The sequence below is a fragment of the Parambassis ranga genome, chromosome 20, assembly GCF_900634625.1.
Source record: "Parambassis ranga chromosome 20, fParRan2.1, whole genome shotgun sequence".
In the NCBI taxonomy this organism is placed as follows: domain Eukaryota; kingdom Metazoa; phylum Chordata; class Actinopteri; family Ambassidae; genus Parambassis; species Parambassis ranga.
In genome coordinates, this window is record NC_041040.1 from 8,556,768 (window position 1) to 8,617,823 (window position 61,056).

Here is a 61,056-nt window from a genome sequence, read left to right on the forward strand (position 1 = left end):
TGGCAAATTGTGTTTATATACCGGTAATTTAAATTGATGCAACATGCCACAATGTACCACCTCATGTTACAGAATGGATTATAGCACCACCAAACAGCCCAGATTCTGTTCTCTCCCCATCACTCCAACACATACATCTGTGTTTTTATTACAGGCATATAAGATATTGTTTTCACTATGTTGTACTAAAAATGCTTTAAAAGATAAAGCACACTGTAAAAACACTTTGTTCTGTTTACATATCTAATTATTACTAGTTGTATATTCATAAGTCATTGGTTTAAATATTTCTTGAAGGCATCATATTCCCACGTTAGCTAATACAGTGCTTGCTCTTTTTGTGTTATGGCCAAGGATTTTACTGTAAAAGTTTAGATCCACTGAGAAAAAATAAAACACAAGTGAGTTGTAAACCAGGTTTTGAGTGGCTTTATTAGTACACAGTGTTCTACCTGCCTCTGCTTTAAGGAAGAATTGTTTGTGTAGGTTTTATTAGGGGATGGGTTCAAAGCCCTATTGGAACCCTTAGTAGTTGGCCTCTGGCCTGACCCCCTGAGTCTCCTGGACTTCGATGCTGTTGGCCGGCTTACCACCACTGCCACTGGGCTCCTGGTCCCCTGACTGTCCTCGACTTGCTTTTGGGGTCTCTTGCCCTTTTGACCCTCGTCTTGGGTCTCTGCTTTCCTAAACCTTTTCCCTATTGACCCTATTGTTTGGCGAGTGGGCCTTTAGTGACTACTTGTGCTCCCTGCGTTGCCCCACCCTAATGTATCTCACTTCCGATCATCTTCCCTGACCTTGTGTATTTATGCTGTTTGTCTTCTCTCAGATGGTTCCCTGACAGATCGTTTTTTGTACATTTATAGCCAGCTTAGCAGGGATCCTCAGCAACTGATTTCCTGGTCCCCTGACGATCCTCGACTTGCTTTTGGGGTCTATTGCCCTTTTGACCCTCGTCTTTGGTGTCTTTGGCATCTCTGCTTTCCTGGACTTTTTCCCTGTTGACTGTTTGGCCAGTGGGCCTTTACTGACTACTTGTGCTCCTGGTGGTTTCATTTGTTTACCTGCCCCGCCCTAATGTGTTTCTGATCATCTTCTCTAAACTTGTGTATTTAAGCTGTTTGTCTTCCCTCAGATCATTCCCTGCCCGATTGTTTTTTGTACCTTTAGTTCTTTGTGGTTCTCCAGCCTTTTTTGAGTTTTATGTTCTCTGTGGATGACCTCGCCTGTTGCATTGGACTACTTCTGCTTTGGTTTGGTTTGTTTTAAGTTTTTCTTTGGACACTTTTGTTTGCTCTTAGTACGGTATTTTTTGTGTTTGTTTGATTTTTCCTGCTATTTATTAAAGCTCACTTTAAGTTGGACATCCTTAGTTTTTGTGAGCATCTGGCATTAGTGTTACATCTCTTTACCATGAGTAAGTCATTTTTAGCTTCAGATATAACACAATGTCTTCATGTTTTTAAACAGCAAACACAGCGTCTTTATGTTGTGTCTTTCTGATGAAGGTCCATACATTTCTCTCTTTGATATTTTAGGAGCCATGTCACTGCACTGTGTGTGTGGATTGTTTGCTTTTCTCAGTTTATGTCTGATTCCATTCACATCACATTGTGATGGTGGAAACATCCTGGTGGTTCCGGTGGGTGGCAGCCACTGGCTCAACATGAAGATCCTTCTGGAAGAACTTCATGCCAGGGGACATAACCTCACTGTGATCAAGGCCTCCACCAACTGGTACATACCAGAAAAGTCAACGCTCTACACGTCCATTACAGTAGACACTGATAAAAGTATAGAGGACTTTCTTCGTGTGTACATACAGGAGACAATAAGGGTAAGTATTGGGTCATATACTAATTTGTAAATGAATGAGTTATTACCAAAAGTTTCCATCATTTTGTCTTTCTCTATTCTTTTAGACACAGAGAGAAGGGGCTTCTTTTCTGACATTCCTTAAACTCACCAAGGATTTCCTTTCCATGATCACTATGGCCCATTCATTGTGGGTTGAAAAAATAACTCACATCATTGAAAATAAAAATATGGTCAAAAGCTTAATAGATTCACAATATGACCTGGTCCTCACTGATCCATCCACGGGGTCAGGGGTTTTACTAGCCAAATATCTCAAACTACCCTTAGTGCTGAACGTACGTTGGATCACCAGTGGAGACGGACACTTTATCTTAGCTCCCTCACCTCTTTCTTACATCCCAGTGCTGGGCTCAGGCTTAACCGACAAAATGACCTTCCTCCAAAGGGTCAAGAATCTATTGTTTTACGGTATTACATTGTTCCAGCAGAAATTCTTACTGGGACCAATTTATGATGTGTTCTGTGAAAAATATTTCGAGGGTGGATGTGACATCATCTCACTTCTTCAGGATGCAGATATTTGGCTGTTCAGATCAAATTTTGTGTTTGACTTCCCTCGGCCCACCATGCCTAATGTCATCTACATCGGAGGATTCCAGTGCAAAGAAGCCCAGCCTCTGCCTTCAGACCTGGAGGAGTTTGTTCAGAGTGCTGGGGAGCACGGAGTCATCATCATGTCTCTGGGAACTTTGGTTAATGCTTTGCCTAGAGACATTGCAGATGCAATTGCCAGTGTCTTTGCCAAGATGCCTCAGAAGGTAACAGATTCTGTGTGGTTCACTTTTCAGAATTTAAAGCTTTTTGGAATTTTTAATGTTCAATTTTTGTTCAAGATTATTCTATTTTGTCTGTCATGCAAAATATGACAGTATCATTATATGATCTGTACACTGGTGCACAAAATTGTAAATTCATATTTTCTTGTTGTCAGGTGATATGGAGACACAAAGGTGAGCGTCCCTTAACGCTTGGCAACAATACCCGGATAGTGGACTGGATGTCGCAGAAAGATCTCCTGGGTCATCCTCAGGTCAAGGTCTTTGTAGCTCATGGAGGCACTAACGGACTGCAGGAGGCCATTTACCATGGGGTCCCTGTGCTCGGCATACCTTTGTTGTTCGACCAGTATGACAACCTGCTACGCTTGCAAGAGCGAGGAGCTGGAAAGATCATTCAGTTGGCTGATGTTAATGGTCACAGCTTTGAGCAAGGCATTAAGGAAGTGCTCCATCAAGACAGCTACAGGCAAAACATGCAAAGACTGTCTCGTCTGCACAGAGATCAGCCATTAGCACCAATGGATCAGGCCATCTTCTGGGTAGAATATGTGATGCGCCACAAAGGGGCTGCTCATCTGCGTACCGAAGCTTACAAGATGCCCTGGTACTCGTACTATAATTTCGACGTACTGCTGTTTATGTTGACTGCAGTGACTCTGCTGCTGCTCTCACCATTTGCTGTTATTAGGTTTCTATGCTGCAGGAGGAAAACAGACAAAGGAGACAGAAGACAAATGACAAAAACAAAACAAAACTGACAAATCTGTGTTTAACAGTGGGAGGGGCATCACAAAGTTTAATTCCATGGTTTCACAGACGCCTAACATTCATGCTATGCTATCTGTTCCTATGTGGCGATTGGATACCAGAATTTTTCCTTTGGGATCAATAAAATATCTATCTATCTATCTATCTATCTATCTATCTATCTATCTATCTATCTATCTATCTATCTATCTATCTATCTATCTATCTATCTATCTGCATGACATGTAACTAAATTAAAACATGTAAGATAATAGTTTTGTTTGAGGTGATCTTTTTTGAGGATATTATAAAAACCTCAGTGTAAGAGCTATGACACATGTAGTAATGTGTGTGAAAAAAAAAGGAGCATGTGTGGTCTGTTTTGCCACAGGCAGTTTTTGTGGAAATCTATGAGACTGATTAGGCGCTGCCTGTTGTTCTGTGTATTTATCTGTATCACATCATCAACTGAATAAAAATCAGTGAAAAAATTACTGTGAAAAAACATAACTTCTGAAAATAGGCCATATTCAAAGTGTTTCCACAAAACAGATGGCTTGAAACAATCCGAGTCTGGAAAAAAAAGCTCTCTTTGACAGAGCACAAGCTCACATGGGTTTGATTTGAAGAATATGGATGTTGTCTTCATAAAAATCAAACTAAAAGCGTATCGATCTGTGATACAAAGCCAGAGATTTCTGAGTTTACTGATTGTAGGAGCTATTTTGTTTATTTTATTTAAATTATTATCTTCAAATTATTATTATATTTGGGTTATGTTTTGGGTATTATTCAACCCTGTAATGCTGCTTGCAGCTTTAATGATGTGCTTTTGTCCGTCGTTGCTTCCAGAGCCTTTAAGTTGGCCCTTGGGGTTAATAATTATGTGTGAATTGAACATTTAAAATGTTGGTAATATCGGTATAATGCTAAGCTGCAGGGCAGCCCAGAGCGTTAGAATAAAAGTGGGGCAGCCAAGTAAATGCAAACAGAAAACATTCAAGAACACAAATAAAACCGTTAAACGTATTCAATAAATGATATTTTAGATCTTGATCATGATATTTTAGGTCTCACGCAATATTCTTCCTTTTAAATTAATTAAACAACTACGTTAGCTTCACTATTTGGCATTTAAGCGTTGCTACAAAATTCCCTTCTTAAATGGGACTCAGATATATCGGTCCCTCTTCCATATGCAGCCGAGAAGAAACAATCAAAGCTCGCATTAGTTCCGCCACGATATCACGCCAGTAACAGTTTTCTACAGCAGAGTTACTGCAGTGTATTATTCAAACATAAACGCTAGGAAAGGTGTGTTAGACATACGACAAAAGACTCGTGATTATACGCAAGCTGAGCACAAAAGAAAATTATTTGCAATTTGAACGACTAAAGCGACCAGAAAACGTTAGCAGGGCAGTGCTGTTTGTCGACTCGAGCCACGGGTTGTTCAGCTGTTCCTGTCAGGTAAACGTTGCGACCACGACAGAAAAAAATTGAATTTTTCAGTAACTACAAATACATAAGTGTGAGTGAACTTTAATGTAATTGCACTGGGTTGTTTTTCTATCGCTCCAGGCGTTGCCACACCCACCTTAACTGCTGTAGCCTATAGCTATTTAGACTATTAACCAAAAGCTAAAACTAATGTTAGCTTGTGTAAGTGTACCGACAGTAAGTCTTTCTCTCTTATGTATTACTTTAACCCTCAGGCGTCACTTTAATTTACTACCCTTTTGTGTCATTAGGGGACAAAAAAGTCCACTTCCAGAAAACTGCTATAAAAAATTAACAGATTAATATTTTTTCTTACTTTTTTCTGCATAAATATGTTAAACAACTTCAGCCCTGCTCAAAACTACCAAACATTAAATCATTTTGAGGAATTTAACCCTTTAAATGCCAGTTTGATTACTTGATGTCACAGTCATTTTTTTATGAAAAAAACACAAAAAATGAGTTATTTTCCACAAAACAAAAGTTAGGTGGCTGAGGCATTATTTTTATATCTGTCATGGATAGGTCAAAGATTAGCCAAAATATTGAGTTTGATGCATTATTAGTTTTTGTGTAGCAGCAGTTTTAAAATTTACTACCCTTTTGTGTCATTAGGGGACAAAAAAGTCCTCTTCCAAAAAACTGCTATAAAAAATTAACAGATTAATATTTTTTCTTACTTTTTTCTGCATAAATATGTTAAACAACTTCAGCCCTGCTCAAAACTACCAAACATTAAATCATTTTGAGGAATTTAACCCTTTAAATGCCAGTTTGATTACTTGATGTCACAGTAATTTTTTTATGAAGAAAACACAAAAAATGAGTTATTTTCCACAAAACAAAAGTTAGGTGGCTGAGGCATTATTTTTATATCTGTCATGGATAGGTCAAAGATTAGCCAAAATATTGAGTTTGATGCATTATTAGTTTTTGTGTAGCAGCAGTTTAAAATGGTATTTTCCACTTAGGGCCCATTAACTCCTATTATAATACTACATTTTTTAATATCATAACTATAACAACATATAACCATGCATTTCTTGATGTAAGGGTTTCATTTTTGAAAAAAATAGTTAAATTTGACATTTTCTACTGTTCACCACTAAAATCAGCCATTAACCCATTATATTCCTATGCATAAAATCCTTGTGTTTTGCGGATGTGTTTTGGATTGTGTTCAGTAGGCTGTTTTAAGTGTGTGTGCATGTGTTTGTACATGTGTGTATGTGTCCATGTGTGTGCATACGTGTGTGTGTGTGTGGTGTGTGTGTGTGTATGCATGCATCTGTGTGCTGTTTCATGTGTCTTTGCAGTAGTCATTGTTGGTGTTAAAACTTATGTATGTAATGTCTGATGAAGTTACTTCAGTATATACACAGACACTCTTTCAAGTAAACAAAAACATGCCCCCTTCCATTTTTGAAAAAAATAGTTAAATTTGACATTTTCTACTGTTCAGCACTAAAATCAGCCATGAACCCATTATATTGCTATGCATGAAATCCTTGTGATTTCATCATTTTTTGTGGTTGTGTTATTGCACTTAGTAGGCTGTTTTAAGTGTGTGTGCATGCATGTGCATGTGTGTGTGTGTGCATGTGTGTGTGTTTGCCGTTTCATGTGTTTTTGTAGTATGTATGTTGACCTTGTAAAGCTTGTAATGTCTGATGAAGTTTCTGCAGTACACTGTCACAAACAGCCACAAACGCACTCTTTGAAGTACACAAAAACATGCCCCCCCACCTCTTCCTACTGCACTTCAAGGAGGTCAATGTGGAGAAAACACAAACAGCAGTTAGCCAGCAGCACCTGGCTGCAGTCCTGGCGTCCAGACTCCTCTTTTTCTGGATGTTTCACTTCCCTGAATCTCTCTAGCAGTTACAGGCAGCATCATTTCATCCTGAGCCTCTTCCACATAGAAACACCATCTTCATCTTGCTCCTTGGTTGTCACAGAAACAAAATTATGTTTTCTTCACCTTGACACATTGAAGGGGGCATGTTTTTGTTTACTTGAAAGAGTGTTTGTATGTCTGTAGATGGTATATACTGAAGTAACTTCATCAGACATTACATACATAAGTTTTAACACCAACAATGACTACTGCAAAGACACATGAAACAGCACACAGATGCATGCATACACACACACACACACCACACACACACACACGTATGCACACACATGGACACATACACACGTGTACAAACACATGCACACACACTTAAAACAGCCTACTGAACACAATCCAAAACACATCCACAAAACACAAGGATTTTATGCATAGGAATATAATGGGTTAATGGCTGATTTTAGTGGTGAACAGTAAAAAATGTCAAATTTAACTATTTTTTTCAAAAATGAAACCCTTACATCAAGAAATGCATGGTTATATGTTGTTATAGTTATGATATTAAAAAATGTAGTATTATAATAGGAGTTAATGGGCCCTAAGTGGAAAATACCATTTTAAACTGCTGCTACACAAAAACTAATAATGCATCAAACTCAATATTTTGGCTAATCTTTGACCTATCCATGACAGATATAAAAATAATGCCTCAGCCACCTAACTTTTGTTTTGTGGAAAATAACTCATTTTTTGTGTTTTCTTCATAAAAAAATTACTGTGACATCAAGTAATCAAACTGGCATTTAAAGGGTTAAATTCCTCAAAATGATTTAATGTTTGGTAGTTTTGAGCAGGGCTGAAGTTGTTTAACATATTTATGCAGAAAAAAGTAAGAAAAAATATTAATCTGTTAATTTTTTATAGCAGTTTTTTGGAAGTGGACTTTTTTGTCCCCTAATGACACAAAAGGGTAGTAAATTTGTTTCACCATGTTCTGGTGATGTATTTGAAAAATTTAAATTGGAATTCTAAAATGTGTCTAGAGAGAGTCTTTGTTACAAAAAATTGTGCCATATGCACCAACACAGATAAAATGGTGGCCAGGTAAAGAGGCAAAAATTACCCAAATGGACAAAAAAGTCCCCAATGACGCCCGAGGGTTAATAAAATTATTATTTAATTGCAAAACAAGTCCAGTATTTGAATATTTTTGGTCTGTAAACGGCAGAGTTTGTTAGTACTACTAAAAGTCCCATAAAATCTGCAGTATTATATATGTATTCATTCATCTTCTCCCTCATATGTATAATTGTTTTAGTACATCCAGTTGCCATGGCCACAGGTGGAGCCCCAGTACTAGGGGCCAGCCACTGTGCCACTAAGGTGGAGCTTACCATCTCCTGTGAAAACCTTATGGACATGGACATCTTCTCCAAGTCTGATCCTCTGTGTGCTGTGTACATCCACACAGGATCCCAGTGGTGTGAGGTCTGTATTGAGTTGTTGACCCTGTCTTTTTATTATTATTTTGCTTCAGCCACAGGGCATGATCTTAGATATTTTCTTTCTCTTTCTGAATTAGTATGGACGCACTGAGATGATCCTGAACAGCCTGAATCCAAAGTTTGCCAAGAAGTTTGTTATTGACTACTATTTTGAGATGGTGCAGAGACTGAAGTTTTGTGTGTATGATATTGACAATAATACCTATAACCTGGATGATGATGATTTTCTTGGAGAGTTTGAATGCACCTTGGGCCAGGTGAGCTTATCTTTATATAATACATCAATTGAACCTTCCAATTTTTTTTTCTTAATGATTCCAATGTTTGTGTCCAGATTGTCTCCAACAGGCAGATGACCCGACCTTTGTTGTTGAAGGACCCTCGGCCTGCGGGTTGTGGGACCATCACTGTGAGTGGACTCCTTTCTGGGTTGGAAAAGACAAAAGGACTCTTTCTCTGTCATATGAAAACTATGAAAACTGTAAATTGTTCAAATTTTCAAATAGATATGTGCTGAAGAGATAACAGACACCAGAGTGGCAAACTTTGAAGTGTCCGCCCGTCAGCTGGATAAAAAGGTGCTGAAGATCACAGAGATTTTCTTTACGATTAGAAACTAAATGGTTTTAGATGAAAAATAAATTACTGATTGGTCATTGTTGTTCAGTACTTGTGGTGGTCCGACCCTTTTCTGGAATTCTACAAGCAGACAGACACTGGATGGCAGCTGGCCCATAGGACAGAGGTACACAGAATTATTCCTTACTCTGCTTCCATAAAATGATTACTTATCTGTGGCATATTGTAAACTAATTATGTAGGTTATAAACAACAACCTAAACCCAACATGGAGACCCTTTCAAATCTCATTACGAGCTCTCTGTGGAGGTGAAGTGGAGAAACCTATAAAGGTAAAAGATTGTATCTGTTTGTCTGCCCTGGACTTAACCCTATTAACATAACCAGTTTCCTTAAACATGCAATAAATAATGCGCAGAGATGTGAAGATTTTCCTCTTGTGTTTTTGTGCAGTTTTTGCTGGCTTGATTGATCATACTACTCTCGCTAACTAATAATTCATCCGGTCATTGCATCTTCTTCTCATCTTTCAATGCTCCCAAACTTAAAACAAAGGATTGCTTGCAACCTGTCTGTCTGGACGTTTAATCCTCATTGCATTTACAGCATTTACATTGTTAACTGTAAAATGTTATTTGTGCATGTCAGGTGCAACCATTGTAATTTACTGTAGTAGTTACTGTCTACTCCTAACTGAACACAGAGTCTGAGTAGTTTACATTTACTTACTTACGTTTTACTGTACATTTCTTAGTGTTTATTTATTAAAGGTTCTAAATATGATCTGATATGATGTAGATCAGACCTGGGCAAAGTACGGCCCCCGGGCCAGACCCGGCCCGCTTGCGTCTTCAATGCGGCCCACGGACCGTGCACTCAAATATTAAACAAATATTTGAGTGCAAAAGTCATCTGTCGAGCACAGCATAACCAGTAACGTCTTTCACGCTGCTGTACTGCATCAGCCCATCTACTTTTTGTAGAGACACGGTCGCACTTTCTACACTTTAATAATGCTGCGCGACTATGCTGAAATGTATGGTAAAGCGTCTGGAAACTCCACAGTGCATCCAGATGTTGCTGTGGTGCTGCAGCTGAAATGTTTCATTGTCATCTGTTCTTAAAAAGCACACTTCTTGCCCAACTTTCAGAACTTTAGTTTTAGTTTCTAATGGTTTTCTTCTGTAAAAATATCTTCACATCTTCTATCTGTGCTGCTGTGCACTCAGAGTAGACATGGACACACACAGTGAGGACAGAGGAGCGAGCAGTAAATCACAGACTCTTACAAAGATGAAAATGTAACAGGAGCATATTTATAAATGTAGATACTGTGCCAGAGATCTCCAATTTATATTACTGTATTATTTATGAAAAGAAAATGTGTTGTGCTTTTCTTATGGAAGTCTATGTGGCCCTTGCAAAAAAATAATTGCCCACCCCTGATATAGATGATATCTATTTTGCTCCATTACCTAGCAGTGTGTGTGCAAGCAGGCAAGATAACATTGCTGCTGCAAATGCTGCTGTGGCAAAACCTAAATGTCCTGTAACTGTTCCAGGAAGTCTTTCTTTTTGTATCCCCAGGTTAATTGTTATGACTATCGTAGCAATGGCTCGCATGACCTTATTGGGACCTTTGAGACCACATTAGCACAGCTGCAAGTGGCAACACACATTTCCCCGGTGAGGATTGTTGTTTTCTGTGCAATTGTTTGGTTTGACTATTCATAAATTGCTGACATAAATGTGACACATATTCTCATCTGCAGGCTGAATTTGAGTGCATTAACCCAAAAAAGTTCAAGAAAAAGAACTATAAAAACTCTGGCATCATTTGTGTCAAGCAGTGCAAGGTAATGATTGGGAAGCATTTAGAACAGGAAATTTAAGATATTTCTTTACCTTCATTACACTTTAAATTCGCTGATTATTGGATCACTATTATTCTACTGTTTAGCATACAGTTAATATTAAGTTTACTCTTTCAGGTGGTGAAGGAATATAGCTTCCTGGATTTTATTATGTGGGGTTGCCAAATCAACTTCACTGTAAGTTTTGAAGTGTTCAGCATGACATGTAACTGAATTAAAAACAAGTAAGATAACAGTTTTGTTTGAGGTGATCTATATAGATTTAACTGCTCTGGACTTGATATGTGCTACGTTATGTATCTTTACATTTGGGAGCTGAATATCACCTTTAATCCCTTTTTGAACTTGGCACAGATTGCCATTGACTTTACTGGCTCTAATGGGGATCCAAGGACTCCTCAGTCCCTCCACTATATCAGCCCGGAGGGCTTTAATGAATACCTGATGGCCATCTGGGCTGTAGGAAATGTCATCCAGGACTATGACAGGTACATTTTTCAGTCACTCAAGTGCAAGCCTGTGATAGCTCAGTTGGTAGAGTGGAGGACTGGCTTGATAAAAGGAAAGACTTTTATCTAGTTTTACCCACAAAAATACTATAGAGACTGGTATAGATGACTTGCCTCTGATGGGACTCAGTATATAGATAGACAGACGGAGGAATGTATAAGGCATATACAAAATAGCCATGAGCAATCTAAACTGTGTTTAAAATTTGTCAGTTACAATCAGTCCAGAGTGACAGGCCAATATGGTGTTATATAATATGGTGCGTTGTGGGACTGTTTGTGGTTCATTATTGGTCTATTTAGAGTAAGCCATATTACACACCATATTAACACTTGCTTAACAAGTGTCGTATGAACTTAACAATCCTGCCTTAAATGTAGCCTTAGGACCTATTTGAATGACAGATAACTCTGCTTCCATGCAGCACCAAGATGTTTCCTGTGTTTGGGTTTGGAGCCCAGGTCCCCCCCTCTTGGCAGGTATGAAAAACTTGTTTCAGTTGTTTTTGTTGTTTCAGTGCCACATCACATCATAGTAGTCAGGTATCTATGGGAATGCTGCCAAAGACCTTTTTCATTTCAAACTGCTTCATTCTGGTTTATCTTAAGCTTTTGTATCAATATCTTTAAACTTCCTTCTTTTTCTTACACAAAACGATAGGAAAAAAAGCACTTTATGCTCTCTATATATTCTTCTTCTTTGTATGTTTTGTCATTGATCTGGCTGGCAGTGTGTTTTGTACCTAGACAGGAATAACGTTTTACTGTCTCAAGAGTGTATAAGTTTATTACACATGCCTACAGGTTTCCCATGAGTTTCCAATCAATTTCAATCCATCACATCCGTTCTGTGAAGGTACATTTAAGCTTGTCACAAGATTGTGTTTTGCTGTTATAAGTTGTTCAGTAAGACTAAACTGGAGCTTCTTTGTTATTGTGCATATGTGAAATGCAGGCATCGAGGGTGTTGTGCATGCCTACCGGCAGTGTCTGCCTCAGGTAAAGCTCTGGGGTCCTACCAACTTTTCTCCAATCATCAACCACGTAGCCTGCTTTGCCAGACAAGCTCTCCATCAGAATACAGCCTCCGTAAGTAGTCAGAGAATATTAATGTGCTCTTAAGTTTTTGTATACTCCACATTTGTCGGTGTCTGATCCATTTTCTCTGTCCACGTGCAGCAATACTTTGTGCTGCTCATCATCACAGATGGAGTGATCACAGACATGGACCTGACGCGTGCTGCAATCGTAAAGGCCTCCTGTCTGCCCATGTCTATAATCATAGTGGGTGTCGGCGGTGCAGACTTCAGTGCAATGCAGTTCCTTGACAGTGATAACAGATTGCTGGTTTCACCCACTGGTGATGTCGCCTCGCGAGATATCGTTCAGTTTGTGCCTTTCAGAGATGTTCAAGTAAGCAGTAGACTTTGTTGTATGGCTCAGACAAAATGTGCATATATATAAATTCAGTAGAGAACAATATATTATTAAATATCATTGGCTTCAAAGGGTAATTTGCTTTAACTTTTCCTTCCTGTAAACTGCAGGGAAGCAGTGTGGCCCTGGCCCAGAGCGTCCTGGCAGAGCTCCCTGATCAAGTTACATCCTTCTTCAATGCTTACAAACTGAGACCACCTAATAAATTCAGTGTCACTGACATGTCGTAGAGAGGCAGATGAGACTAACCAAAGCACCTCATATGCAAACATCTTAAATCAACAGGGTGGGAGAAAACAATGAAACTATAAGAAACTGCAAATAAGTATCTAAAATGTTTTGCATGCAAGTTCAGGTTTGCAAAAAGAAGTGCGTCCGTGGGGCATGTGTAGTGCATGCTCATATTTGTAGATTAGATGTCTGTATTTAATGTATGTTATTCCTAGAAAATACCCATTTTTATTTATTTTTATTTTATTTGTTTGACTTTTTTTTTGCCTTGTGTATACGTCTGTGCATGGATGTATAGCTCTCATTACATGGAGCATCTCTGTTGATTGATCCTGCCATGAATTTAATATGCTAGTGAACACTGAAGAAACAACTGCTTTTTCCTTCCCGGTGCTCATGTTTTTCAGTTGAAAGTCAGTAAAAGGAAATATCTACTCATTTTGGTGACTTGTACTTTGTTCTGTGTAAGAACAACCACCATGAAGTGATTTATAAAGAAACAAAAGCTGCATAGTGCTTACACCGTCTTTTCTGGAACAATGTGAGTGACTCAACACTAGGTGGCAGTATTTGCATCGCCTCTAAATGGTGAACCTCCTACCAAGAATCATCATGAGGTAACCAGGGACTTGCAAGTTTAGTGTTGTCCAAGTAAGTTAAAGCATGTGTACACCTTTCAGATTGTGTGATAGTTTGTAACACTGGAAGTAACGGGTAGGAACTGCTTTGGTAAAATTAACTTTTTGCCAAAGTTCAATGCTTGTTTGTCATTCTGTTTAGATTTTTCATTGGAATTCATTGGGAGTGACTGGACATCCCGGTCTGACACTTTGGTTCACTAGGAACATTTTTTAATCCAGTTTGAGTTGTGCCATGAATTACATGAATGCTATGTCTTAATTTAAGAGGTAATTTACATGTTTTAAAGGAAGTTTTTAACATAAATTACATTACATTTTATTATCTGTTGTTTAACCTCTACAGAAGTAGATCCTGACACACAGTGCCTGGTATCATCTGACTCCTCGGTGAGTAATCTAATCTAAATTAACCTGGGACCAAAGTCCTGTTGACTACAGGGTTTTGTTAAAAGTACAACAAAACAACTGTGAAAGGAGCTGTTATATATAAGTTGCCACATATAAGTTGGCTGGTTGTGTCCTGTATCATATTATCTATAGCAAGATGCATCGAAATAATCCTTTCAATAATAATGTACTGCTATTCCTGACCCCTGTAACACACTGTCCACATGCCCCTGACCTATTTAATTTCATTTCTTATAAAAAAGAAAGAAGCAAAAGGGTCACTCTAAATATGCCATTGATGTAACAAAGTCCTTTTTATGCATATCAATTATTGGTGTAACAACACAAGGCAGTGTACAATTAAAGTACTCAAAGGGATGGTTCTTTTACTATGAAAAGGATGACCGACAAAAACTGTAAAACTTAACTGGCCTGTACAATCCCAACAAATTCTAATACAGGACAGGAATACACACACAGACAAACACACCTCTAATAAACAGTAATACACTGGTGTCACTGTCAGTAGTGCAATGTTTCTAATCCCCATCAGCAAAAAAATAAAAAGATTTGCCTGAATCCCCAACCAGAAGCAAATTACAGTAAAACCTCACACACTCACACACACACCTGCGATAAATGGCAGCGTAATCTACTGTCAGAAAACAGTATACCTTGGACACTTTTTGTACTTAAGAGATCTTCTGCATCCAGTCACAGCATAGGAGGGTAAAAGCATTGTTTTCAAAACTGTAATTTCATATGTGTAATTATCTAAATACAGTACCTGGCAAAGTTAGAAAATAATTTCCAAGATCTTTTTATAAATTTACATACGACCAGACTGCAGATTGACTCTTGGCAGCAAATTTCTTTTTTACAATGCTGTGTTCTAAGGAGGAAGACATGCATTATCACAATAGCTGCATCTGTGAAGACTGACAGTGGACACAAAAGGGTTAATGGATATTTACTCAGTCAAGGTTATGGGTCAGTGCAAGAGGAAAGCAGGAGAAGCAGAATAGCTTAGAGTCTGTCATCATAACAGTCAAGAGTGAATCAGTCTTCCTGTGTGTACTCCCTGTGATCGCGGCCTTCAGCTGACCAATCTATGTAATATTAAAAATACACAACGGCATGCAGCGTTATTTTTCCCACATTTCTGTATGACCCAAAGTAAACAAATACTCAGGAAGAAATCATGACAAGAAAAAGACTGGAGACAGTCAGCACAGACAGAAGGAGCACATGTGTGCAGGCGTGGATTCAAGAAGAGCAGAGGAAGAGTAAATGTCCAGTCACTGCCCTCATTTTAGCCGCATCAGTGATGATTGATTCAAGGCGATGGGGGAAGGGAAGACAACTTTTTTTTTTCTTTTAATTCTATGGTATCCGTTAAGCTTGCCCCTAAAACCCTGGATGGCCTCTTTTTTTCCCCTGTCCACAGGGCTGGCTGTGGTTGCTGATGCGACGCTGCATTCACCATATTTCACATCTAATCTCATATCAGCAACCACAAAGGAAAGGCGGCAAGGAAAGGAGGCATTTTTAAGAAACTTGGCACCCACCAGAGTACCCGAGACTGCACTGTGGTTGCCATAGTGATGACTTCCTGATGATGGTGGGACGGTGGCAGTAGAGGATTTTGCTGTTTCTTTTCATAGTCATTAGATACAGTGGCCAGTCGGAGGCATATACCATTCAGGGATGAGATCAAGAAAACCAAGAGTCTGTTTGAGTCCTTGAATGTCTGATGGTCCTTGCTACTCAGCTGCCCTCAGCTTTAGTCTCCTCTTCTTTAGCTGGAGAGTCCGGGCTGTTCTCAGCATCTTCTCCTTCATCACCTGACAAACAGACAAAGACAGACAGAAAGTTTAATGCATTAGTTACTACTGTACCTATTATACCAGTGACTTAATTCTTTACCTATTTACATATCTGGACGTTAAATGCACATTATACATATGTAATTCTCATACATAACTATGTCTGACTTCATATTACCCATGATGCTTCTCACCTGACTTGTTGATGTTGAGCTGTGCCAGGCTTTCTGACAGGTCAGAGGGTCCCTGCCCTGCGGGGGCTGCTGGGATGTCATGGATGGCATTCCTGCGGCCGGATCGTCGAGAAGCGATGAAGTCCTCATAGGTCGCCTCAACATCCGTCATCGCTGACACACCTCACCATAGCATGGCTTTACTACACGATACAGGTGACAAACGCAAACATAAATACACATTTAGAGAAGAGTGACTGAAATTTTTAAGAATTTGTGCAGCTTCTCCTAAGTAGCTTTACATTTATGTTGATAAGAAAAAGGTGTCAGTGGAATACCCATGCATGCACTCGTTCAATACAACCCTCCCTCTGCTTATGTTATGATCTAATCCCTGATTAATCTATTTTAATCTCGGTGTAGGGTACGGGCAACACTGGTGATGCAGAAGAGTCAAGTTCTGCTGAAAGAACACTGAGGACAGGAAACACAAATGATGCAGCACAGAAACCCAAAATGCACACTCCAAGTGGTAATTATGGCACAAAGGGGGGGGAAGTACTGTCATTCCACTTGGAGTAAGCATGGAGTACAATGCGAACTGTGTTGCCACGGAGATTTAGGTTAAACCCTCTGTTGACATTTTAACGCTCTGTTTCAATCTGCCTGTGGGTGAGGCTGCCCTTCAGCTCTGAGCAGGTTCAGGCTTTGTTGTCCCATTTTTATTAATTAAAATCTGCCATTGAGAGATTTTTTATGGTTTTAATTTGAGCACTTTTCTTTGATTATAGACTTGAAGCTGCACAAAGAAAATCAGTTCAAGGACAGTTTGGTTTGGGTCTAAGTTTTTTTTTGTAAAGATGACCTCAGCTAACACATTTCGTTGTGGCTATTTTCAGAGCCGTGCAAGCTGTGATTGACCACGGCTATTTTTGGATGACTCTACTGTCATCATCGAGCATGCTCCTACTCAGCTGTCATTCTCAAAATGGTGTCAAAATGAGCAAGACACAAGAAACGTTGACCATATACTGTTTGAGATAAACAAATGATGCTCTGTTTGTACATAAAGGGATCAGCTCTCTTAGTTTAGTTTAAGTTTTAGTTGGATGAAGATAGTTTAATCTAAGGAGGAGTTTTCTATTTGATGTCAAGAGCAATGACACATGCTTCCTATTCCCATATTCAATGAAATATTAATTGACAGTTTTCATAATTTAGTCACACTGTTGCCCCCATGATGTAGAACATCAGCCGTTCAGCTGTGTGTGCTCTTGATGTCCTTATGACTTCACTCCCATGTGGTAACTGGAGCTCAGCTGGCCTGAACAATAACACACACACACACACATATATATATATATATATATATATATATATATATATATATATATATATATATATATATATATAATGTTAATACAACCTACAAGACTCTCTGTCACAGACTAAAACAGGAGACAATCTGACTGCTCCTGCTTTGCAACCACTTGATTAGCTGTGCTGCCAAACAGAAAATTAGCAGTGATGAGGATGATGAGTCTGAGAAACTTGCCAGTTATTGTAGGTGGCATGGGCATAACTGGGACTGATGCCCAACCCACTCTGTCTGTACAAATGTAGAATACATATAGTGTGTTGCTGGAGCTTACATGACATACAATCATCACAGGATTAATTTAATAACAATATATTGCCTTATTCTGTATAAGCTGTAAGCAGTCTACAGAAAACATTTATGTCATAAATAAATTATGTATCAGCCATGCGCTTTTGCGCATCTGACGCGCGCACCTAATGGACTGAAATCGTTAAGTTTCTGAATACCTCCAGCCTTTACATATAATCTACACACACATGCTGCTATTGCAGAAGAATCGACACGCTTCAATGCCAGCCATATGCCATCCTCTGATCACAAAGACCCCCGCGGAGCGTCAGTGCCAGTAAACGCAGCCTGTACGATAGTAACGTTACGCATGCAATTCCAAGGTATGCACACTGTGCGCCTGCAGTTATTATGATCATGATTAGTCAGGTACCTGTTCGGGCTAAAAAAAAAAGCTTCCGAATATTCGAAGGGGTCAATCACATCAGCTTGAATCTCGCCACGGTGCTCACATTACGCTCATAAAGAGGAATCACCAACGTCAAGCTATAGTGCCAGAATAAAACTACTTCCGGGTACCATTTTTCAAAATAAAGCACCATTCGTGTGCATTTTACAGTGATCCTCGTTTGTCTATAATCAAATGTTACACATCCACATATTGGAGTAGTTAGAAGTAGTTAGGTACACTATTATGAAGGTAATATGCATTGGTGAATAATGTAGGCTGAGCCAATATTGTCCTCAGAAGTATGGGGGAAAACAATTGTGTGTGTGTGTAAAGAGAGGGAGGAGTGAGGGGGAGTCTCTGTGAGAACAGCGATCCTGTTGTGATGACGGCTGATACAGCCATTCAATAACGTGTTTATGCTCTCACTGCTTCTGTCCATGAATCACTCCATTCAAAAGGACACATGTTCTCCATGTGGGAAACTGGCAACTTTAGAGTGTTTGCTTTGAGCTAACAAAGGCAGCAAAAGAGCTCACTGATCTCCTGATATAATGATAGTTATTTCTAAATGAGAGCATATTTTCCAGATAAGATTGAATAGCAGTATATATGTATATATACTTTCTTTATCTTATCTGGATATATCTGGATAAATTGTTGAACAGAATGCCATATTTGGGAATAATACTGGGAGGCAGAGGTTGACTCCCACGCCCCACCTGCTGTCCGGAATACACACTGCATGCATCCAAACTGTGCAGTATAACAACCAATGGGATAATTGGATGTTAGTACATCAAGCGGCACCGGACAAGTCAGTTGCTATTGGCAGCCAAAGATCAATCATATCAAGATAGTTCAATCTCGACATGAAAGCCTAAAGCTGATAATGTACCATGATACAGGCACCACACAGACTGTGGATACATTATTATTAGATTTCTGTCAATATAATTAATTAATGATTTTATAACATATGCAAGAATTCACGTAACCGTAATAATGATTGATCACACACATAATATTTAGTTACATAAAAACCTAAAAAGAAAAAAATAGCATATGTAGATATAGCGATTATATTGAGAATGTACTAAACCGTAATTTACTGTGTATAATGTGTAATTTGATGGCAGATTATAAAAGTAACACCACACATTTACGACAGTTTTCTCCTTTTTGGCAAAACCGGAAGTACGGAGGAGATAGTCCTCTTGTTTTGTCTGGCTACGTTTCGCCGTTTGGAACAACAGCAGCAGCATCAGACAGCAGACAACCTAATGATGGAAGAATTTGACGGTGAGTTATATTCTTGTCCAAGTGTTTATTTTAGTGGTTTTGTGGCAACGTTGAGCTCACAAGTTTTTTGTCTTACTCTTCTAAAGTCACGTTAGATGGTTCATTTCTGCTTTGGCGTAACAGTTTTGACAGCGACCTCTTTTTTTGTTTGGGATTTAGCCCAAGTAATGCTAGGTAACAGAAGGGCCAAAGATGAAGCTAGCAGCTGACTGACTGTCTCTGAATGGGTGTGATCCCTAGCTACAGTAGCTCTCCAGTGTTAGCATGATGCTAACTCATAACCGTTTAAATGAATGAACCAGTTCACCATATGCAGGAATTCTGAAGAGGTTAAATGTTTTGAACACTTTCTGTTATTTTACTGAGGACATATAAACTTAAACGCCATTTTTGTGTGTATTTTTAAAAGAAAACTTAGCACATGCCTGTGTACCTAGCCCTAGCCATTATTAGCGCTTGGAAATAATTGGGCTTGACTGTAGCTTTAATCAAAAATAAAGGCAACACTAGTCGTTGTGGAGAAATCGTTGTTTTCTATATACGGTGTAAGTGAGAAAGTATTTATTGTTTCATAAGAAATCCTGTGTTCTCTGTCAGGGCAGTGAGGGCAGACCTGGCTCATTTCTGTACTTTTGTCCTTCTTGCAGAGGCTGATGGTCCTGCTGAGGATCGGATTCAGTGTAACACCTGTAAAAGATGTTTTTTCCCAAAAGTCCTGGTAAAAAAAAAAAATCAACACTCTATTTTGGGTGGCAGCACTCTGCACTGTTCTTATCAGCTGATTGAAAATCAGCTGTTTGGAAAAATAATGTATCACTGGCTGTGATCCAAGTAACCCACAGGCCTGTCTTAAGAGCTCTTCATAGAGAAGATTCAAGTGTTTTTTTTATCAAAGCAATATGAGTTATTTTGTATAATATTTTATGTTTTTGCAGTTTTATCATCAGGTAAAAGGTTAAAATGGATTTTTAATACTTTAAAGGTATAATGTTTTCAATATGTTATTGAACATATGGCTTCCTGGTGCACACATTTGTGCTCTAATACAAGCACTTAGCCTTATTACTTGATAATGGCTGCACTAATGCATGATTCTAGATGTGTGTTAGGAGGTTTAAACTATTGAATGCTGCATTGAGTAGGTTACACAACATTGTACTTTGCAGTTCTGTTTCTGTTTACATTGTTACTCACAGACATTATGATCATTTTGCATTCTGCCATTTTTGTTTTGTTTTGTGTGTATATTCCTTCTTCCTGCAGGAAAAACATGCTAAAATCTGCCAAAAGTCAGCAGCTAAAAGGAGAAAGGTTTTTGACTCCAGTAGACAGAGAGCTGAGGGAACAGACATCTCAACACTGAAACCCTTAAAACCAAAGGTAAGCCTTCATCTGAGTGCACATACTTTCAATGTTGTCTGTTTGAACCCTACATTTCGTATGCGACTTTTTGTTATTTAATTCATTCAGTGTCGTTATTTTCTTATTTATATTGGTCATAGCTCTGATTATTTTTCAGTTACTCATCATTAACATGACCCATCAATCTAATTTAACCCAATATAAAATAAATCTATAAATCTACCCCCTCTAAATAGTTTAAGTACAACTAAACTTTAGAAGCAAATACAGTTTTAGACTGGTTTGATAGAATGTTTCCATAGTCTCCAGGCTGCTGGTATGAGCTTAAAAACAGATGAAACAATGAATTTTTGCTGCCAAGTTGATAGTCTTGTGGATCATGTGAACACTTGTAACTTAATTAAGATCAGAGGAGGACCAGCTGTAATAATGTGCTCTGTAATAATCTTTACCTCTGTGAACAGCTCATCTTAGAATCTTTGCTGTTCCATGTCGGACATTCAGTGTTTTGTGTTAACAGCTTATTATCAAATATAAATCATTTTCAATTGTATTTCAGTCACAAAGTTCAGCTGCTGCTGTGAAAGTAAGTTGATTTGCTTTTTTAATTTGACATGGTTTTAGCAGCACAAATAATCCATTGAAAGTATTCACTCACATATTCTGGCTTTATAAATGCTGCTTTCTTTGCTTTGGGGCATTGGCTTGAATAGGCTAGAGGTGACTTATGCTGGGATTTATTTAAAAAAATCAGTGATGTTTTGTATTTTCCTGTCTTCAAATTTTTACTAATTGCATTCTGATGTATATGAATTTATATCATTTTTCTTTTACCTTTACTGTCTTTATTTTAATCTTCTCTGGCTGTACTATGGACACCCCCTTGGTGTTTAAGGCTCAGATTATACTTTGACAACTATAAGCTGCGTTTATTGCTTTACTGGCATGGAGATTGTCATAAAGTTTTCTGTAACAAAGGCTCGCTAATTCATTTGTGCCCTGTTTGAGTATGTCTGTCTATTGCCAGATGGTGATTAGGGTGGCAACCCAAACATGTACACCTTTTTCTTCTTCTTGGCTTCAACTAACCGTTGCACACTCACTCTGTTCTCCTACTGGAATAACAGTGTTCTCAGCTCTAAGATATGAACAGGATTATCTGTTATGTCGTTCTCTTAAGCAATTTTGAGAACCTTGAAGAATATACTGTAAAATATGGAGGGAATTAAGAAAGAATAGTCATTTTATTGTATTAGAATCATGTGTGTGCGCTTTTAGACTAATAACTGTAACTGTATAGGAGGACTCGGAGTCGGTGTGTGTCATGTTGCCACAGAAGCGGCTCAGTGAACTACTTCTGTCAGTAATCATCAGCTTTAGATTAGACTCTGACTGTCACTATGTAAAGACTGATTTAAGAGTAGAGAGCATGAGAGCTGCCTTCTTAAACTGACTTTGTTTTCAATCATTTTCCAGCTTGTAAGTGAATATGATCATTAAACACTTCCAATGGTGTTGGGCCTTCCTGGTGGCTTATTAGTTCTTATTTTATTAATATAAAGTGATAAACTGTATTTATATAAAAACAAACTGGTGTAACAGAGCATCCCTTCCATTGTGATGTTTTACTGTCAGGCAGAACCACCGAAGAAGTCATCCAACTGGCGTAAGAAACATGAGGACTTCATTGCCACCATACGCGCTGCCAAGGGCATCAATCAGGTCATGAAAGATGGGGGACCATTGCCCCCACCGCCTCCTCCTAGTTATGACCCAGGTAGCATTTTATTCTGTAGTGAGCTGAATTAAGAAGAAACAGAAGAGTGATTGTAAAATCTGTGACTGCATTATGGGTAATTTATCTGCAAGTACTGATAAGTACTGTAAATGTTCCCACGGCCTGTTTTGTCTTTAGACTACATCCAGTGCCCTTACTGTCAGCGGCGGTTCAACGAGAGTGCAGCTGACAGACACATAAAGTTCTGCCAGGAGCAAGCTGCCCGTATGCCGAGCAAAAGCAAGCCAGGAGATGTTAAGAAACCTCCTGCTCGCACACAGGTACGTGCCTGACAAACGGCAACAGAAACTGCATGCTCGGCTGGAACATAGCATGCAGCGATTGGAATGTGTCTATATGTGTGTGTAGCCACTCTTGGCCACACAAATCCTAACAAGTCCTTGTATTTTGTTACCATTATGAGACTTCCTTTTACCAGCAGACGTACACGTGACCAGTTACTTAGCAACAGCTATGATGCATAACTGGACAAGTTAAATGAGTTGCTAATAAAAGCAGCAGAGTTCAAACCATTCTGATAAAGAGCTTTGCGGTCCAGTACATATACAGGATTGACTTCATTGTTCATTCTGTGTTTTTGTTATTACTTGTTAGAGATCTGTGAACTCATTCAGTTTTCCTCATTTCTGCATCCTTCTGTAGTTTTCCTGCTCACAGCAAAATGTGACTACAAGTGACACATGCTACCACAATAAGTATTTTCAGTATAAATGCAGAAGTGTCTCATTCTTCTCTGTGTACATGTAAACTTCTGGTGTTAGCCCTCTTCCAAACGTACTGCTTCAGCAGCTGTATCTGCTGCTCCACCCCTTTACAGAAGACTACAGCCATTTTTCACCCATGAACTCTGGTCAAGGTCCTGGCAATCTAATCTGGACTTTGTCTAGTAGTGCCTGTTTTAATTTGTTGTGCATATTTTTGGCTGCAGTACAAACCTGCTCCTGTGAAGAAGGCCACCCCTCCTGCTGCCTCAACGATCCCTTCAGCTTCCTCTCGTTTACCCCAGAGATCAGGCATTGGCCAGCCCACTGGTAAGACAGGACAGCTGTGTCGTTCAGTCCCAACAATATATTATCTACACATCCAACTATTGTGTATATTTGTCACAGATTTTCAAATAATTGCTTTTGGAAATAGACATTTTTTCATCTCATTATGTCTCTCACTAAAGGAATCCCCTCTAGTAAGGTCACTTCAGCAGGTTCAGTGAGGAGTAATGTGTCCGGCCTCACAAGCCCACCATCAGGGTTAGTGCACACATGCACATGTGTTTTCAATTCTGTAATCTAGGTTAAATATATTGATGTACACTTGCACAGTTTATAACGTTTAAGTCTTGTATTTTATGACACGTCAGTATAGCTGTGATTGTAGCAGCTCAGTTGCACTTGTTTTTATAGATACCCAGTCATCTATAGAGTTTATATTTAATACATCATTGTCTCTCTTTGTCTGGTCTTGTCTTGTGTTTGTCTGTCAGTGTGGGAAGTAAGACTCGAGCAGTGAGCTCTGGCTATGGCTCTGTGAGGAACAATCAGTCTGGAATTGGACTCAATAAAAAGAAAGTAGACGGCTACATATCCAGGTGAATTCACTCCCAGACATTTGCTCTTCAGAAGGCACCTATTCTGACCTCTTGTGGTTTGGTGTTGTATGGCATGTTGAGTTTCAGAAGTATGATGTATCTTTAGGTAACTTTCTACTGTCCTGTGTATATTCTAGAAGAATTAAAAAACACACATGTATCTTCAGAGGATGACAATAGCTGTCAGATTATTTCCTAGAAAATCCTAAAAATCCTAGAAATATTTTAAGCAGCCCTGCTTACTTGTATATAAATATAAAATATGCTTTGTCATCTTTGTCTGAATGCTCAGGGATGACGTCGATGGTGGGAATGACGTTGGCAATGGTGGCATGAAGAGCAAGTTCTGCCATGCTTGTGGGACCAAGTACCCTGTTGAATCTGCAAAATTCTGCTGCGAGTGTGGGATCAGAAGGATGTGTATCTGATGGAGGTCAGGAAAAAGAGAGGCCGGAGGATAGTAGAGATGCACTTACACCTTAAATTAGCATCACAGAGTTTCACCAAAGCTACTCAAAACATTGACACCAGATCTGTCTTTACTGTCACACAATTGGTGACATCATCTCCCAACAGGCCTATGGTGCTGGATTTCTTTTATTACAGGCTTTATTAAATAAAGATAGGCTGGTGAGACCACAACACATTTTCATGCACTCCCATGACCTCATGTAGAGGCCAAAAATTACATAAAGTCATGTCATAAAGAGGAACTGCAGTGATGAACGTTGACTTTCAGCATGATTATCAAGGTAGTGTCATATGGTGGAACAGGCCAGTGCTAATTGGTTAGCAATTAAACCCCCATATGCACTGGCATTGTGGACATACAAATGGATTTCATAGTGGAACTGGTCTGGTGTTACATCAGTGCTGGTAATCTTTAATTAGCTCCCCTCACACAGCTGGATTTGCTCACATATCAATGCTGTTACTAGTAACATATTAACATGACAGCAGTACGAGTAGAGGCCATGGGTTTGTAATGACAGAAAACATTTTCGGTTCAGAGGGTTTAGAAATAATCTACAATAACAGAAACTTTAGGTGCATCTTTGGAAGACAGTAAAGGAGAGATGAGAGTAGAGTCGGTTGGAAAATGTGAGAAAACGGAGGGGTCTGGGATTGCTCTGAGGCGAGTGTGGTTGTGCCCCTGTATTTCAATCTCTGTTCAACCTTGATCTGAAATGGATTCCTTAATCCCACCTGTCCCCGCTTCCTTCTAAACAGAGTTCCTATTAAAGTGCAATATGATAGACTACTGAAGAAAGGGGACGTGGTTGTCTGAAGGAAATGTGTTGGACTTTTATCTTATCGCTCTGTTTAGACAGTCTAAATATAAACCAGCTGATGAAAGGTCAGAGCTCCCTTAAGGTCACTGACCTTTAAGCATGGCAAGCAAATGTTTCCATATTACCCTTGTAGATAAATGTAGCATTTACTCAGTTCATTTGTATTTCATCTTGTTTTATATGGTTAAATTGCTTATTTATTTTCTTATTCCCTTTCATTTTGACTTTGTAAACTACAACTTCATTCCTCTGTGTTCATGGGATTTGTTTAAAACCTAAATGCATCAGGATGTGGTTGCTATATTGCAGTATTTCTATTGATTCAGTATCAGTGCGTATTATATTTAAGATCAAATGTACAGCACTGTCACTACTGTCATCTTAAATAGTCTTGGGTTTATCTCTGTGCTTGATTTAAGAGACTGCCTATCACTCCACTGAATTAAATTCACTGTGCTAGTTTGAGACTAAAAGAAAAACTGGCAAATTAGGAGCTTTGTTCCAAGAAGCGATCTATATTTACACGACTAGTAATGTTTCGACAGACTGTCTGGGTGTATTTCCTGTACTGATTACAACAGTTGTTAGCCTGGTTACGGCAATGCCATGTATACCCACCATCATTAAACTTCTGTGTTGAAAACTGGGATCCAGTTTTGTTTTTGAAGTGAGAATGGATGGAGTAACACAGAGAAGAGAAGTAAAAACATGCTTCAACTGCACTTTAGATATAAATATATTTGGAATACATACGCCACGTAACATACAAAACGTTCGTAAAATTGCCAAAAAATATATACATTTTACAGGCTGACATTAGGAGCATTATAAAATATAATATGTAGTACCTGGCAGGAAGTGAAAGCTGGCAATAGAAGCAAAGACTGCATATGCAGGTTTTCACATTTTTAGTGTGCAAACCAACAAATGTAAAACCACAAATATGGCGGTTGAACTTTCTAACTTCCTGTGCTACAGTAAATGCTTAATACGGCACCATTAATCAAAGCACCAACTGAACGTGAAAAGAAAGCTTCCTTTACAGGCATCCCAGAAACGAACAGGGTGTGTGAGCTGAATTCATCCATCTGTGACAGAAAACGCACTTAATATATCACTCATACTCAATGGTTAATCAATATATGTCATCAAGGAGAGTACCAATGACTTGAAACACAGCCTAAAACAACTCCAAATGACAGAGGAGCTTTTAGATAACCAAGATAACAAAGATGTGTTAGGGCTCGTCTTTCTGTTCTAAAGTGAAAGCAAAAGTGTATCTGAGCACCTTATTTCCTGGTCATGCTTCAGCAGTTGTTGCCAAGTGCTTCTAATGTCATAGCATATTGTTTGCAGCTTCATTGCTGAGAAACATTTTGTATAGCTGCATGTGGACTACTACAAAATACAGCTTAGTCTCCCTTTTCAACACACCTTCAACAATCTAAGAGCTTTGTCCTGTATTAGAGTTCATAAGACGTTATGTTAGCTGCTGGTAAAAGCACAGCACCTCTGTGCCATTTGGCTTAATAGCTTGTTTCTGCGTAGCTTAGAAACGTGTCTGTCATACCAGGGTATCTCAAACAACTTTGCTGTAAGGGCCCGGTGATGTTACACCTCGGTTCTCCAAGGCCCTGCGTAGGCCTTTATATGAGTGTGTTTTCTGAGTTGACTTTCAGAAATTTTGTGTTCCTGGCTGTCGAATGTGAAAACGCCGTCGTGCAGAGGTATGTTGAATGAAAAGGCATCATCGTTTTTTTTACTGTCATCTGACTCAGCTGGGGAGATCGCAGCATGGCGGGCAGATTTCAGAGAGACAGAGCCGACCAAATCTAGACTGCAGACCAGCATTGCACAAGAGCTCCAGAGGTTTATCCTGCATCACAGGCAGCAGATCACTCATATCTGGGTTGGTGAACGGATCTTGTGGCCATTGCTTTTTCCGTGAGGTGGGATTTTAAAGGGGAAGTATGAATCGAAATGATGCAGTGTTTTGATAAGGTGTTGATCTGCCCCAAGTCCACACCCTCATCAGCCAGAGATGACAGACAGACACACCTCTATTAAGCAGTGACAAAAGAGCTGAAAGCAGCGCCAAACAGAATCGCTCTTCTGCATGATCTGGTTCTGACTGACACTGACAGCACCTGGAAATTATAATATTGGCTAGTCCAAAGGCAAAAGGTCGGCCCCGGATGTAACCTTTCCCAACAGTCTGAGAAACACTGTGACATACAACACCCAAAACAGCTGTTAAGATATGTTATGGTACTTGACAGGAAAGCTTAAATGAAGTGGAAGCTTCTTCTTGCTTAATCCAAAGGATTACGTTGTACAGATGAACTGGAAGCACCTGCAAGTCTTTTTTTTTTCTTGCTTCATGCTTTACTTCAGTTTGGTCTGTATCCATAGTGACTGTTCAGCAACTCGTAGCATTCAGTCATGGCAGACAGGACTGCCTCCGCTCTACAAAGAGTTTTTAGCTCCCGCTGCATTTTTCTCTGCTCGTTCCTCCTCCGCCTTGTTGCTGTCCTGGGTTCTTTAGTCTGTTAAGAAATGTCAAGTGTTCATCACTGTCCATTCATATATCTGCATTGACCTCATTAGCATCTGTTGGGCATAGTGATAGATTAATATTGGCTCTTCTACACACTATCCATTAACTCACAAACTCCTCAGTTTGTCTTGAGTCTGTGGCTGTAATCACAGAATGGGGTTATTGATCATATCCTCCTCTCCCATATCAGACATTCAGTCCACTGAGCTTCTTCTTGGACTAGTAAAATCAGGTGATTAAAGTGAGTTTCAATCATTCCTGAATGAAGGCCAACATTCATTTTTTGTCTCGAGTCTGCTGACTCTTGCAATATCCATTCAAACATTTGGCACGAGAACTTGGCGAGTTAAAGTACGCGTTCACGTACCAACAGCAACAGCAGCATGACTCATGTCTTTCGGCCTTAGGCCACAAACGTATTAGTTACTTCTCAAGTATGGAGTTTGATCAGAATACAACAGGTTTGTTTGATCAGAAAAAGCCTTTATAGAAGTGTTACCCTGTGCCTGTTACCACGTGACACAGTGTTTAAACCTGTGCCGTTCTGATCAAGCCTGGTGATTCGCTGCGTATGACTCAGGCTTCAACAATGAGTCCAATCAAACCTGATTTTGATTATGCGCTAATAAAAACAAAGTATAGGTCAAGGGTAAAGAGAAGGTGGATTCCTGTGATATCTCAGGAAAATTCTAGTTACCAGATATCTACTTTTAGGGCGTTTAGTGCGACTTTAGGTCATTAATATGCACGCAACTGCTTCTTTCTCAATTATCACCCCCGCATGTACCTTGGCTGCTTTGACGTACCCCTCCCTGCAACCACTTAACTCAGTTAAAGAAACAGATAGACTCATGTTTGGATACGCTTTTACAGCCGATCGGCTATGTAATGTATCAGTTAGTCAGCCACTGTGTGCCAGGCGGAAACACTGCCTGCCTGCCAACATCAGCTCTCAGCTGAATTACAGAGAAACTGAAACTTTAAAGTTGGTCACCCTGTTGCTGATCCTTTCAAAGACTTATTAGAAGATGAAATTATACATTAAAAAAAAGAAATTATTAAGATAAGTAGATGTATTTACCGGTCTCTCGAGACAAGGGCATTGTATGGAATGAAGGACAGAGATGATCAATCCATCTGTGTGGGAAAGCCTGAAATTCTTCATTCTGCAGGTCAGTGTGTGCAAGATATTCACAATATTCTGCAGAACAGAGGTATGTTTCAGTCACACAATGAAAAACAGCAGCAGTGACCACACAACCTGAAATCCACGTTTTCCATCCATGCTCACTAGGAATTCTGCTTTTTTCAGCCAATACAACCAAAAGTTAAATGTTTTTCAGAGAGCTGGCTGGAAGAGCTCTGCTGTGTGTGTGCCAGATGTAGCAGTGAAAGGATCTCAGTTTTTTTTTTTTTAACTTTTTGTTTCAAGCAAGATCCACAAAGACATACATGAGCAAAATGTTTAAGCTGTCAACTGCATATGAGTATTACTCACGGAGTCGTCGTGTCGTGGAGTGCAGTTACGCATCCTGAGCTTCAGCTCAGAGCAGTTTGAGTTTTGCAGCAAGGCGGCGATGCTTTCTCTCTTGAATGAATGAAAACATCAGTGTGCCCAACATTAGTAATATATACATATATATATATTGTCATGGTAAAAACTGAAAAGCACTATTTTGACCCATTTACACCCACATGTTATCTAAACTACAGCAACTGCACCTGTACATCAACCACTTGTTGGAGCTGGCTTCCATCTGAAAATGTCTCTGAATGCTTTCTTTTTTTGGATTTGCATATTATGATTTAATTTCCTTGTATGGCGCAATACAGGGGATTAAAACAAAATGAGGGAGGACGGGAATGAGGCATGTCTGTCTGTCTGCTCTTGCACGACTCTCATCTCATGTGTCCTAACAGTTTTGCTCTAACTTGTTCAACAGTATGTGCATCTTCTCTCTGTGATACCTCTTCATGGGGGAAATCACTACATTATAGTAAACTGAAGATGTGTTCAGTACAGTGGGAGGGATCACCAGATGAAATGCTTGCTCCTCCTAGGTGGCAATGAGACTGTCTATGCTGCTTGGCATTTAGGAAATAGGTAGCATTTGATGTCTTACTTACTGTGTTGTCCAGATGAGGTCTCACAAAAGGTGAGTAATGGCTTCGCACTACTTCAGGGGGCTTTTTGCTGTCACAGGACAGAGATAGAGGTAGTAGCAGGAGAGCAAGGACACTGATGCCAAGAAGAGGCTGAGAGGCCACAGTGCGAGGGGACACAGGGAGAGAGCAGGAGAAAACATCAGCTGAACAGTCCTTCACATTTTCAATCCTAACAGAAGCTTGACCTTTAACCTGAAGACCCTGAATGAGGAAGGTCACCTCAATGAATGTCCCTTTAAGACACCACTGCATTCATTTCATGGCAGTTACTGTTCTTTTATAATAATCCAGTACATGGTTCACATTTAACCTCATGAGTTAAAACTGTGCATAAACATCAGCATTTAAAATCCACACTCAAAGGGCCACTTTATATGATAATGACTGTCTTGTTTGTTCAGTTGCAGTTACCGCAGCAGTAGCTGTATAATTAATGATTTAATAATGGCTCCTCCAGGCAGAACCCCCCCTAAAGCCTGCCTGGAGGTAAACAGCCGTACTTAAACACACCAATTCCCGTAATCCAGAAGCACCATTTCCCGTAAATCCCAAACTTATTTCAGTTTCCTTCTGACTGGTCGGTCATTCGCATGGAATTCCCCTTGTTTGGAAAGCCCTGTATGTCTCTTAACATACAGTCAGCCAGTCAGTCGCTCGGCGCACAGGGCTGGGAGACGGATGCGCGTGTAGTCGGCTCCCGGTGAGTTTCCAGCTCGCAACACTTCGCTGTTTCACACACCAGACTTGACTTGTTTGCTTTTTTAACAGCACACGGACTCTGATTAGACTTTGGCTCTAATTCAGGTCGGATTTATTGGATTAAATGTCACTTTAATTTAGTGCGTCACCACTTGAGTGAACATTTACAGCACGCTTCTCTCAGGCTACTTACCATTGGTCATTCTTCATTCATATTCACCGCGGAATAAAGCTGGAAGTTGACACTATCCAGTGCGTCTTCATAGCTGCTCAGATTAGTTTGTGTGACGCTACTGTTACAAAATCCACGCAGTGGTCCCTCTTACTATCCGCGTGGTTCTGGTGGTTTTTTGAGCGCAGGAATCCTTTCCCACGTCCTGCTTTACGCAGCTCTGTAGCCGCAGCATGTGACCGCACTTCCGTCCTCTCTGACAGTGGTTTCACTTTACTGTCTGATGAATTCCAAAAAAGGTTTACATTCACACTCCAGCGAAGCTAAACTTTGCTGACATCACAGTGTGTAGTGGTGCGTGGAGAGAAAGCGTGTGTTTGTGGTGGGCAGGTGTTTGTGGTGGTTCCATGTAAGCTGCAGGCTGAATGTTAAATCTGAGCATAAAACGCACAAATACAGAGGCAGTCCTGCTGTTATCCAGAGACTTAGGTCAGATATCATGTCCCTTTCCCCACCCTGAGCTCTCCTCTGATCTGACTCTGATCACAACTTCATCTCTAGTCCTGCCTTTCATTCATTCATTTATTCTGTAACTGTTCCGTGGCATCCTGGTATGGTGTAAAGGAATTTCATGCACTGATGGAGTTGTACAACTACTGGGAAATGAGTGGGCAACAAGACAGCACATGATTTGTCACTATATCTGGTGTTTCATAAGGGGCCGTTGTGTGTTCTGACACTGTGGCATTTTAAAAAGTGTCCGTTCCACCCACTGCACTTCATTATGCTTGACCTTACTATTCACATTATGTGGCATTATGTACTGAAGCACCTTCTGCTTTCATTTAAACAAACCAGACTGTGGGACAGGAAATGGACTCTCCGTCACTCAGTGATGTGAAGTGGACACTGAATTACAGCATGTCAACATAAAGGTGCTGGCAACCCTCAAAGTTCACACACACACTTCTATAATGTGTCCTTTGGAACAATAAAAACGTTATCTATAAATTTAGAACTACACCTGTTCATACAAATGGATAACAGTTCATACTAAGCTGAGCAATAAATGCTAATAAGTGGTTGGTGAGAAAGCTCTGCATGCAGACCACTGGCATCATTAGGATTTGTTAATAACGCCAGCTGCGAATAGAATAGAATAGAATATTTACTTTTCATCCTAAGCTGGGAAATTTCACTCATACAGCTGCAATATACAGGCACTCAGCATACTAAACATGGATCTCTGAACGTAAAGAAAACAGGATAATCAGTATTTATGAGAAAAAAGGAGATATTAAACATATGTACAAATACAACAGTGTGCTATTGAAGAGACCATGTGCAAAATATGTCGGTTACTGAAACACTCAGTTCAAATGTTATCTATGAGACAAAGATGAGTCCATGTGTTACTTTAGGCAGGAAAGCTGTCCGAGCTTCCTTCTAATAATGCTGCTGGTTCGACTCCAGCCTGCCCCCTTTTGCACCATGACTTGCCGTCTCTTAACCCACTGCTTCTAGTTAGTCTCTAAAAAAATCACATAACAACAATGGACACAAACAGAGGCATTACAAATAGGAATAGATGCACAATACCACACCAGGGGGAGTGACCACATAACACCAGTTCTAGCTGCCCTTCACTGGCTGGCATGTTAGATTTTACTGTTGGTTTTTAAACCTGTGAATGGCCACATAAAGGACCCAAGTCCATATGAGCCTGAACACAGCCTGAGATCCTCCGGCAGGGCCCTCCTGTTTGTCCCCAAGACCCGGCTAGTCACTATAGGGTGACCGCACCTTCGCTATCATTGACCTTATTAATCTCAAACTCCCGCCATCATACAAGGATCATTGACTTTTACTGTATTTTATCTAATTATTAATTGAATGATAATTTTATTGTGAAGCACTGTGCTATATAAATAAATAAAAAAAAGTTATAGTTATTACTGATAATGAGTTGATGAACTCATGGGCCTTCAACTGAGAAAAGCCTGGACCCAGGGCAGCAACCTGATGTGGAGTTATATTTCAGTGAGCTAACACTGAACTGCCTGTGTGTTCTAAACACCTTGCAATGCATTGCAGCTGGTATTGCAAACTGCTGGTTCTACAACAGCTTAGTCATCCCCTCTGCGGTCAAACGTTAGAATGACGCACTCCTTAAGTTCATTAATCTTTTGTTTAACTGTACAGTTTTAATTGTAAGTGTATGGGAGGGAGCAGACATAAACCACAGCTGGGGTAAAAGTGTCCTGTGTTGCAGGAGATTAGCTGTATAAAAACTTTCCGAATGACTGTGTTTGTTTTTACTAATGCTCTCGGTTTAAGGTTCCCCTCGCAACCTGCCAAATTTGAAATCACATAAATCTCACGCCCATCACACTCTGAATAGTTACTATGCAAACAAATCACTTTATATGACAACGCTGTTGACAGCACTGGGAGGAAGTACAGTCTGTGAAGAATCTGTTGTCTCTGTTAAAGTTTGTGACACTCTTTTCAAACATTTCTGCTGCAGCATTACACACATTGTGACTGTGCATCAGAGGAGAAAACAAACATTTATTTTTTTATGTTTGTTTTAAAGGCCTGAATTACTTTGAAGATATTGCTTTGAGAATTGCGATGCTGCCAGTTCCCACATCAGTTTACTATGCACTGAGGTGCTCTGCAGGTTTTTTGATTAATTAAAGTATTCCAATGTGTGTGTGTGTGTGTGTTACAGTGCTGAAGTCTTCAGTAATTAAAGACATCCATCAGATTATGACAGTGTTGCCAGGAAGCATTGCATCGTGGGAAACGGAACGTGATCAGGGTAACCAAGGCTGCAATCCAACAAACTAATGGTGTTCCTCAGCAAGATTCATCTTGTTTCCTTGTTTCCTCTTATGTGTACTGTACTATTAACTATGTGTGGGGTGTACTGAGACACAGAGCGTTAACAGTGTTAAAAGTTGTTACACTTCTGTCACTTTGTCTGCCTTTTAAAAATTTACTGCTGATGACTTTCTCCATTTTTTTACTGTTGACACATCGTAAAAAGCATTGAGCACTGCAACACATTATTATTGTTTGCTGTGGCCACAACTATGTTGTAGATGTTTGAGGTTTGAAATGTGCTGCGTGGAATGTAGTCAAGTGTTTGTGCTGTTTCATGCACATAGTACACCCGACACCTGAAACAGAAATAGAGCAAAAAATATTCAGCAGGTGCTTACAGGAAATTATTTAAGTGAATAACCTGAAACTGGGCAGCACTGTCGGCTCACAGAGTCACTCTTCTGTGCCTCTGCGGATTTTCTCTGGGTACTTGGACTTTCTCCCATATTGTATAGATGTGCTTTTTGTGTTGAACACATTCAGAACTGGCTATGATGTCTCAAAAATCTATGTCTAAGAGACAGAGGAAGATGGTTGAAGCTCTTATTGGGGAGCAGGATTTAGTCAGACTAAAGAGTTTTCTTGCTCCGTTAGTGTTTCTTCATGCAATCCTGCATCCCTTGCATGCATCCCTGTGACTGAGTTGACACTAATGCTTTGCTATGTTAAAGCTAAGAGACTTTCCAACAACCATATGTGTCTAAAATCAGTGGCAGTAACCAACTCACAGCAAGGAAAAGAAAGTGCTATGCTCAACAATCTCAGGTTGCAGTCATTTGTTAAATGAACTGAGTGTGTGTGTTGCATAGTGTTCAAGGTGACAGTGTTGTCCTGAGTCTGTGTGTGTGAGAAAATACAGACTCATTTTCTTTTTTCTGTTGTGAGTGAATGTAACATGGAGGACACAGAGGAAGTTAAAAAAAAGAAGTTAAAAAAAGGTTAAAGGTCACAGAGGCAGTAATGAACCACATTTTGTCCCTATTTTCATGTCTGTCAGAGCTGTGGCTTGGCTCTTCTACAAAATGCATACTTGATGTATGGCTTCAGTTGTGCTGGACTGAAGAAGCCACTCAGGGGGAGTGGCGAAATGTCTTCAAAAAACAATCCCTGAGTCCAGTTGCCTCGATTTAAACTCTTGGAAAAGAAAAAAAATGATGTACTAAACTATTCATGACAATTACACATATGTATTTGTTCCTTTTTACCATTTCTGTGTGTGCCTGTACAGGTAAGCACATGTCAGCCATAACAGCAAAATATAATATATGATTATTTTTTGTAATAAAGTCTATTGTTACTGTAGTTCCAATTTATTTTATTTTTTTTATTTTATTTATTTAATCATAAAGATTTTTTAAATTAAAATTTCCTGTTAAGTTCTTGTGTACTTGTGTTGATGTGCAGAATATTTGTGCGGCCTTAAATTGATCAGTGTCATTGTGTTTTTTTTTTCCATTATCAAAACCCTTGCTGAAATATTGTGGTCATTAGTTGTAGATAAAACACTTTCTCATCAGCAGAAGCATGGTGATTGTGTCAGTCATTGTGCTCAGTATGCGCTTGCAGTGAGTATCAGTATCTTTTTCATAGTGACATGAGGGTGTAACTTTGTAATGCGTCCTGGAATACATTGTTGCTTAATGATTGAGAACCATTTCCCGTAAATGGTTGTGTAACACATTTTATGAATGGGAAGCCCTATGGGGTGAATTAAAAAAAAAGAGAGAAGAAGAAGAGAAAAAACAGGAAGCTCCTTCCAATACGTTACTTTCAAATGCTAACCAAAAACACTGCTTATGTGAAATATTTGTGGCCAGATACTGTCATATAGTATAGCATTATGTGTATTATTGCCATCCATCTTTGTTAGCAGCCTGCATACGGCCTCACTAATGAGCCAGCTGACATACAGTCCTGTGGGTGAGTGCTGCCTCTGCTCTTCGTGCTGCTGTCGCTCCTGCTTTGGCTTCACTTTTTTTCTTCGCTCCATTCACCTGTTGTCTCTGTTTTTCTGTTTCCTGAGGGGGAGGATTAACACTGATTAACCGTTTTTCTCCAGGGAGACGCTGGACACAGATCCACACCGTGAGAATCAAATTGCATTCACCATCTATCTCTCCTTTGCCCAAGGTCAGCTTTCTGCCTCTGTCCTTGTTTGAGCTGCATCTTTCACAGTGATTTGATTAAAACCTGCCAGTGTTCCAGGAAAAAAAAAACCCACCATGATCACTGTAGACTGCCCTGACCTGATGCTGTAACACTCTTTTGCCACATTTTTGTGTAAATAAAGACTTATTTTGTCTTCATTTATAAACCCCATTGTGTAAAACAATTATTGCATGAGTGCAGAATGAGACTGGTTTTTCCACAAGTTGTGGGAAAAAGACAAATTCATAAACACATGAACCCACACAGACACACATGGACATGGGCATGCCAAACACATGACTGCAATGGTCTTAAAAGAATAAAAAAACTCGCATTACAGCATGGAACAAATGTGTGTGATGATCTTTTTTATAAACCTCTTATGAGTTTCAGTCGGCTCACCCACCACTATGCTCATGCATGTTGAACTGAGGGAAGTAAAGTTTCATAGCAGGATGCCTTATTGGTTGATGCACTGAAGATTATAGCCTCATATCCATTATGCAGAAACCAAATGCAAAGCCCCTGAATCTGGAAGGCCTTGGAAAACACATCATATCTCTGCTCACTGGCTCCATCTAGTGGTAGTTCTTTAAACATGCATTTGTACACACCTTTTTCATACAGTGATGACAGTAAATAAATCAAGGACAAATTACAGAAGACAAGATGTTATTGTTTAACTTTTAAATTTGGCTGTTAAGTTATCAGTGTGCAGTTATGTCTGTTTTGTCCATAAAAAAAAAAACATCACGATCTGTGCTAACCAGAAACCATGGCTGACAGGAGAGGTCCACAGGCTCCCGAGGGCTTGTGACACGGCCTTCAAAGCTGGAGACACTGCAGGGCTAGCAACAGCTAGAGCCAACCTGTCCCGTGGAGTCCAGGAAGCAAAACAACAATATAGCAAGAAAACGGACACCTCACCAACACCAGAGACACACAGTCTGTGGAAAGACATCCAAAACCTCACTGACTTCAACCCCCTCCACAAACCTGCGAGAGTGACATCTCACTAAACAGCCCCAATGACTTCTTTGGACGCTTTGAGGCACGAAACAACACACCAGCACAGAAGAGATCACCTCCTCTGGACGAGTAGGCTGTGTGTCTCTTTCCAGTCAGCGTGAAGAAGACCCTCTCCAGGGTCAACCGGGCACCTTTGACAGCGGCATCACTGGCTGCATCACTGTGTGGTATGGAGCCTCCTGCCGAAAGACTCTGCAACATATAGTGAATGCAGCCAGCAAGATCATCGGTGCCCCTCTGCTCTTCCTCACAAACATTTTCCACATCCGTAGAGCCATCAGCATTATTGAGGATAACTCCCACCCCTCACTTCAGCCTCCTGCCTTCAGGTAAAAGGTCCTGAAGCCTGAACTCTGACTCTTTTTCATGTGATGCATTTCTTTCAAAAAGTTTTTTAAATGTAAGTCCTGTCTTGTTTTTTTTTCTCTTTCTAGTACGTCATTTACCATCGAAAGTATTTTTATTATGTTGTAGATTAGGATTAAGAAAACTATGGGTAAATTGCATTGCAGTGGTTAGCACTGTCGCCTCACAGCAGCGAGGTTCCTGGTTTGAATCTCGTTGGGGACTTTCTGTGTGTGTGTCTTCGGGTGCTTCCTCCAACATACCAGAGACCGGCATGTTAGGTTAAGCAGGTTTAGAAAACAAATAGATCTTTTAGATCCAGATAAATAAAGAAGATATAACAAAGGAATCAGTTGTCATCTGAGTTGAGCCGGCAGCATTGTATGCAAAGAACTCATGATACAACCACACATCTGGAACACTCCAGGTGTGTTATGTGAATAGGTGGGACATGATGGAGTGCAGGTCAGGTGACATTATCGTCTTCATAACCCCACAGGGATGTTGTTGCCATGGAGTGTGTGTATGTGTGCAGCAAAAGGAGGCTGGGGGATGGGGTATATAGCTACAACACAGGTGGGGGTGGGGGTGCTGGTCTTGGTCTGGGATATTGTGAAAATGTTCTTAATCACTTTATGGCATCTAAAGGAATAAAACTTGGTCAAAGGTTCCTTTAAAACTGGCATGCGTTGGTAGCTTATTGCCGCAGATGAGGGCATAAATGCATGCTTGTGTGTGCTGGAGGTAGGTGTGGACTAATTTATGTCAAGTCATAAGTCATCCTTGAATGACATGCACACAAAACACAACACTTTCCAGGTTGTAGAATTGTGAAACATATGATGGAAGCAGACATGTCTCCTGTACCACACTCACTGTCACAAAGGCAAAGCAAATCCCAGGGCGAACACGCACATGTGAAAGCCAACACTCCCAGCGTCCTCCTACCACACACGACCGGAAGATGGTGCTCCATATCCTTGTATGATGGCGCCGCTGCGCGTGCGCGTACACGTGTGCGAGTGAGTGTGAGAGCGAGACGGAGAGCTGCTGTCTGCCCCCTCTCAGGTGGTGCTGCCTCCCTGTCGCTGCAGTGCTTCGCTGCTCTCCGCTCCCTCTCTCTCTCTCTCTCTTTCTTTCTTTCTCGCGCCTCGCCTCTTTCTCCTTCTCACCCGTCTCCTTCACATCCTTCTCCTCTTCTTCCCTGCGGATGCCTCAGCCTTGCACCCCCCACCCCAGCACCCCGGCAAATGGTCGTTCCATCACCGGCTACTTTGGACGCAGGACGCAGCGAAAAGGCGCACAGCTCCGTTCTCATCTGAACTGAGCACACTGCGGATTGACTTGAAAGAGGGGCGGACCAGGGACAGTTGGGAAACGAGGAGAAGCCCGACAGTGGCCAGGATCTCATTTCGGTAAGTCATCGCGTTATTTTAATCGCGGTACACTTATTAGCGATCAGCCAGTGTGGGAGAAGGTGTCAGGTGTAGAAACGCTTGCGGGTTTTAGTCCGTCTTGTAGTGTGGAGATCTGATCCTGACTTTTGGTTCATTCATGGTGAACGGTTCGGGGAAACTGCTGGTTTAAACATGCTGTCCTGCTTTTGATTGCTAGCTTGCTGTGAAGCTCCTTTTCAGAAACAAACCTCTTACTGTGCTCAGATCACCCTGCACACAACAGATATTTGGCTCCAGCTGACTACTGACCTAAATTCTGCACTGGTTGTGCGTAAAAGTGGTCAAAAGGTGCAAAAAGCACCCTGTAAATAACAAGAGTGTTTGATCTTTTAAAGCAAAAACAACAGCCATAAAATAAGTTATTGTTATATTCTGTAAACATGATATTATGGTGAAGCACAGCACATAGTTTACTTCTTGAGTCCGCACCCCACAATGGCAACATATTGCTGGGAAGCCTCGCTTTGTCTGCAAGTTTCTGCATCATGAGAGGTGATACAAGGGTGAGACTCCATACCTTTCCCACAGCCGTTTGGTGTTTTGATCAATTGACGTTTGCAGGAGGGGGGGGGGATCAGGCACTGGCTGTTTGTCAAGGACGTACAATATATCCAGCAGATGATGTGGTAGAGAGGAGGAGGAGGAGGAAGAAGAGGAGAGGTGGAGGGCTGGGCGTGCTGTTAGGCACGCTGTGGGTACATGTTCAGCCTGCTGCTTATCAGCACTTGGGCAGGTGCATGATGGACAGCTGAGGCGCAGATGTACAAGGAGTGATAGGGTGTTAGTGTCTTGTTTTGTTCTGTGTTGCTTTGTAAAACTTTGGGGTTGAGATTTGCAGGTTAGGCAGCTTCCCCTGTGGCCAGGTAAGCAGCTGACAAGGACAATACCATCCTGTCAAACTGACCTCTGATGGAGCATTAAGGGGACATAGATTTTTTTTTCCTCCTCTCTTTCTGCCTCTGCGCAGACAACAGCTGCTCAATCTGTTTCAGCTGGCACGTTATCCACTTTTCCAGGACTTTAGGAGATGAGGGTACAACACATCTTCAACGTCTGATTTTTTTTTGTATTGTTGAAGGATAAGCAGCATTACAAAGGACCTATCACTGTGGGAAGTGTCTCAACAATTCTTGTGGAGTTTCCTAGTCACACACACACACCATCCCTTCTCTAAATTTCCTAAAGATTAGCTTCTTTTATGTCCAGTCAATGTCTCCAGTGGGCATGAAAAGCCTCGTCCTTCATCGCGGACACAGATTAAGCTAATTCACACAGCAGCGCAGGTCTAATGCCTAATCACTATGCTGCGCTGGCAGAACAGAACAGTCTTTATACTGTGGTTGCTGAAAGAGAGAGAGAGAGAGAGAGAGCAAAGGGGGAAAGCTAGCCGCCAGTGCCTATTGATCGGACGGAGGGGCTACTGGCAGGCGTCCACAGGATGGAGTGCTGACGACAGTCCAAACAAGCTGCCGGGATGAGCTGGCCCGGCAGTAGTCTTCTACGTAGAGTACAGTGCTGATGTGAGGGGAAGAGTTTAAATTACAGTTATCCTCCCCGTGGCAGAGCAGGGTCAGGGAGGATTTGAAAATTCTCTGTTAGGAATTAGATTTATTTATTTATTTTCGCATCAGGAAGAGTGGGTTTTTGATGAATTGTGTAACAGATTAAATACCATTCTGTGTCTGTCAAGCTGTGTCATGCTTGTGGAAATACATGGAATATACCAGGCATATTAAAACAAGCTGCTAGAAACCAAGACCAACGCATGAAATGAATAAATGAATAAAGACACCTTATGATTTTTCTTTTTTTTTATCTTAGTAACAAGACAGAGACCTGTGCTAGATAAGAGAATGTTCCATAATTTATGTGACATTATGGGCAGTGAAAGAGACAGCAGTGACCACCGAGACTATCCCACACTAACATCACTTTCAGCTTCTGCCAGCATGCAAGACAGTGAATCTCTCACCATGTCCCATTGCTCTGCTCTATACATGAACTCGACCTTTGACCTCTGTGTTGAAGTAGACAAGGCTAAAATGCTGTCCTCTACAAAGTCACACTGTATTGTACACATTTTAAAGATGCTTCTTGGAGCATTTATACCTTTCATCAATGTTTGATTGTTTGATCAATGTGATTTTAATGCTGTGACTTAGCTGTGTGTGTCTCCCTATTTCCATTTAATTTCAGCCTATCAAATATTCGATTAAATACCAGAGTAGTCTGTGCTGAGGAGCCATGAAGTCGTGCAGTATCATACTTAAGGTTTCTTCCATGCATCTGCTTAAATGCTGTGCCGTTCTGCCCCCCAGCAACTAGCCGACAGTTGATCCACACTTGCCAATTGTATCATTAGCATATTCATAGGACTAGGGTAGGTGCTAATTGGCAGTCTCAATGTGCTCATCAGTCAGCTAGCTTGATGCTCATGTTGATACTTAGAAGCTCACAAGACCTTTAATAACATAAAGAAACACTGATGTGCCTTTGCTAATGAACAATATCACAATGATGCCATTACAACGGAATTGTTAGAAGATCACATACATGTTCCGCACCATTAAACCCGTAGCATCCTTCTTCTAGAAGTGTTGCTGCAGTGCTCTCCCATCATGGCTGTTTGATGGAGACGTGTTCGGGTCGTTTTCTAGATACTGAACTTTGTCTATGTCAGGAAGAACTGTAATCATCTACACTGTTGTTAATCCCTACAACATTCACACCTTGGGTAGGAGCAAAGCTTAAAGATGGACGATCAGGACAAACTAGGCTACAGCAACTAGGAGGTGGGGAAGACATAACACAAATTATTGTTAGATTCATTATTTAGATAGAGTTATTTAAGCTTGAGTCTACCCCAAATATATTACAAACATCAATCTGTCTAAGAGTAGTAAGGTCATACCTACATGTGTGTTTCCTCACACTGCCAGGGGGGGGAGACAAAAGCTCTAATCGTTATTGACGCTCTTCATCTTTGGTCTTTAGACACAACCACTTGATTAAAGTGGATTTTCAGACTCCCTAGACAAGTGATTTCATGTTTGTATGTAGCATTGCATTGTGGTTATTTGAAAAAGTCAATTTCATCCAAAGTCAAGGCTGCATTTCGTTTTATCAGTGGTGTGGTCCTTGAGGAGGACGCTGAATGCCTCAAGGCCCTTTCGGTCGGTTCCTCACATGTCTCTTTGTGAGAAATGGAAGGGAACGGCACAATATTCTATTGGAGGATCAGTTGAAAGAAAAATATCATTAACACATAAAGGAAGGGAAACAGCACCTGGACTATTGCACAAATACGTTTTTAAGGTAGTGTAGCCAGGCCTGCTGATATGACGTGACCTCCTTTTTTCATGCTTGCCTGCACTGTTAATGTATCCTCACCATCTGCTGACCTTCACATTAAACCCAGAAAGGAAAATTATTTGTAGTCTCGAGGCAAACTGGCCAGTTTAAACCTACACTTTTTGACAAATAAGGTGAATGTACAACAGCTGAATGTAGGATGTCCCCCCTGTACACACGCTTTAGGACGAGACTGAATATTTCCACAGTCATCTGTTAGGTAGTTTCATCTTCATCAAAAGCTGGATCAAAGCAGCCTTCTCAGGTATCCTTGAGCGTGCGGCCCTCTATATCAGTAATGTAGCACACACCTCCCTTTCTGCACAAAAAGAGAAGTTGTTCAGTGTTAACAATGCTTTGGATTTATGGCTCGATTTCCACTGATGTCACACGTAGTAAAAATATATTGCCTCATCATGCTGGAAGATGGTAAAAGGTAAAACCATTCACCAAATGTTGTGTATTGTAGATGGTAGTGATTAATTAGAGCAAGACATTGCAGGAAGGAAGAGGAAGGGAGAAGGTAGTGATGCGTCGGAATCAGTCCAACAAGGCGGCAGTGTGTGTGTGTGGGAAAGAGAGACAGACAGAGGGGGGCTGTGTGGATGCCTATGAGTGTGTCTCTGCCACCGACTCTCCTCCCATCTTCTAATGAGCTCGCTGCAGATGGGACTCCCTCTGTCAGCCCACCACCCTCCTCCTCTCCCTCCACACTGTCACCCTCCCCTCGTCTCTTTTACTCTTTACTGTGTGAAAAGGCAGAGAAAAACATGGAAGTGAGAGAATGTAAAAGAACGAGTGATGGACACAGGGGGTTGATGGCACAGGTGAGAGAAAGGGGGTTTCATAGGAAGGGGTGAATAGTTAAAAAGGTAGGTGAGGCGGGGTGTGAAGATGGAGTAGTGGAGCTTGCTGAGGAGTGAAATGAGCAGTGAGAGGAAATCATCAATGCAACAATTAACAGAAAAGTGCAACAAAGAAGCAGCACAACAGAGTGTGACGGGAGGAAGCAGTACCATGCTATCTGAAAGGCCTATCGTATGTGTTTCAATACAGGCTGTACAGCTGTCTGTGGAGAGAGTTGTCTGCGGTTGCTTAGCCATGACATCACGTGTGCCTGCCACACTGTACTCGCTAAGCTGAATCGGTAATTGGCTCGGCTAGCCAGGTCTGCCAGAGTTAATTGAGCATCAAAGAGAAGTCATAGCCTGAGCCCAGATCAACTTGATTTCCCTGGAAATGCAGCCCAGAGTTGGTACATGTATGATTAGAAGTATGGAAGTGTGTTTGTTCATCTCCTGTGTGTGTGTGTGTCATTAAATGTGGGTTTGTCATCAGGATACACATGTGTCTTGGTGAGCGGACGTGTATGTATTTTGTTAATTGGGGTTGTTTCAATGCCAGCCTGTTCATATTTGGTAGATGATTACTAACTAAAACATGGAGTTGTGCCCTTTTTTCCTGGAAACTTGCTCTCTGACACTTCTGTGAAATCTGTGTGAGAAGGCAATTAGACTGGTTCCCACAGTATGGCTGGTTGGTGATTTCTAAAGATTCTGAAAAGACACTCCTCTTTTTCTTTGCAACAACTGCTGCTGCAGTTGCGAGCATCTTCTGTGGAGCCTAACTAGAGAAGGTGTTAGTGGAAGTGTGAGAGGAAGAGATTTGGCATAATGACATGTTGCGAGGCAGGGGAGGTGTATTGTTGTTGGCTTCATCTATAGTCTCTTTGCACAGCAACATAGCATTATCTTTCCGGCTGGTCAAGTGGGAAATAACGGGTTTGATGAGATATGAACACCTGGGCCTGAACGTATGTGAGTGTGTGGGCAAGTATATGTGTGTGTGTGCTTATTTCTTGTGTGTCCTCTTAATGCACACATCATTGCTTTCTTTGTCTAAATAATGATATAAAGTGTTTATTGATGTGAAACAAATAACATTAAGTCCAGGCAATATCATCCAATTGTGAAGACACGACCAGGCTTTCTGAACTTGCAGTCACCATTGACAAAGGAAAGGAGCAGTTGTAGTCCACCCATCCCATAGTGCTAGTGTTCAAGTAAAAATAGAAATAAGCACCTGCTTGTTTATGGACTGTACTCCCAGATTCTATGAGAAAATGGGCAGATGAGACAGAGCAGGAAAAGGAATTTTCTGCTGGTATTAGGAAATATTGGTTCAGAGTGACCACACCAAACGCTTGCTCTAGAACCCAAATGTTCTCTTGTCCATGGGTTAGGGCAGTTAGCTGCAATGTGCAACCTCGCCACTAGATGCCACTAAATCAAATGCACTGACCCTTTAATCTGCTGTCAGTGAAGTCAATCCTCGAAAATCTTTACTGTCCTTTCTAAAAGTCACTTCGCTATTTTTATACTTTCTTATTCACCTGATTTCAGAAAATCCCTGATCTTCCACTGTCACACACACATACACAGACATACACAGATACACAGAGAGCAGTGTTTCTGTCTTTAAAAGCTTGAGGCCAGCTAAGTGGTATAAATGCCGTACCCAACGCCTGGGGTTGGATCAGCAGACAGCCCATCAGCAGCGCATACTGATCCCTATCAGCTGTGTATTGCTGCGGCTACTTCCACCTGTCAATCAAACCTCTGTTTCACATCAGGAGAAAGGGATTTGATGGAAATGACAGAAAAGACAGAAAGTCAGAAAGAGATAGGGATCAGACCAATATGGCCGATTTATGGATTGAGACTCCTTGCAGTTTATTGCTGTGGTGTGCAGGATTTATATGTGTGTGTGTGTGTTCCTTTGGATCAATGGAGCACAAAAGAAGAAGGTTTAGAGATGGAAAAAAGGGGATATCGGAGATGAGAGGCAGCAAAAGAAAGTCGAGAGAGTCGACATGAGATAAACACAAGACAGAAGGTGTGTTGGTGACATCAGCAGCAGCAACGACCTGTTGACTCTCAAACGACTTGTGAGGAAGAAGCCTGGCGAGGATTTAGCTGTGATTGTTGCAGCCCGTCTGAAAGAGGAACAGCAGCTGAAATAATGTTTTGACCACGGGGCGTTTTATTAGGTTGTTTATTGATGTGTGTTGACACTAGAGAGCTACATCCACAGTCGTGCTGCAGCTCCTGCTGTCTACATTTTTCGATTTCACTTCACAGTCCCTGAGCTAACAAAGGCAGGTTTTTCTGTGTTGCTACACACGGCGCTTGTTCTGAGTAAAGCTCATGTCAGTGTAAGCTGCATATGCTCTATCCTGATATTCAGCAGTTTTATTTATGTCCACTTCCTCCTGAGGCGTCCTTTGTTATACAGCACACCTGACAACCAAATGCTTTCTTTTAACTTAATGGTATATGGAGCAGGTTTTCTTCTAGTGTTTAGATTACACTGAATCTCCTCTGGACTGCAGAGAGCCATGTTTTAGGAATAAAGAATGTTGAACAAAGAAGTGGTCTGTGATTTACATCAGAGACACCAGGAAGAGAAATGCTTCATGTTATGTAGGAATTTAAGCAAATGGTTGCTGCAGGGAAATAAATGGTTTACTTTAATTCATTAATAATCATTAATTGAGCTGTGAATGCTTCGTAGATCACAATTATCCCCAGTGTTGAATCTTGTTGTCACTACTTACTGCTAAACAACAGTAATGGTGACATTTTTAATGTGAGTGAAATGGATGTTGATTTTTATTAATAGACACCCTCATGTGGTCATGGACTTGAAGTGTCACCGTAGTAACTAAAAAACAGTGGACATTACCCAGCAACCAACCAGCTCCTGAAGCAACGTGCTGTCTGGGCTGTAAGTAAGGCAAACAAGGTCTAGATGTATGACTGATATACCACAAAATGTTATGGAGGCATCAGGAGCCAACTGCCAACTGACTGATGTCTTCAAAAACACCTGAATTTGGTGAAAGAGATTAAAACTCCCATCAGTGTTCAAAATCTACACATAAATTAATCCATAGCTCAATTGTCAAGGCGACAAGGGCAATTAACAAGACAAGAGTATTAATTGGCTTGAAAGTTTACATTTCGAAGTAATAAAAAGTGATTTGTGGGTGTGAATGACTAGATTGAGGGACTGCACTCATTATATTTAGTATGCTAATTAGTATTTTGAGGCTGTGATTAGTAATTTTAGGGATTAATTGAAAATCTAAAATAATTATTTATCAACTCTGAATACTTACAGTCTCTCTCTAGCCCTCAATAGACTGGTGACCTGTCCAGGGTTAACCCATTGACAGCTGGGATAGGCTCCAGGATGGTTTTTTACATTCCTCCAGCTCTGCTGAAGCTGAATGTTCTGCTCAGAGACATTTAAGCTGATTGGAGGCTCTGTGTTTTATTTCCTACACCAGACAAAATCGCTTTGAAACCTGTTTGCTTCCGAATGTATTGCATTTAGCCGGGATACACAGAATCATTTCAACATCAAGAACCGCAGCATCGGGAATGTCACGGTGGCTCATTTTGCATCAAATTGCCTTTTAAATAGCATTTGATGTTACTTCTTCATTCTCTGTGATATTTCTCTGGATGTGTGTACAGTGCAGATCTGAACTATGGTCGGGCTCTAGAACTGCACATTAATTTCACTCATCTGTCTTCTGTGGGCTGCATCTGCTATGTATAATTCATCAAGTAACTCTCTGTTGATATCCGCATATAAATGAACTTCGATATTGTGCAGCTCATGAATTTCTAACGATGTATGTACACAGCGGCTCCACGGTTGTACATCAGCTCTGAAAGAGAGAGAAAAACACTTTGTGTCTTGAAATATTTTCAATCATGAAATGGATACAATTAAAAAAAGAGCTGTAGCCTACAGAAGTGTTCATAGAGCAGAGCCACCCCTCACTGTTGATGGCTGGAATTTTCAGTGTGTGTGTTTGGAGATTTGTTGTGTACCAGATCTCAAAAACCAGATTAGAGGTGCCTGGGTGTGTCTGTGGCATTACTGTGTGAAGGTACAGACTTGATGGAAGCTGCACTGATCTGGAGTTCGATTATAACCAACAACTGGCTACACAGAGATGTTTGAACAAAAATGTAACAATTTACTGGTTCTGTAGGGGTTCTGAGGCTTATACAGTGTATGTAGTATGTGCATGTGTTGGAGTATGTGTTGTATTTGGGGAAGGTTTTAAACAAACTAAACAAATCCTGCTTGCACGTTCTCCATCTCATTTGCAAAGACAAGATACCCCTCGCTGTCGTTTAGGCCAATTAGGCTCAAAATCTGCTGGGGTTTGGACTTGTGCCAGAGATTGGGTCTTTATATGTGTCAGAGAGAAGCCTTTGGAAGAGATTGAGAGGAATAAAATACAGTCACTGATTCCCAGAAATGCAAAGACATTACAAACCTCTCACACAGGCATGCTCATGAACCATTTCTGTCACTCTCTCATCTCTCTCTCTCTTTTCTCCTCCTCTCACTTTTTTTTCTCTCCACGGACTGCAGATAGACATGATGAGACAAATTCCAAAACCAATAAACTGATTGTATATGCTACAGTTGCACCAAAAGAAAATCGCCTTTGCAGCCAGGGAATAGCACACACACACACACACACACACACACACACACACACACACACACACACACACACAGACATGCAGAAAAGCAGAAAAGAGGGAGCTGCTGTTGGAGCTTACTTCCTAATGTGCTCGTGAATATGCAGATTTTCAGGTTGCTGGTTTTCTTTTTGCATAGGAACTCTGATAATTTCATACAAAGTACAAGCATGGAATGATGGAGGATGTTATCTCAATGGAAATTTTGCCTTTGAGAGCTTGACTGAAATGGACTATACTGTGTATTGCTCTTCAACAGGTAAATAAATAAATAAAGTGATATTGATTTTTAAGATACAACAAGCCCGGCTAGGGATTACATTTATTGCAGGCAAGGCTTACCTTATCTGCACCGCTACTCCCACAGTAGATGGCCAATATTAGTGTTTCCAGATTCAAAAGGTCGGATTTAAATGGTAGCTGTGATTGTGAATCCCATTGTGTGCCACAAATATCTGACTGCACTGCAGCTAGAGAAGGTAAAAAGTCACCGGGGGATGTCCCATGAACTGGGAGGGATTTTAATTTTTGATTAACTTTTGTCAGCCAGTTCACCTGTATCATCAAAGTCTGACAAGTTTGTGTCTGTATTAGTGGGTAAGAAAAAAAATTTCCTGAGGAAAAAAAAACACACTGATTACAATGTCTTCTTCACTGATGTGTGAAAACATTGTTGAACTGTTGAATAATCAGGGATCACAAGGTCTAATGAAACCAAAGGCACAGTGAGGTGTCTAACTTTGATCTGTTGTAGGCTTTTTAGCCCGCCAGCACGTCAAGCCTTAAACTGTTATGATGTGGGGGGAAGAGGGAGGGGGAGAGGCCAAGACTGGAAGTTTTTAGATCTCGTCATGTGTTTCAAAGGGTTACATCACCTCCCTGCATGTCTTCCACCAGGAGAGTATTGCAACAAACCCTGTTTTAAGAGGAGTCAATTCCCTTTTCCCCACTTATGTGTGTGATTTTGATGGGTAGGTGAAGTAAATTCTATGAAAGAGACAGGTACAAACACACACACTCAGTTATATGATTTGACCACACATGGATGTACACAGGGACGCACAAACTCACACATTTTTGTTTTGTATACGGCGTAGGATGGTCTGCAGTCATACTGTGTAGCGAATTGAATTTTCCATTCTCTCATGGTTAGTCAGGCAGTGCTACTCTTTCTCCCATTTCGGCACATTCAGTAAGACAGCAGGAGGTCCCAGAGAGTATACAGAGACCTCCACCAGCTCCACCAGTGGAGGCTCGCTGCCCCTCAGCCTCATGCAGAGCAGTGGACACTCTTTGTTGGCTGACTGGTGGGGGATGGCTCTACCATGTGATGCTCATGCACATACTATAGGTGCACAGGAAGAGTGAGCAAACATACACCCGCTGTCTTGTTTCTGTCTTTGTCACAAACACCACAGGGTAAATTATGGGGGGGTCAGCAGGTTACAGGCAACAGTCTGTGGTGCCATCAAGGTCCAGTTGTAGAGAAACCATGGTAACTATTAGTCTGGTTGCTATGACAGCACTGATATCAACTGGCCCGCTGCAGGGATGAAGTAATGTAATGGGCCAGTAAGGGGAGGGGATTAGACTTTGTGAGCTGTACATCAAAGTACAGCAAGAAGGACTACTGATGCTGTTTGATCAATAATAGACCAAAATGTGACAGAGACGCTGTATGCAGTAAGAGTGCAGGTGTGGTGAAGAGAATTTGCAGAGCATGGTGTTAAAATAATGCGATCCAATGCACTTTGTAGAAAGTGCTGTGTGTATTGTGTAGTTGGCCAATAACCGGAAGGTTGGTGGTTCGATCCCAACTCCTCCCTAGTCACTGTTGTGTGTCCTTGGGCAAGGCACCTTACCCGCATTGCCTCCGGTGTGTACTTACTGGTGTATGGCGCACCTTGCCAGGTCATTGTATGACATCGCTTGGCAGCAGCCTCATGAAATTTCCCCTCTGTGTGTATTATAAATAAATAAATAAAAATAAAAAACATCATGATGAGATGATGAATCAATGTGGCATATCAATAGTACTGGTGGATGCAGTGTATTCCATCCCATCCATGATATGTGTCTTTCTTTATTATTATTATATGTGATGTGAATGAACACTCAGACATATCATTCACTGTGTGAAGAGAGTTATAATTATTATAGTGTGTTGGAGGGGGATTATGAATCTGAAATGTAGATGTTTATAGCAGCAGCCTGCCAACTTTAATGGTGAGAGAATGACAGAAGCTTTTAAACATAACACAGTGACTTTTAGAAAGCTCTGAGGCAACTCTGTGGTCCAAGCAAAATCAATAATGTCTTAAATACAGGGTACATGTGTAAAGTCCATCAGGATTGGATCTATCTCTGAAGTGCATTCATGACTGTATGATGCACACAGGCTGTGTGCTAATCTGCTTCTTCATGCATTCATGTCAATTTGATGTTAAAGAAACATAATGAACGCCCTCCAGCCAAACAGTCAGTCATAGATGAATACTGAAATATTAATCTCTGCATTAAGGAGCTTTATGATGTTTTTATGTATGTCAGACTTACCATGCTGCTACTCTTATGAGCTACCTGCTAGCAAATTTTAGTCAGTACATGCATACTTATGAAATGCAGTTACAAATGTTTCCATATAGTTACCAAGCTGTTAATGTTTCTTCCATGTCTTGTATATTAAATTATTTAAGGACTGTTGACAAGTAAAAAAACACACACTAATGCAACAATGATCTGATTTCTTTTTAACTTCAAGTACACTATTTTTGTTTCTAAATGCAGTACAGGTGCAGCTCCCTGGTGATATTGTAGCATCAGCTGGTTTATATCTAGGCCCGATAGCAAGGATAACATGACAACCATAGTAATAGAGTTGGTAATCAGTGCTTATAATCATTCCTTCATCCAGTTTATTAACCTTTTGCATCTTTTGGCAACACATTAATTAGTGTATGCTTCTAATATGTTATCTGTTTCCTTAGTAACCATAGGAAACAGGAGGTGCTTATCGGCTGCAGTGCTATATATTGAGGCGCTTCAAGGCGGCTTGTTTTGTTGGTGTTTGTGTTAAAATCCTGAGGCTGTCCTTTTAACAAAAGTACTCAATGAGATTCGATGTATTGGACTTAACCAACCCTCAGTTAACCTTGGTTCTCCTATTGAGGCAGGAGACCAAGCAAGCAGTAGAATAGCTTCTAGTTAAAGTACATTTGTCTCTCTCTTTCTCTCTTCAGGTCAGGCAATGTTTCTTTCTGTCTGTCTCTATCTGTCACACACACACACTCTGTAAGGGTGTACAGTCAAGCCAGGAGGGTAACTCACTGATGTCCCATATGTCTCCTGTGGTAACAGCTGCTACTAAGAGCCTGATCACACCTCTGAGGAATGACAGGAAAGAAACAGAAAGAATGAATGCTCCTAATGGTTAATTCTTGACACTGCATCTGGGAAAGTCACATTGTGAACAATCCACTGGGAGCATCCCTTTGTTTTCTCTTCCAATGCAATGCATTAGGTTTATAATGAATTGAATGTGTTGTCCGCTTCTTGTTTTTGTGGTGACTTGTTTAGAAAGCATGACTCAGGATTTATGCACAAATGTCTCTTAATCTTGCTCGCTTTATTCAGATCAGCCTGCGTGCTGCTTTTACTGTATGTCTGGCTTTTTTACAACCATACACGTGTACACACACACACACATACACACTCTGGATACTCACACAGCAAGACAGACTAACCAGCAGCCCCATGGCCTTTTGGCTGGTGAAAAGGGACGGCGAGCGCTATTGTTTTCTCTGTGATTCAGTTATTACACAGAGATTAACACAGTGAAACTTGTCTGTGCCACCCAAGGGCTTTGGACCCAGAGAGAGCGAGCACTGAATGCCTTTATCAGCCTCCCTCTCTCACTCTCTGTCCTCTTTCCCCTGCCCTATCTCTCTCTGTTTCACTGCCTCTCTGACACACACACTTATGCACATGATGTTATGCACTTATTCAGGCATTTCCAAACAAACACACGCAATTATGGGTAAACAGCACACACACAGACACGCATACACACAGCACACACACGCGGTTCATGCATTTGTCTAGAGGAATGTGTTCAGTAGCTGATAAGGAGGAGAATAGGATGACAACATTCGAACAGAAATGCCAGCACAGCAACAATTCCTTCACACACTAATACACACACCTGCCATACAAATTTAAATATGCACACACACACAGACACACACACACTCACTCACATTTTAGATGTACATAGTTGTGTTATTGTACTACTGCCATTGATGGGCCAGTCTTTGTATGATGGGTGTGGCAGTAAACAAAAAGACTCTACAGACCTGCAAAACTAATTGATGAATTCATCAACATCACAAAAAGCAGCAGAATATGACAGAAGATGATCATCTTTTTAAAAAAAAAGTAGTACATATGACAAGAGTGCATGAAGGAGAAGTGAGAAGCAAGACAAAAGAAACATTTCTCTGCAGGCTGGTAGATGGAGAGAATTTTTGTGTGAGAGACAGTGAGAGAGGAAGTGGGAAAAAGGGGTGAGGTAAGTGAGAGAGTGAGAGGATGACATCATGCGTACAGGACTGAGGCAGCAGGGTCCCAGTGGGATCTCTCTGCCTCTGACAGATGTACGGCATCTCAGTGGGATCAAACACAACCAACAGGCAGACTTTCAGCTCAGAGCGGCTGGAAGAACATGAAAACAACATCCAGGCTTTTTGTGGGTGTCCTCATCCCCATGTGTGTCCATCACCAGTGCAGGAACTGTTACATTTATGCATTATATGCCCTTTTTTACATATATATTTATAATGTACATGTATAATGTATTCAATTCGACTAGTGAATAACAATACAAATAGGAAAATATGTATAAAATAATTTTATACATAAGTTTCCTTATGCAAAGGATGTTAATCCTTTTAGACAATTTATAAAAGTAATGCAACAGCTCCTAACATATTGTGACATATTCTGGTCCTAACTCACTTTCACAACATGCAATGTTGATGGAGAAGTGTGTGTGTGTGAGATTTTGAAGTGACATGACCTCTGTGTAAATTATAAATGTATATAATGTCAAGGCTGTGAGAGATAGGATGTGTAGATGTCCACACTCCCCATCTCTCTTATCCAGCTCTCAGGGGTATACTCTTGCCTGTCATGCAGCAGCACAGTCGCTTCACTGTGGCTTTATAGGCTTCATCCTGCGGTGAGCACGACAGTCAGCAGAGCCGCTGCTGTGGATGGAAATAATAAAATTTTATATTGATGTAAGCTGTGGATAACATTGTAAATTGAAAACTGCTGCAGTGGATGGAGCAGAGAATGTGCGACTTTACTCGTTTGTTGTTATTCAGTCAATATTAAATGATCACATTTTCCTTTAAAGGGTTAAATATTCATTGCAAGATATCAAAAAGATACTGGGGATCTTTTCAAGTGCAAGTGAGGAAAGCATTAACTTCCACCCAGATGGTTGCTGGGTTGAAACTAGTGTATTCATACTGTATCTATTTTTGTTCTTAAAACAGCTAGTTATATAACCTATTTAAATACACTATGTGCATTTTCTGAGTATGTGCAAACAGATTGTGTCTGAAACTCACAGCAGCTCACATGATTAAGAGGATGCAGCAGGATTTCTTTTCTTTCTCTCCTTTTTATTCCTCTCTTCTTCCACTTTGTCTTTCTACTTTTCATGCCTACCTCTTCTTTTTCTCTTTCTATATCTACCCGGCTTGTTTCAAATACTGACCTGTCAGTTTTGATCTTCCCCTTTCCAAGTAGCTGCCCTACTTGTTTAATGTGGGTGTGTGGTTGACATCACACTGAAGATTGGAGAGTGAAATGCAAACACGGACAAAAAAAAAGAAAGCTCCAAAGGAGGCAGACTTTGTTAAAGAGGGAAAGTGTATTGAAGACCTTTGTTGGTGTGTCTGGATTCCCCCTTGAATCGGAACATGCTCATGTTTATGACAGTTTGTGAAACTAATGAGAAACTGTCAGATATGAAACGACCACCCATTTTTCTTTCCAGCTATATCTCATTTTTTCCCTTTTGGTCCTGTCACAGAGGAATGCACTGTTTCATTAGATCACAGGCTGACTCAGGCCTGCTGTCTTAGAGATAACACCCAGGTAAATGTTGCCCCCCCTGTCCTCTTTAAATGTCAGTCATATCTTCACATCCAAGACTGTGCATGATGACGGTTGTGGTCAAGGTTATCGACTGAACCTACCAAACCCTCATTGCTGTCTGTCTTTTACCCCCCCCCCCATTTTTCACGGTGCTGCTTTGTCTTTCAGTTCAATTACACCGTCCTGTCACCTGTCAGGTGCGCTGAATGCATGTCATCTTTAGCATTAACAGTTTAGTGCTTCACAGGAGTCAGTGGTTTAAATTATATTTGTACAGGCATAGATGAGTGATGACTTAAGAGTGATGCATGCTGGCATTTGATTTGAACTACCTACACATCAGTGGACAATGTTATCATGAGAACGTATAGTTACAGGTGCAGGTTTGTTGAATAAATGTAATTTTTTTTGCTATTGCTTCATTAGGAGCATGGTCTTCAACTAGCTATAGTGTTTATATGACTATGAATCTCCATTTAATTCACTAATGGAGAGAGACACACTGTGGTAGTGATTTTTCAGCACCACGGACAGCTCCAGGACGTGCCTTCATAGCAAATAGCTGGTGACAGTGGTTATATTTGGAGCTTTGTAATGTGCAGCATCACCCAAGCCCAGTTTCCACTACAGGGTCTCATTACTACTTATTATTAATGTCAATCAATTTCCCAAATAGAAAAATTACCAAGGTTGGTTTTGGAACAGGTTGCCTACAGCTCTAAAGGCAGACTCTCCTTTCAATTACATTAATGTGAGCTTTTTGAACTGCTTCAGGTGGCCTCTGCCTGAACAAACCACATTTGGCTGTGCTCTTGGGCAAATGGTAAAGGCCAGCTGGATGGTTCTGGACCCAAGGCATGAAAGCAGACAAAGGCACTGTTTGAGTGTGTCTCTATGGCTTGTTAACATCCTTAACAGGAACTGAAGCAAGGCCAGTGTGTAGTTTAAGAATTTGTAAAGTTCATTCTTTATTGTGGGACCAGGAAAACTCAACTTCAACAAACTTGAAGTGGAGGTACGATTGTAGAAATGTTGTCTCACCTCAGGGGCTGGATAAAAACCACACAGTATTCTGTTTTCCTTCAAATTTCTCAAAGTCAATCCATTAAAGTCATCTGTGCTCTGGAAGATGTTTAAAGGTTTGCAAACACTGTGAATGTTGCTTTGCATTCCCTTACAGGATTGTAAGTCAAGGACAGTGCCTCAGAGGCTCAAAGGGAGCTTTCAGTGATTGTAAGGAAACAGGAGGGAGCTATGAGTAGCCTTCCCTCGGGCAGCTGTTAGCTGTTAGCCTTTATTCTTTTAAGACAGACGGCATTACAGTGTATTTTCATTCCTATAAATGGGTCTGGGGATATTGCACATCATTATATGCAGGCATTTGCATGCTTCAGGGAATGAATGGGCTTTTCTTACCATATGAAATGCTCATGCAATATGTCATTGCGGTGTCTATTTCAGTGCTCTCATGAATATATAACAAGAATTCTGGACATATTGAGTCAGTTTTATTGTAAATATGTAAGAGTGAGAGCCTTGGGAATCTATTATCTCATGTTCTTTACAGTGTATAGATGTTAGTGTTTAAGAGCAGCATGTGAGAAACAGAAAATGAGATTATAAAAGAGCGAACTCGTGTCTGGCTAGTTGAGTGACTTAGCGATGACACAATAGACCCTGGCTGATGGCCGGACTCTGTGAGGCATGTCCCATTCAGTTATACCATCTGTGTAATATATACCACATTTCCCATACAGTTTTAGTCAGATAATTTCATTACAGCTTGTGACCCATCTGCTATTAAATATTTTTCACTTTGTTAAGAAACCTTGTATGTGTCAGACTGCTTGGTGTGTGTGTGTTTGTGTGTGTGTATCAGGTGTACATTGTTCTGACAGGTGTGAAAGTAATAAGAGGGAGGTGCGAGGCAAATGAAAACTGTTAACTCAGAAGATGCCTGATTTCTCTCAACTTTCTCTCCAACTTTCCCTTGTCTCTCATCATCAGTCCTAACACCTGAACACTGTTTTTACTCTCCTCTTGAACGCTTTGCCTCTCATACCTATGTGCTTTCCATTTTTTTCCCTCTTTGTATGGTCTAAATCTTTGCTGTGACGGTTGAGTTACTGTGACTTCCTGTGTGTCACACATTCTGTGTTTCTGTGGCACAATATCTCCCTGATGACAGCTCTGGCTTTTGGGAGGTATTGGGACGTGTTAATGATCCACAGTATATATATTAATCTGCCAGTCAAGGTGATGAAACCTGCCTCTGAGCCCTCATTGTTCCCAGGCGTCAGGCACAGTGTTGCATTTGTACTCACAGAAAGTTGCATCATCATTGGTTTTGGACTTGTTACTGATATATAAAATCCGATCACCAGTGTTTGGATTTAAATTGTGGCCTTATCTAAGGCACTGCCGGCACACTGCTAATAAGGGGCTGCAATTTAACGGTGACATTTGTCAGGAAGTACGGGATCTCAGATCATATTTGTTCAATTGCATTGAGTGATTATGCATTTGTCAAGAAAGACCAAGATGGTTGGTGGTGCCTGGCTCCACCCTGAAGCCACCAATGCCTGTAAATGTACATGTCGTTAACCATAAAATAGTTTAAATGGATAAAGGTTATTGTTAACCCTTAACTGGAACCTTTTATTATCAGTCAAAAGTACCCTCCCTACACACATTTGCACACATTTATCCTTTATGTCTCTTTAATGCAAAAAAATTCTATACAAGGAGAAAAGTTTGCTCTGTAGAAAGAAAAAAGTTGGAATTATTTCCACCTCTCTCTCTCCTGGTGCTTCTGACTGCCGGTCTAGAGATTTCTGACTTTGTATGCAGATGGTTTCTCCTGCATGTCTTCAAACCCAACACCCAATCTAGGTCAACCATCTCACTGCTTCCCAGCTGCCTCACAGAGCAGTGTGCACATATATATGTGTGCACATGTTTGCTGCTTGGGGCTACAACAACAACAAAAATGAAAAAAAAAGAAAAATATATATTTTTCTGCTTTAAGAAAAAAATCCATTACTTATTAATTTTCTGCTGTAGAAGAATTCTAAATTATTGGTGCACTTTGAGTGATACAGTAGTATATGTTAACACAGAAATGCTAAAGTAGCAATAGCTGTGGATATTGATTGAAATAATCAATGTGGCTGTCTCTGTTGACTGCTTGCACTGGGGTTTTTGAAAGCGAGCAAAACAGGCCTCAGGCATCAGATCACAGTTGTCTGTGACCAGCCTTCTAAATCACCGAAGCTGCCGGAGCCTTGAGCCACACCCGACTCGGTCTCACTCTGTGGTCTGGTATCGGCTCTTCTCGAGCTGTCTGAGCATGTTTATTCCACCGAGGGAGATACAACTCTGACTGGAAAAACCACCAAAAGACACATTTTCAAATTCATTTTTCAATACATACAAACATGAGGAGTCAAGACACAAAACCTATAAAATGCCTAAATAAAGTTGATAGTTGCATGCAGCATGAGGTTATAGTACATATTAGTAATATTGTGTGATTTATTGGGAATATGTCCACACCAATATGGGATGGAAAAATCATCTAAATACTCTGCAGGAGTCTAAATAGAGCAATGGAAATATGCATGCTGCAAGGTTGTACTGTACATAAAGCTTTGTAAAAATAATCTATACCCTTTCATGTAGTTTGCATGTGTGCATGACAGTTGTGATGTTGTGATGGAGGATATAGGTGAGTGGAGGTGTGCTGTCCAATAACTTTGAGTGACTCCAGAGAATTCACACCTAAATTATGATGTAAACACACTATTTGTGTGCTGCGAACAGTTTGAAAACGACACACTTACAGGTAAGGGATGATATAACCCACTTGTTGATGTGTTTTGGTGTCTATCATTTCAGTTCATACAGTCCTTCCCCAGAGCACGCTGCATCTATTTTTAGGTGTGTCTGCATATTTAACAGTGTTTTGTGATGCGCTGTGCATGTTTGTGTGTGTGTGAGCATTTGTCTCATTCATGTACTATGCACCATCTTCGTCTGTGAGCACTGCTAACTGAATTATGCATTATTCAGAGTTTAATATTAGATGTTACATGGAGGTAAATTAGAGCTATCAATCATCCACGACACTCGTACGTTCTAGACTCTAGGAATCATTTTTTTTTGAATGGCAAAGCAGTCTTTGTGGAACCAGGAGTGATTGGCTGGGGAAATTAGGTATGGGAAATTATAATTATTATTTCTTAATTTCCCAAGCTTTGCTTCATTTTGATGACATTAGCATTATTAGCCATATGTTAGGGATGATTACTATTTGAGCTCTTGAGGATGCTGCCAAGGTGCACAGAGCTGTTACAATACATCCAAAAGTCAAGACATTTTAGTCAGGTCTAATTTACACGTCCTTCATTCTGACTTTTTGGAACAGGTGAACTCTACACATGAGTAACCATTTCACATTCCCCTACAGGTCTGATAACCATCAAGGTGCGTTTAGAATCCCCATGAAAAGAACAGATTGGCACAAGTCAATTTTAATAAAGCACATACGGTTCACAGTGATAGACTGCTTTTACACCCAGTGGAATACTTCATTAACAGCTGTGCGTCTACATGTGTGTGCGTGTGTGTGAGAGAGAGCTGAAATGTGTGTGTGTTTTTTTTCAAATCCTTGAATGCTTGCAGGGCTGGGGACCCCCCTTGAGAAATGATCATTTTCAGAGAGTGGCTTTGCATCATCAGAAATGCGGCCTAATATGCATGAATAGCCATGTTACACAGTAACGTTTGTCTTTGAAATGTGACACAGTGTATTGACTCCGTTTACGGCAAATTAAGCATGTCAAAGAAAGACTGGTGCACAACAGGACTTTTTTGTGTGTGTGTTGGAATTATTAATAAAGCTCCTACCACAGAGGACTCAATTGGAGCTGGTATTGCTGCTCACGTACTGATGTCTGAAACATTCTGTAATTTCTGGCTGCTGCACTTCACATTGAAATATTTAAACCTTCTCACTTCTGCCTGCAAGCGTTTAGGGGCCTGTTTTAAGAGCTAATGCGGGGTCCTGCCCATGCATTAAAAAAAGAAAAACCAGGCATGCGTCAATAGTTTTGGGATGATGTACACATTTTTTTACTTTGAAATCAGAGCAAACTTCACCCTACTGTGCATCAGCTGTGTTGTGTGAAGTAGCACTAGGGTATGTGTTAATAAACTGACAGCAGTCAATTAACAAGAAAAGCATGCGTGGGAATGAGAAGTGTCTGTAACTACCAGTCGCTTATATTCAAATTCTATGTGACAGTCTTTCAGCACTATAAGTGTGGAGAGAGAAAATGTTACAAAAAATGAGCAAGCTAAGCAGGAGAGGGAAAAAGTTACTGAAAAAAAGACTAAGGATATAAATATATTCATATAAGTGTGAGTGAAATAAGTATTTTTTTACCTCAGTAAAGTTGAGAATGCACTCTGAGGTGTAGCCGACAGTAGATAATTATGAGCTTGTTCTAATGTGTGTTTTTTTGCTGTAAAGCCACTGTGGCACGATGATGGCTGAATTTACACACGTCCCACACAGCACTTCGATAATAGAAAAAAATGTCAGCTATCAAAAACATCAGATTTTGGTGACAGCCTTTCAGGGGTAATCTGGTGCAGTAGATAGAAAGCTGGCAGCAGCAGGCCCCCTATGCTCAACAGTTTCATGCAGACACAAGGCAAAGTATTATAAAGAGAGTTTTGCTTCTGCTCATTTGACATAAATAACCCTGCATTCGCATGATGTTAGTCTGATGTATGGAATATCTTTAAATCTAAAGCATGTGAAGTGGAGAATGTGTCAGTGCAACAGTGTGTATACACAGAAGAGGTGCATTATTAACCCTATGTGGTAATGATTGTTGGGTGAAGTGTGGCTGTTAATGTTGATATATGGTCCTAATGCCAGGTGGGGCATGGGAGTCAGTGCTTTGTAACCAGTCGAAGTTTGAATAGAGGTTGTGTGATGAGGAATATTATACATAGTTTTCATATTTTTACACATTACTATCACTAATAACATTTACAAGGTTCTCCATTTTATTTAAGCTTATGATCATCCCTAAACCGAAGCAGCAAATCAGCCATTAATAATTTTATTATTTCTATTAATCTTCAGAATGTTATTGCTTTTCCCTTTTGTGACAAATGAAAATGTAAAATTACATACATATTCAGTAGAAATGCCTAATTTAGTGCACAGTTACATTGTACAGAATGACAGTAAAGATTGTGGATCTACTTATTCAAGCTCTACATCCTTCACTTCCCTGAGGAACCTCCACCACCAGTCTTTCTTTTCTTTTTTCTTTTTTTTAACTTAGACTGCATTTCCTTGTAAATATTTCAGCAGTGTCATTTCGTGTGAGGGGAAGAAGCACGCTTTTGATTGCGTTCCTTCGAGGAGTCACCCACGCAAAGCTGGTGCGGGGTGCAGTAGCGTCTTGATCACACAATACTGGCTTTTGAATGAGAGGAGCGTGAAGCAAATGAGTAATCGTTATTTATTTTATGTTAATATTTACCTTTTTTAAAATATGAATGTTTGTTTCATCACTAAAATTTTAGGTAACATTAATGATTAGTCAATTAGTGATGTGCAGTCGAGCTTCGTGACACATGGTGTTGCACAGAGCAGGCCTGATAATCACAGATACATTAGAAGTTAGAAAAGAGGGTGAAGACAGAGGAAGAGGTCAGAGGGAGAGAGGAGCAAATGCTGTCAGGCCAGCAAGCCAAACACACTATCAGACAGCTGAGGAGTCATAAGGTGAAGGACACTTTTGTATGTGTGTGTGTTTTTGTAAATATGTGCATGATCATGTACGTCATGTTCTGCTGGAAGAAAGCCGGTGTGTGTGTAGGTCAGAGTCGCCCATTCTGTGAAATGCTGTGACTCAGGTTGTGAGTAACCTCTATGTGTGTGTGTGCACACGTGCACGTGTTTGGACCTGTGGACGTAGGCGAAGTAGGTCAAGGTGCCAAACTGTCACTCAAATGTCCTCAAAACTCTTGAGAGTGTGTGTCAATTAATGTGCTTTGAATGCATATGATGTATATGCATTTATTTAGCCCACTTTTCAGACAGCATTATTAGAGGTGCCATTGTTGATCTTTTTGAAACCGTGCCTGTGACTTTTAGCTACAGGATCT

General features: G+C 40.5%; 4 protein-coding genes and 1 long non-coding RNA gene across 7 annotated transcripts; 4 read left to right on the plus strand and 1 right to left on the minus strand.

Moving 5' to 3' along the window:
* The first annotated feature begins 1,651 nt into the window (after positions 1-1,651).
* On the plus strand, positions 1,652-3,415 carry LOC114453578 (UDP-glucuronosyltransferase 2A3-like). Its single transcript, XM_028433530.1, has 3 exons — positions 1,652-1,837; positions 1,923-2,636; positions 2,810-3,415. Exons 1-3 carry the CDS (start codon positions 1,667-1,669, stop codon positions 3,413-3,415), a joined length of 1,491 nt encoding a protein of 496 aa, XP_028289331.1. The 5' UTR covers positions 1,652-1,666.
* Positions 3,416-4,650: 1,235 nt separating this feature from the next.
* On the plus strand, positions 4,651-13,280 carry LOC114453011 (copine-3-like). Its single transcript, XM_028432619.1, has 16 exons — positions 4,651-4,874; positions 8,078-8,247; positions 8,342-8,521; positions 8,599-8,673; positions 8,771-8,842; positions 8,932-9,009; positions 9,086-9,175; positions 10,431-10,529; positions 10,616-10,699; positions 10,835-10,894; positions 11,072-11,205; positions 11,652-11,706; positions 12,031-12,082; positions 12,182-12,315; positions 12,406-12,639; positions 12,774-13,280. Exons 2-16 carry the CDS (start codon positions 8,092-8,094, stop codon positions 12,891-12,893), a joined length of 1,623 nt encoding a protein of 540 aa, XP_028288420.1. The 5' UTR covers positions 4,651-4,874; positions 8,078-8,091; the 3' UTR covers positions 12,894-13,280.
* Positions 13,281-14,409: 1,129 nt separating this feature from the next.
* pkia (cAMP-dependent protein kinase inhibitor alpha) lies at positions 14,410-18,042 on the minus strand. Its single transcript, XM_028433269.1, has 3 exons — positions 17,964-18,042; positions 15,943-16,124; positions 14,410-15,766 (listed from the first exon to the last, which is right to left on the minus strand). Exons 2-3 carry the CDS (start codon positions 16,091-16,093, stop codon positions 15,690-15,692), a joined length of 228 nt encoding a protein of 75 aa, XP_028289070.1. The 5' UTR covers positions 16,094-16,124; positions 17,964-18,042; the 3' UTR covers positions 14,410-15,689.
* A 1,130-nt stretch (positions 18,043-19,172) lies between these two features.
* zc2hc1a (zinc finger, C2HC-type containing 1A) lies at positions 19,173-25,964 on the plus strand. 2 transcript variants are annotated; one of them, XM_028433582.1, is made up of 10 exons: positions 19,173-19,280; positions 19,928-19,998; positions 20,544-20,660; positions 21,202-21,228; positions 22,278-22,419; positions 22,558-22,700; positions 23,369-23,471; positions 23,612-23,687; positions 23,921-24,025; positions 24,318-25,964. In XM_028433582.1, exons 1-10 carry the CDS (start codon positions 19,262-19,264, stop codon positions 24,451-24,453), a joined length of 939 nt encoding a protein of 312 aa, XP_028289383.1. In that variant the 5' UTR covers positions 19,173-19,261; the 3' UTR covers positions 24,454-25,964. The 2 variants fall into 2 exon arrangements, with proteins under 2 accessions (XP_028289383.1, XP_028289384.1); XM_028433583.1 differs by lacking the exon at positions 21,202-21,228.
* Positions 25,965-30,632: 4,668 nt separating this feature from the next.
* LOC114453211 (uncharacterized) lies at positions 30,633-35,237 on the plus strand. Of its 2 annotated transcripts, XR_003672415.1 has the most exons (3): positions 30,633-30,740; positions 31,770-31,846; positions 33,646-35,237. It is a non-coding gene; the product is annotated as an uncharacterized LOC114453211 (long non-coding RNA). The 2 variants fall into 2 exon arrangements; XR_003672416.1 differs by lacking the exon at positions 31,770-31,846 and having other exon boundaries at positions 30,642-30,740.
* Positions 35,238-61,056: the final 25,819 nt, after the last annotated feature.

Bases quoted from the DNA above. Each gene is read 5' to 3' on its own strand.
- pkia (XM_028433269.1), bottom strand. From the start codon at position 16,093: ATGACGGATGTTGAGGCGACCTATGAGGACTTCATCGCTTCTCGACGA. The intron at 15,767-15,942 runs GTGAGAAGCATC...TCTGTTTGTCAG, and splicing joins GCTCAACATCAACAAGTCAG to GTGATGAAGGAGAAGATGCT.
- zc2hc1a (XM_028433582.1), top strand. The intron at 21,229-22,277 runs GTAAGTTGATTT...TTTTACTGTCAG, and splicing joins GTTCAGCTGCTGCTGTGAAA to GCAGAACCACCGAAGAAGTC. The intron at 24,026-24,317 runs GTGAATTCACTC...CTGAATGCTCAG, and splicing joins GTAGACGGCTACATATCCAG to GGATGACGTCGATGGTGGGA.
- LOC114453011 (XM_028432619.1), top strand. From the start codon at position 8,092: ATGGCCACAGGTGGAGCCCCAGTACTAGGGGCCAGCCACTGTGCCACT. The intron at 8,248-8,341 runs GTCTGTATTGAG...TTTCTGAATTAG, and splicing joins CAGGATCCCAGTGGTGTGAG to TATGGACGCACTGAGATGAT. The intron at 8,522-8,598 runs GTGAGCTTATCT...GTTTGTGTCCAG, and splicing joins TTGAATGCACCTTGGGCCAG to ATTGTCTCCAACAGGCAGAT.
- LOC114453578 (XM_028433530.1), top strand. From the start codon at position 1,667: ATGAAGATCCTTCTGGAAGAACTTCATGCCAGGGGACATAACCTCACT. The intron at 1,838-1,922 runs GTAAGTATTGGG...CTATTCTTTTAG, and splicing joins ACATACAGGAGACAATAAGG to ACACAGAGAGAAGGGGCTTC. The intron at 2,637-2,809 runs GTAACAGATTCT...TCTTGTTGTCAG, and splicing joins TTGCCAAGATGCCTCAGAAG to GTGATATGGAGACACAAAGG.